This window comes from Nicotiana attenuata, chromosome 1, assembly GCF_001879085.1.
Source record: "Nicotiana attenuata strain UT chromosome 1, NIATTr2, whole genome shotgun sequence".
In the NCBI taxonomy this organism is placed as follows: Eukaryota; Viridiplantae; Streptophyta; class Magnoliopsida; order Solanales; family Solanaceae; genus Nicotiana; species Nicotiana attenuata.
The window spans coordinates 28,182,428-28,246,036 of NC_031989.1; the positions used below are offsets into that span (position 1 = coordinate 28,182,428).

Below are 63,609 nucleotides of genomic sequence, written 5' to 3' on the forward strand. Positions count from 1 at the left end.
TCAACAATGCACTGTTTGGCTTGGTCAAAAGAAATTTCAAAATTCTCAGGCCACACATTTTTAAAAAGAGTAGGGAAACCAGAGCAATGACATTGGAAAAGAGAGTCAAACAAGGCACAATCAAGAACAATGCGCTTACCTAGCACTAGAGATTCTAGCCTATCTGGTTTACTGGAGCGAAGATTTGCATAAAACATTTTGACCAGGGGTTCATATACCTTAGGCGAAGGAATAGAGAGGAATTTTTCCCACCCTTGATAAACAAAGAGCTCTTTAACCTTACAGTTGAGGGTTTCCATATCATCAAGATCCACGATCCTTCCATGGGCGATGGGCTTGTCCTTAAGAGTAATGTAAAGATCCCTATTTGGGGTATCCCAAAAATTTAGGTCAGACTCGAGTGAGGCAGATAAATCAACTTTTGATTTCTTTGGGGTGGATGAAATGGGAGGATCTTCCATGGGTTGTTTGCCTAAGGCTTTTTCTCCTAGAAGTTGGGAGTGTTCAGAGAAATCACCCTGAGATGAGGCGAAGCCTTCAGAGTGATCAGAACCTAGGTCTAATTGCTCAGGAGGCGCAGAAGGGGGTTTTGCCTTAGAGCGGGTACTTTTTCTGGTGGAGGCAGAGGGATTCTTGGAGTGTCTCGCCATTGTAGAAGAGGGGATTTGCTCGAGGTTTTGGAGAGAAGATGAAGATGAGAGTGACTGAAAGGGTTTTCTAACTTAAGAAAAGGATTTTGACGGTTGAGTACAGAAAAGGAAAAGTTGTCAGTTGAGAAGACGTGATGATTGACTTTCCATCTTCGAACTGCAAACTGATGTGAACGAAGTGAAAAGAGAGGGAAAGAATCGGAGGCGTAATTAATGCGTGGGAAAAGGACAATTATAGCACTTAAAAGTAATTAAGCACATAGGTCCTAAGAGTTATTAGAAAAGAAAATAATTCCAAGTAATTTTCTCAACGTACAAAATCTTTCTTCTAACAAAGGCTTAGTAAAAATATCGGCTAATTGAGAAGAGGTGCCCACAAAGGCTATTTCTATATCTCCCTTAAGAACATGATCTCTAATAAAATGATGCTTAATATCTATATACTTTGCTCTAGAATGATGCACAGGATTTTTTGAAAGACAAATAGCACTAGAATTATCACAAAAAATTTATATTGGTTTAAACGAAAGCTCATAGTCACCCAATTGATGAGACATCCACAGTAGTTGTGCACAACACTGTCCGATAGCAATGTATTCAGCTTCAGTAGTGGACAAAGCGACTGATGCTTGCTTTTAACTGTTCCAGGATATTAATGCCTTTCCTGGTAATTGACAAGTGTCGCTTGTGCTCTTTCTATCTTCTTTATCACCTGCAAGATCAGCATCTGAAAAACCTTCTAATTTAAAAGAGTTAGAGCGAGGATACCATAATCCATGAGATACAGTTCCAATGAGATATCGAATGATTCTTTTTACATCAGTCAAATGTGATTCCTTGGGAGCTGACTCAAACCTGGCACATCTACATACGCTGAACATAATATCTGGTCGACTTGCTGTCAGATATAGCAGTGATCCAATCATTCCCCTGTATTTGGTTTCATCAACTGGGGTGCCTTGTTCATCTTTGTCTAGATTTGTAGCGGGGCTCATAGGAGTGCCAATTGATTTTGCATTGTTCATACCAAATTTTTGAATCAGCTCTTTTGTATATTTGGTCTGACAAATAAAAGTTCCTTCTTCGGTTTGTTGGATTTGTAGCCCAAGGAAGAACGTGAGTTCACCCATCATGCTCATTTCAAACTCGCTTTGCATAAGAATTGAAAATTCCTTGCACATAAGAGGGTTAGCACTACCAAATATAATATCATCAACATAAATTTGAATAATGAGATTACCTTCTGATGATCGTTTAATAAACAGAGTAGTGTCTATTTTACCTCTGGTAAAGCCATGATCAATAAGAAAAGTACTCAGCCTATCATACCAGGCACGTGGAGCTTGTTTCAACCCATACAGTGCTTTGGCAAGCTTGTATACATGGTATGGAAATTTTGAATCCTCAAAGCCTGGAGGCTGTTTTACAAAAACTTCTTCCTCGATAAATCCATTCAAAAAGGCGCTTTTAACATCCATTTGAAACAGCCTGAATCCTTTAAAGGATGCGTATCCCAGAAGAATTCGTATAGACTCCAAACGAGCTACCGAGGCGAAAGTCTCATCATAGTTGACTCCTTCCTGCTGTGAATAGCCCTGTGCAACTAGTCTCGCTTTATTTCTTATGACCTTTCCATCCTCGTTCAATTTATTTCTAAATACCCATTTTGTTCCGATCACAGACACATTTTCAAGTTTAGGTATTAGTTTCCACACTTGATTCTTGCTGAACTGATCTAATTCCTCCTGCATAGCTTGCACCAAGCTTGAATCCTTCAGTGCTTCCTCTACCTTTTTTGGCTCAATTTGAGAAATCAATGCAATATTTGCTTTCTTCTTGAGGGCAGCCCTGGTTTTCATTCCTTCGTTTGGATCCCCTATAATAAATTTCTGAGGATATTTGGGTTCGCTTCTCCATTCATTTGGTCGAATTATATTTGTAGTCTACTCGACTTGTGGGTCTGGAGTATTGCTGCTATTTTCTCCAGTTGACTCGATCACCCCAGATGTGCTAGTCGACTCCTGTGATTTTCCTTTGTCCTGAGCTTCTTGAGTTTGATCTTCGTCACCTGCAATAGTTCCTTTCTCGACCAAGGGATTATTTTCATCGAATATAACATGTACAGATTCTTCTACACATAAAGTATGTTTATTGTAGACTCTAAAAGATCTGCTATTTAACGAGTAACCAAGAAAAATACCTTCGTCACTTCTTGGATCAAACTTTCCAAGATTATCTTTACCGTTATTGTGAATAAAGCATTTGCTTCCAAAGGGATGGAAGTAACTGATATTTGGACGTTTACCTTTCCAGAGTTCATAAGGGGTCTTCTTCAGAATTGGCCTTATGAGGCAACGGTTGAGGATGTGACAAGCAGTACTTACGCCTTCTGCCCAGAAATGGTTTGGCAATGAATGTTCTGGTAGCATGGTTCTTGCCATGTCTTGGAGAGTTCTGTTCTTCCTTTCCACAACCCCATTTTGCTGTGGTGAGCGTGGTGCAGAGAAATTGTGAGTGTATCCTTGATCGTTGCAGAAGTCTTCAAAAGCTCTGCTTTCAAATTCTCCTTCATGGTCACTCTGAATTTTTGAGATCAGATATCCCTTTTCTCTTTCAACCTTTTTGCAGAAAACTTCAAAATTTCTTAAGGCTTCATCCTTATGAGACAAGAAGATTACCCAGGTGAAACGTGAAAAGTCATCAACAATAACAAAAGCATACCTCTTACCTCCTATGCTAGCAGTTCTAGTAGGCCCAAATAAATCCATATGAAGTAATTGCAAAGGTTTTGAAGTAGATACTATATCTTTATTTTTGAAAGAATTTCTGGTTTGCTTACCCATTTGACATGCATCACAAATATGAGTTCTAGAGAAATTCAGTTTAGGCAAACCAATAACTAAATCATGTTTGGACAGTTTTTCAATCAAATGCATGCTAGCATGGCCAAGTCTTCTATGCCATAACCATGGATCATCAGACATAGAGGATAAGCAAATGTGGCCATCTATCTTTTCAAATCCATCAAGTATATAAACATTTCCATACCATTTTCCAGGAAGAATTATTCGTCTTCAATAGCACACCCTGTTCTCTTAAACTTTACCTCATATCCTGAGTCGCAGAGTTGACTTATGCTCAAGAGATTGTAGTTTAGGCCATCAACGAGATATACTTCAGTAATGTCACAGTTGTTATTGAAAGGAATTGTTCCAGTGCCAACTATTTTGCCCCTTGAATCGTCTCCGAATTTTACACTTCCTCCATCGATCTTTGTAACTTCCTTGAACAGGTTTTTGTCACCTGTCATACGACTGGAACACGCACTATCTAGATACCATTTTCCTTTGCGGCTTACTCTGTGGTGTTCTTGCAAGACAAGACGATCACTTTCTTTTAGGTACCCAAGCTTGCCTGGGTCCTCGTGGGTTAGTGTTACTAGGTTCAGAATTTTTTGGTTTCCAAACCCATCCTGACACATTTGATTTACGAAAGTGACAACCGGAATATTTATGCCCACTTTTATTACAGTAATGACATTTAGCTCCAAACCTGTTTATAGGTCTTTCATAAGTGTTAGAACTAGCCGACTTAGATTTAGCTGGTTCTTTCCTAGTTGACTTGTAAGTCATCTGGTCCGACCGACTGGTCGACTTGGTTCTGATTGGTTCCTTTCCAGTTGACTTGTAAGTCGTCTGGTTTGACCTAACAGAACTATGACTGGTGGATTTGCGCAAGCTGTTAAGCTGCATTTGCAACTCCTCAAACTCTTCTTGAAGTACCTCTTTTTCGATTTCACATACTTCATGTTTGAGTTTCCAGTCTTTAACCTCCCTAGTGAGTCTCTTAAGTTCATTCATCATTTTTTGAGACTCTTCTAAAGTTGAATCAAGAATATCCTGCAATTCATTACATCTTTCGCAGTCATAAGACCTTACCTCACTAGTTTCACCCCGTGCCATGAAACATTTCTCGTCATCTGAATCCTCTTCATCTGTCCAGCATCCTGAGGTTTTGTTTATTTCATTTTGCAGAATTGTCATGAAACAAAGATTTGCCATTTCTTCGTGGTCTGAGTCATCCTCATCGCTCCAGCTTCCGAAGGATTTGTTCTTGTTGAAGCCTCTAGAGATCTTCCTTTTCAGTTCTGGGCATTCAGCTTGAATGTGCCCAAATGCGTCCTTTCGAAAGCAATAAGCTCTCCTCGCAGTTCATCATAGGACAATTTGTTTAGGCCTTGAGATTCCAGAGTGACTACTTTGGTCTGCCAAGTGGTTAGCAGACTTCTGAGAATTTTTCTGACTTGATCACCACTGGTGTAGGGCTTTCCAAATGCCTTTAAGTCACTAATTATCTTACTAAACCTGGCAAACATTTCTTCAATGGATTCTCCTTCTTTCATTGAGAAGAGTTCGTAGTCATGAACTAGCATGTTGATGTGAGTTTCCTTTACTTTGCTGGTTCCCTCATAGGTGACCTCAAGTTTATCCCACATCTCTTTGGCTGTATCACAACTCAATATTTTCTCATATTCCTCACCACATATAGCATTGTGAAGCAGATTTCTTGCCTTGTTATTCACTTGTACCGCTTCCAGTTGCTCCTTTGAGTATGAATCTATATCATTAGGATCAGCAAGTGGTGGAGTGCTAGCAGGTAGGGGATAGTTTCCCTTTTTAATAACTCTCCAGAATTTGACATCGTATGCTTTAGCAAAGATTTCCATTCGTACTTTCCAGTGAGAGAAATGTTGTCCATTGAAGTATGGTGGTCTAACTTGTGAAGTTCCTTCTTGAAGAGGGCTCCTATGATAACTTGATTTGCCATGATCTTTTCTCACAAGTTGTTAAACAAAAGGTAAAATGTGAGCCAAGCTCTGATACCAATTGAAAGTACAAGAGGGGGGGTGAATTGTAAATACTTCAAATTAATTACTTATAGGTTGACTTAAAACTTGAGTAGTCGGCTGAATATGATAATTTAGCAGATATGGTAACAAAAAGTAAAATGCAGAGAATAATTGCAGGAATTAAAAACACCGGAATTTTTATAATGGTTCGAATTCAATGTGAATCCTAATCCAGTCCCCTTGGGTTGCAAGGGAGTTCTCTTCAGTAAATGAGTTTCTTCCGAGTACAAATGTGGTGTATATCGCTCAGTTTCTCCAGCACTCATTTTTGATACAATGCCTCACCAGTTGTGTGCTCTCTTTCTATCCCTGACTTGTTACACAACAGATCTTAGTGAACTACAATGCTTGTTTGCAGTAGAATAAAGAGAGTGATTTGGTTTGATCAAAGTATGTCTTAGCTAGGGTTTACAAGGGTGTATAAATACTTTGATGGATGGTAGAGGCTTGACAACCCAAGAGATTTGATCCTTGGAAAGAATTGATTCTTTCCAAGAATAAGGAATGAGCCGTTGCTTCTCTTGATTGCTTTCCTTTAGCAGAGGATTGCTTCACTTGATTTCTCCTTGATTGTTGGATCTTCCAAATGTGGTCGCTTCCCAGATCTCCTCGTATCCTTTAGTCTTCCGTGATTCTGCCCATGATTCGTGCCTTTGTCCAAGGCTTATTTGATTTTTTTCCAGCTCAGCTAATTATTGTTATTGCTGATTGATTCGTTGATTAGATTGCGCCCAGATTTACGAGACCAATCCAGATTTGCTGATCACATGCTGATTGATTTCTTCCCTTATACATCATGAACCATTCGAGCAGTCTTCTTTACTTCTTGAACTTGATTTCCTGCACATGTATATTATTTGCATCATTAAAACATGATCTAACAGAATATGTGTTTGGTAGTGTTTGTCTCATATTAAAGTAAAAAAACCGATAAATAACCGAAAAAATCAAAAAACCGACATAAACTGAATCGATAAAAAACCGACTTAATTGGTTTGGTTTGGTTCTAATATTCGAAAAACCGATTTACTTGGTTTGGTTTCTTTTTAGGGAAAACCCGATCCAAACCGAATCATAAACACCCCTACTTTGAACCATTTTGCCGCCACTACGTAGGAGGGTGGGAAGAAGAAATAGTAAGTAGAAATATCTGTTACTTCAGTAAATTGAAATAGAAAAGAGAAAAAAAGACTGGAAAAAGAATGTGAAAGCATATTAATGCGGGTGAATTAGTTAAATGTCCTTGTAAAGTTCATACCTAGTTGGATTAAAAAATTTAGTTAGTAAACCTATGGATTCCACTAACTATTAAAGAGGAGATATATCAATTTTAAATGGGTACTTAATTAAAATTAACAAAAATAAAAAGCTAATTTTGTGAGTACCACAAGTAAAAAATTTCTTTTGCCTCCCGCACCAAGGGTGGGCGTTCGTTATTTCGATACGGTATTTAATAACTACCGTTCGGTATTTCGGTATTCGGTATACAATTATGCATACCAAATACCGTACCAAAGTAGTTCAGTACAATTCGATATTTCATTATTTAGTTCGGTATGATTTCGGTAAGCTTTCGGTATCATACCAACTTTGTCACGATCCAATTTAGGATCATGATTGGCACTTAGGAGCAAGTGCCCCCAAGTAAGCCTCATCGGTATTTTACAGAAAATCAGACAGAGTTTCCCCTATTTTTGGACTATCCAAAAAGTTTCCTGTCTCAAAAACAAGTAACAACCAACCAATATTTACCTAAATCAGTCACAATCTTCATCAACTAACCACAAATGGGTTTCCACCATTATTACCAACCTCCTCAACATAATAAAACCAAAAGCAACTCTAAAAATATGGGAAGAAAGTATAATACTAGTAACTAGTCCATATCAACAAATGAATACTCACGACACTAAAAGGATGACTATGGAGTGACTCTAAGAGTCCAAAGAAAAGACCATAATAATAAATAAATCTCGCCCACGCGAACAAGTGCGAGGCTCACCAAGAACTATCAACTTGTACGCTCTAATTAACGAAATCCACACTTGCGTCAACTGCTGTCTCTGTAAAAAATAATTAGCGGGGAGTGAGTCGCTAGCTCAGTGAGTAATAACACTTAACCACAACCGTTTTTATTAGGGACAAGTCAAAAACATGCTAGTATATTAAACAGAAAATATCATAAGAATGCCCTTTCAGAAATAATAAATAATTTTCAGTCTCATCATGTTTTTCTTGTAGTATAATACAATTAACAATTCAGTAATAAGCTCGGTAACCACTGTATATTCAATATTCACATTTGGGAGGTTTCAATGAACGGATCATGTAATCGGTATAACTGTGGATTTCTTCGCAAGAAGTCAAATATAACGGTAGTCCTTGCTCGAGGGAAACTAGTAACGGTATGTTAGTTCTACCTTGCCACTAGCGAGGGCTGTAACGGTAATCGGTAATTACAAGGTGCACCAGGTCTAACGAACCCGCCGTTAGCTACGGGATCTTTCAATGTCTACTCCCATTTATACTTGTCTCTGTAATCCGTATATACTCCTAGAAAATATTTTAAAATAGGGTATTTCGGTTCTTATCAAATCATATAATTTCATTTCGATAACAGTAAATTCAAATAACGATAAAACAGATCTAGTGACAGCGGAAATATCTAAAACAACGGTAATCATCTCAAATAACTATTTTGGTATCATATCGAGTAAAAGACTTGTCCCACATGCAACTCAAAATAATCGGTAAAATATTCATATTAAAAATCATGTGTAAATCATGCAAGTTATAAAAATATAAATTGCGGTAAGATTACTACTCACAGTACTCGTGCCGAAATACCAAATGCTTCACCTCGAGCATTTCGTACAAATTCCTTCAATCAATCTATAATTACATAATATTGATCTCATGTTAATTTTCTTGTTTAGGCTAATTCATAACTAATTTAGAATACCCTATCATCGGGGTTCATGTTTGAGTCTTAATTTGTGAATTTATATTTACTCATAGAACTAGTCCAAAATCTATAAATTCAAACTATTTAGTATACTTTATTCCTCCAAAATTAGACCTATCAGTACTTAAACCAAACCTTTATGTCCTTACTGGTCATAGTAATTATTTATTTATTAACCAAAAAAAACTGATATTGAATTTTTTTGTACTACATGAAATGGCATAGATGTAGTGAAATAATTCAACTGATAAGAAGAAGGTTAACCTTTTGAGCTGAAGGAGAACATTATACTTTCAATTTCAGCCCAATTCTTCTTAAATCCTTTGTCCAAAGCTTTCTCCTTCCTCCTCTCTTTTCTTCTTTTCTCTTTCTTTCCTTCTCTGCTTTTTTTTTTTGTTGTTTTTTTGTTTTCGTTTCTGAAGCTTATTCTTCGTCCCCTAACCCTAACCCTTTTAAAAGTTGGGCAGATGTTGTTTGTTATGGGCTTCGGCCCTTTTGTTTTAAATTCCTTGTCCCTTTTTTTTTTTTGATTTGTTTTGTTGCTTTTTTTATTATTTAGTTTCTTATTGTCGTCATCATTATTATTATTATTATTATTATTATTATTATTATTATTATTATTATTATGCTAATGAACAATACACCCTTATAAAAAAATAGGGTATTACATCCTCCCCGCCTTATGTAATTCGGTCCCCGAATTTACAACAAGTGCATACCTGTAGACTGAAATAAATTGGGATACTTCACTTGCATATCTTTTTCTACTTCCCAAGTAGCTTCTTCAACTATATGATTTCGCCATTTATCGTAGCTTTCTTACTTGCCTATCAATAATAGCCATCGGTTCCTGCTCGTAAGACAACTTCTCATCAAGCGGTATAGTAGGTGATTCAAGCACTTGAGATGAGTCTGATATGCATTTCCTTAGCAGTGAGACATGAAACACTGGATGAATAAAGGACAACTCAGGAGGAAGTGCCAAACGATAAGCCACAGCTCCCACTCGGTCTAGTATCTCATACAGTCCTATAAACCTGGGGCTCAACTTACCTCTTTTCCCAAACCGCATCACACCTTTCATAGGGGAGACTCGTAGGAACACTTTTTCCCCAATTGTGAACACTAAATCTCTTCTTCTTTTATCAGCATAAGACTTTTGTCTACTTTGAGCTGTAAGCAATCTCTGTTTGATCAACTGGACCTTGTCCATAGCTTCTTGTACTAGGTCGGGTCCCGATAAGTTAGTCTTACCAGCTTCAAACCGTCCGATAGAAGAATGACATCTTCTACCATACAATGCTTCGTACGGTGCCATTTGAATACTGGACTAGAAGCTATTATTGTAAGCAAATTCAGCTAAAGGTAGATAAGCATCCCAACTACCTCCAAACTCAAGAATGCAAGCCCTCAACATATCCTCCAAGATCTGTATAGTACGTTCAGACTGGTCGTCTGTCTGTGGATGAAATACAGTGCTAAGATCTACTCGTGTACCCAATGCTTCTTGAAAAGATTTCCAAAAATGTGAGGTAAATTGTGATCCTCTATTAGAGATGATGGATATTGGAACTCCGTGAAGTTGGACAATTTCGTTCATAAATATCTGTGCATACCTCACTCCACCATAGGTAGTCTTCATTGGCAAAAAGTGTGCTAATTTCGTCAGTCGATCTACAATCACCCATACAGAGTCATAACCTCTAAGGGTTTCGTGGTAGCCCGGTGACAAAATCCATTGTAATTCATTCCCATTTCCACTCTTGAATCTCAATTTGTTGTAACAGTCCTGTGGGTCGCTGATGATCAGCCTTGACCTGCTGACAAGTCAAACAACTAGAAGCAAAGTTAGCAACATCTTTCTTCATACCTTCCCACCAATAAAATTGCTTTAGGTCATGATACATTTTTGTGGATCCAGGATGTATAGTGTATCTAGAGTTGTGGGCTTCTTCAAGAATAGCATGTCTCAACCCATCTACGTCTGCTACACATAGCCTGTCGCCCATTCGAAAAACACCATAACTTTCAACAATCATATCCTTGCTTTTACCAGCTAAGGCCTCATCTCTGTATTTGCAATCTCTCATCCTCATATTGGGTGGCGTTAATGCGCTCAACTAGTGAAGACTTAGCCTGAGCACAAGCCAACAATGCCTCTGAATTTCCGACACTAAATCTGATACATGTATCTTCTAGTCTCTGAATATCTTTGGCCAAAAGTCTCTTTGCAGGAGCTATATGTGCCAAACTCCCCATAGATTTTCTGCTCAATGCATCAGCCACCACATTAGCTTTTCCAGGATGATACAGAATAGAACAGTTATAGTCCTTGAGTAGTTCCATCCACCTGCTGCCGAAGATTCAGATCTCTCTGCTGGAAGATATACTTCACACTTTTATGGTCAGTATAAATCTCACAAGTTTCGCCATATAGGTAATGCCTCCAAATTTTTAGAGCAAATACCACTGCAGCCATCTCCAAATCATATGTAGGATAGTTTTGCTCGTGCTTTTTCAATTGTCTCGAAGCATACGCTATAACGCGACCATTTTACATGAGGACACATCCTAATCCCACCCTCGAGGCATCACAGAACACCGTAAATCCTCCAGAACATGATGGTAAGGCTAATATTGGTGCAGTTGTCAAACGTGTTTTGAGTTTTTGAAAGCTCTGCTCACATTCCTCCGTCCACTGAAACTTTGCATTTATAACGACCCGGCCGGTCGTTTATGGAATTTACGCCCCGATCCCCTATTAACTGCTTCCCCCAAGTTTATTTTTGCTATTTCAATTTGCCGGGATGTTCAGTTTTGAGTTTTGGAGAGTTCTGGGACACTTAGTCCCCAAATAAGAGCTTAAGTGTTGGAAAGTTTACCGTAGTCGGAATAGTGTGAAGACGGCCTCGGAATGGAAATCCGATGGTTCTGTTAGCTCCGTTAGGTGATTTCAGGTTTAGGGGCATGGTCGGATTGTGTTTTGGAGGTCCGTAGCTAATTTAGGCTTGAAATGCCGAAAGGTCGAATTTTGAAGTTTCCAGTTCAACAGTGAGATCTTGATCCGAGGGTCGGAATGGAATTCTGAGAGTTTCAGTAGTTCCGTTATGTCATTTGGCATGTGTGTGCAAAACTTCAGGTCATTCGGACGTGGTTTGGTTGGGTTTTTTATCAAAAGCGGAATTCGGAAGATTTTAGAAACTTAGGCTTGAATCCGATGTGTTTTGGTTATTTTGATGTTGTTTGAAGTGTTTTGAAGATTGGTACAAGTTTGAATGAGGTATTAGGTGATGTTTATGCTTTTGGTTGAGGTCCCAGGGGCCTCGGGGTGATTTCGGGTGGTTAACAAGAAATTTAGGAAAATGTTCCAGATGCTGTATTTTTGCTGCTTCTGGTATTTTTGCATCTGCGGTTTGGGAACCGCAGATGCGGCACCGCAGAAGCGGCTAAGAAGACCGTAGAAGCGGATTTGTGGTCTTCCTTCAGGTTCCGCAGATGCGGAAGGAATACCGCAGAAGCGGTGGCGCATCTGCGGAAGGGCAACCGCAGATGCGATTTCTGGTCATTTAAATGAAAGTCGCAGATGCTACGTAATTTTCCGTAGAAGCGGGACCGCAGATGCGGTCCCAGGGCCGCAAATGCAGGAATCACTGGGCAGAACCTATATTTAGTTGCCTTTGCGAAATTGAGCCATTCTTTCACCATTTTCATCCGGGTTTGAAACTTTTGAGAGAGATTTTTGAGGAAAACAAAGGGTAATCGCTTGGAGGTAACGTCCTTGACTTCATAACTCGTTCTATGTGATTAAAGACCTAATTAGTGATGAGAAATTTGGGAAAAATGGGTAATCAGGGCTCGAGTTTAAGAGGCCTTTAAATGAGGATTTGAGGGTCATTTGGACTCCGATTTCAGTGTTCTTGGTATGTATGAACTCATGAGAGTATGAGGATTCCGAAAATGTAAATTTTACCTGATTCCGAGACGTGGGCCTGAGGGGCATTTTGGTCATTTTACCTAATTTCGCGTATTAGCTTAGAATTTAATTATACAATCAGTTATTTGAAGTGTTATTTACATTATGAAACTTAATTGAATAGATTTGGCCATTTGGAGTCGGATACTCGTGGCAAAGGCGTGGTTTTGGGTTGACTTGCACTTGTTCGAGGTTAGTGGCTTGTCTAACCTTGTGTGGGGGACCTTTCCCCTTAGGACTGTTATTGTGATAATTGAAATGCCTTGTACGTGAGGTGACGAACGCGTACTTGTGCTAAATGTTGGAAATCCGGTTTTTCATTAAAAATAGCCTTGAATTGTGTTATTCCTTTTTCTTGTTTACACTACTCGGAAATTTAGCTTGCTGTTAGTTTAGAGAAGCATGTCTAATTGACTAAATTGCTCTACTTGCCTTAAATGCCTTATTTAAATTACGTGAAGCATGCTAGGTTAGAATTATCTATTTTGTCTTGGTATGAAGTTGAGCTTAATTGAGTATTTCTTTTTGCTATTGTTGTGCGTTTTATTTTGGGGCTACGGGAAGGCATCCCGGGAGACCCCCTGTACTTATTTATGATCGAGGTGAGGTGCGGGATACCGAGAGATCCCTGGCACATACCTATTGAGAATACTAAGAGATCATCGGGATACTGAGAGATCCCTGGCATATATTGAGGATACTAAGAGATCCTCGGGATACCGAGAGATCCCTGGCATATATTGAGGATACCAAGAGATCCTCGGGATTCCAAGAGATCCCCTGTTATCATCCTTGTGATTGTTTTTGCCTCTATATTAGTCGTAGTTACCTTTATATCCTGTGATACTTATGTTGCACTTAATTATACTGTTCTTATCTACACTGTTGAATTTTTATATTCTATTTAATCTCAGTAGGGCCATGACCTTCCTCGTCACTATCCAACCGAGGTTAGGTTTGGCACTTACTAAGTACCGCTGTGGAGTACTCATGCCCTTCCTGCGCATGTTTTCCATGTGCAGATCCATGTACCTCTACTCAGGCTTACCATTCTTGAGGCGAGGCGATTCTACGGGCCTTCGAGGTATATCTGCCGCGTCCGTAGACCGAGGAGTCTCTTTCTATTCCTGCATCTAGTATTTAGCCCTTCTGTACTTTATGTTCTTGATTAGACATTCCGAAGATTAGAGCTATGTAATGTTTTCTCAGCTTGTGGATCCGTGAGTTTCCGGGTTTTGGGATAGTGTATCAGATTTTGAAAAGTTGTGTGTATATGCCAAGCAACATTTAAATACTGTTTCTTTCACTTATTCGGCTTTTGATTATTTATTTCCGCATGATTAGTTATTTTCCGCATTCGTTAGGCTTACCTAGTTGTAGAGACTAGGTGCAGTCACGATAGATCACGGAGGGCGAACTGGGGTCGTGACAAATTGGTATCAGAGCTCTAGGTTCATAGGAGTCGTGGATCACAAGCCGGTTTATTAGAGTCTCACTGATAGGTACGGAGACGTCTGTACTTATCTACGAGAGGCTATGTAACTGTTAGGAAAATTCCACTTTATTTGAGTTCCTTGTCGTGCGAGATTTTTGATATCACAATTCTAAACTTCTGTCTTTCTATTCTCTCACAGATGGTGAGGACACGTGCTACTCGAGATGACCAGGCACCCGTGCCCCCTACTGGAGCCGTTAGAGGCCGGGGCCGGGGTAGAGGCCGAGGACGCGCTCGTGGTGCAGCTAGAGCACCCGCACGAGCTGCCGCCGAGGTACCACCAGCAGTACCAACCGGGGTCCAGACGCCTGATACGTCTGCCACTACTACTCCAGCACTCCAGGAGACTTTGGCACGGTTTATGAGCATGTACACCACTTTGGCTCAGGCAGGGTTGCTTCCCCTTGCCGCAGCCACATCCCAGGCTGGGGGAGGAGCGTAGACTCCTGCCGCCCGCACTCCTGAGCAGCGAGTGCATGTTGATCAGGTCCCAGAGGTTATTCCTGCACCGCCTGCAGTGCCAGTTCAGCCCGAGGACAGGGCAGCGGCTTCAGAGAATGAGCAGCGGAGACTTGAGAGGTTCAAGAAATATGATCCTCCTGTATTCAGTGGATTTGCATCAGAGGATGCCTTGGGATTTCTGGAGGAGTGCTACCGTATTCTCCATACTATGGGCATATCAGGATCGAGCAGGGTTTCCTTCACTGCTTTCCAGCTTCGAGGAGCCGCCTATCAGTGGTGGCGTGCTTATGAGTTAGACAGTCCGGATGAGGCAGCTTCCCTGACTTGGGCTCAGTTTGCAAATATGTTCACGAGGGAGTATGTCCCCCAGAGTCATAGGGACGCCTGGCGCATGGAGTTTGAGCATTTGCGCCAGGGTACTATGATTGTCTCGGAGTATGCTGTCTATTACATTGACTTGGCTAGACATGCACCGGCTTTGGTTTCTACGGTTCGCGAGAAGGTTCGCCGGTTTCATTGAGGGGCTTATTCTCAGCATCAGATCTAGCATGGCTCGTGAATTAGAGATGGATATATCTTACCAGCAGGTGGTGAGCATTGCTAGGAGGATTGAGGGTATGCTGTCACACCTCCTTTTTACCACACCCCGAAAGGGTATAATAAAAGGGAGTTTTTCCAATTAAAGGACAATCGAAACGGGATCCATTTTATTAAAATCAGAGTCGCCACTTGGGAGATTTATGGTGTCCCAAGTCACCGGTTTAGATCCCGAATCGAGGAAAAGGTTTGACTCTGTATACAGTCTGCGAACCAGAAATCCGGGTAAGAAATTCTATTAACTCGGGAAAAGGTGTTAGGCACTCCCGAGTTCCGTGGTTCTAGCACGGTTGCTTTGATAATACTTGGCTTACTAAAATTGTTTAATCACCGATTTTAGAACCTATGTGCTTTTACTTCCTTCACCGCTTTTAAATAAGAGAAATTATCTTGAAACGGGTTACGCGTACGTACACCCGCTTGTTTGACGCGTCAAAAATCATGTCACGCGAACGTGTCCACAATTAATAACGCTTTATTATTATTAAGAAAGTTTGGCCAAAGTTGCGCGAACGCATACTCCGATTTTATTTTTTTAAAATCGTAATTATGTTACGCAGACGTATACACAATCACAATTGTATTTTAAATGGCCCTAAAGGCTTTTCGACGATGTTTGAAAAGTTGCAATCTGTTACGTGATTCTCCTAATATATTCTAATAATAATCCTGACTTAGGATATAAAGCTAGTATAAAAAATGCCCAAACATTCTTCCAACTGGGATGAAGGGAGCAAACACGAGAGCTTTTGCTTGAAAAGTGAAACATAGGCATCGAAAAGATATAGGCATACGAACACGAAAGTTCAATTTTAAATCAACTGACCTACTTAAATTAAAACTAGAAGAGAGATATAGTTGGAAAGTTTTCATTTTTTAAAGTCAAATGATAAAATTCGATAGCTAAAAGAAGGCTAGCCTGCCAATACACACATTCATTTACTAGCAGCTCTGGACCAAACGGACTACATGGAGGCATCTCAACAATTGATCATCTATATACACAGGAGAATTGTCCACAAAACTCAACCCAGTTCCCAACAATATGTTTAAACAGGTAGTACTGATATTATAGAAAACGAAAATGCAGAGTTTGATAACACCGTCGAGTGCAGAAATTTTATATTGCTTCCATTAAACATACAACTAAACCAACATTTTTTGCACCTTAATCAACAATTAACACCAGAACATCGATTCAGAATACAAACCCCAGGCTCAACACTGCTAATCTTGACTCACCAGAAGCTAACTAGCATATACTTATCAATTTAAAGCCTATTTTGTAGATCTGCAACACAACAAAGGTGCTGCTCACTTAGGAGGGAGGGACCGAATATGTGACCCCAAAATAAACTAAAATAACGCTCAAAGAAGACAGTCAAGCATCAACTCGTATCTTCCAAACAATCTCATAGGAACAGATTTTACAGAAGAAACAAAACGATAGATAACTCATGTTCCTCGAGACCACACTTGAATAGCAGTCATTAGATCTCAAATAAACATCACGCGTCTAAGGAAGAAAATTATAGGGTGATCTGAACTAAACAAGAATGAGAACAGTATACACCAATGCACGTCGAACACCATTTCTAACTCCAGATAGTTCACTTGAAGCCACACAATTGATTTTTCTCATACTCGTTTTGGCACTGCTAACCCAACAACATGTTTACACTAACTGAACCAAACACTTAGATAAGTTCTTAAACATGCCAACTTGTGTTTAAAGAAACAGAAAAATGGATCAGATCCAATCGATCATTACAGATATTCATTTAGACAAAAATAGGCATTCATTTGAACTCAGAAATGGCAAGCCACCACAAAAGAGATTCATTAACCAGTGAACAGACCATAAATGCAAGTTCTCAAAATTGTAACATTCTTAACACACTCAATACAAAAGATCGAGATTCATACCTTGAGAGCAACAAAGCAAAGGGAAAAAGAAAATAAATCTCTGATTTCTGAGGAATGAAACCACCACAGAACCAAGAGAGAACAGCTATAGCTCAGTAAACAGCAACAGATTCACACTTCTCGACGAATTCCATTGTTCATCCAAAAACCAGAATTGAAGTAGAAAAACTCTATTATTTCGAAATGCTAATTAAAGCTGATATCCAGTGAAATCATGAAACTTCCATCATATGTTTTTTCTGTTCTAATATCTGAAAAAGGAAAAGAACGAAAGGAAAAGAAGAAGAAAAACTTGAACCCTGATTTTCCTCCTTTAAATTTTCTTTAATAGAAATCTCTCCAAAACCGAAAATCCCTCTGAAAATCTTCTTCCCCTCCCCCCTCACAAGAAATGACCTCACCTTATATATATACCTCAAAAGATCTCGAAGCTTCTATGCTTCCTTCCCAAGAAATCTCCCAAAAATCCTCCAAATCCGAATCTGATTTTTACCCCTTTTTGATGGATAAAACGGACAAATGGAGGGAGTAGATCCAATTTCACTCAATCCTACGCCTCCCATTTTTCCTAATTTCCATCTAAAAGAGTAAAAATCCGAGAAAACAAAGAGAGGGCATGTGAGGGAGAGGGAATCTGTCAGAAACCGTTAGAAATGGCAAGAGGAGAGAGGGAGGGAACGCGTGGTTGGAGATTGGGTTCACTCGCCATGGATTTGGGTGATTTAGGGTGTGATTTTTGTGAGGTAGGCGAGTGAACAGTCGTTGCCTTCTCTGAGTTTTGGGACTTAAGGTTCATCCGTTCATTAGTTATTTGGAACGGGTCGGGTTTGACACGATGGGGCTGGGCGGGTTTAGGTGATTTGGGCTGAGGGTTGAAATGGGTAAGGGGAGAATTGGGCTCAACCCTGATTTGGGCTTAATTGAAATCCCCAACCCAATTAAACTACCCCTTCTCAATTTCGTTTTCCTTTTCTTTTTTCCTTTTTTTAAAATTCTTTTTTAATTCCTTTTTTTCCATTTTAAAGACAGAACAAAAATAAAGTAAAACCTAATTTAAATCCTAACCCAAATTATCCTACCAAATTAAATTAATTAACTCTAACTGATAATTAACCCAATTGACTAAAAACCAAATTAAAGGAAAAACTATCAAAATTCAAAACTAAATTAAAAGTGTAAAAATAGGTTATTTTTTGTGATTTTCCTTTTTTAATTACTAATTAATTCCTAAAAATGCAAAGTGAAATCCTAAATGCACATGCAACATATTTTTTTGTTTTTTTCATTAATTAAATAAAATAAACGTGCACGGACAAATGCAAATAATTGACAGAAAATGCCACAAAAATCCACAAAATTGCAAATAATAAAAAAAATTATTTTGTTTTGAATTTGTGGGAGTAATTCATATAGGGCAAAAATCACGTGCTCACATATGCATGCTAGGGACAGAGAGGAAAAGGAGGCCAAGAGGTCTCGAGAGTCGGGCCATTATTCTGGTGCCTGTGCCCCAGCTGCAGGTCGTCATGGTAGGGGTCATATGGGCCGCCCCGTTCATTCAGCTCTTCCAGCAGCCAGTGGTATTCCAGCTCCACCTAGGCCCTAGGAGCCTTATTATGCACCTCCAGTCTCTAGTGCGCCTCCTGCACGGGGTGCTTCCAATGGTCAGTCCAGCAGACCTGGCCCGAGCCAGTCACAGCCGCCGCGTCCTCCTAGAGCTTGTTTTGAGTATGGTGACACACGCCATGTGGTGAGGGATTGCCCTAGACTTGGAAGGGCTGCATCCCCACAGATCCCTCAGCCGCAGCGCACCTCGCAAAGTTCTCAGGTCATGATCACTGCACCAATTGCTACTCCACCTGCCCAGCCAGCTAGAGGTGGAGGTCGGGGAGGTAGAGGTCGCCCTCGAGGGGGAGGCCAGGCCAGATACTATGCTCTTCCATCCCGTACTGAGGCTGTCGCCTCCGATTCTGTCATCACAGGTACTATCTTGGTCTGTCACAGAGATGCATCGGTTCTATTCGATCCAGGCTCCACTTATTCTTATGTGTCTTCTTATTTTGCTCTACATTTGGGTGTACCTCGGGATTCCTTGAGTTCCCCAGTTTATGTTTCTACTCCTGTGGGAGATTCCCTTGTTGTAGACCGCGTTTACCGGCCATGTTTGGTTATTCTTGGTGGTTTTGAGACCAGAGCCGATTTATTATTGCTCTGCATGGTTGATTTTGATATTATCTTGGGCATGGACTGGTTGGCCCCATTATGCTATTCTTGATTGTCACGCCAAAACTGTGACACTGGCCATGCCAGGTGTACCGCGTATTGAATGGAAGGGTGCTTTAGGTCACACTCCCAGTAGAGTTATTTCTTTCCTTAAGGCTCGGCGTATGGTTGAGAAGGGTTGTGATGCATACTTAGCTTATGTGAGAGATGCCAGTATGGATACTCCTTTTGTTGATTCAGTCCCAATAGTACGGGATTTCCCTGATGTGTTTCTAGCTGATCTTCCAGGCATGCCACCCGATAGAGACATTGATTTTGGCATTAATCTATTGCGGGGCACTCAGCCCATTTCTATCCCTCCATACCGTATGGCTCCTCCTGAGTTGAAGGAGTTGAAGGAGCAATTGTAGGAATTACTTGATAAGGGTTTCACTCGGCCCAGTGTATCGCCTTGGGGTGCTCTTATGTTATTTGTGAAGAAGATGGATGGTTCTATGCGCATGTGTATTGATTACCGCCAGTTGAATAAGGTGACAGTGAAGAACCGTTATCCTTTGCCTCGTATTGATGACCTGTTCGACTAGTTGCAGGGTGCTGTGTGTTTTCTAAGATTGACTTGCGCTCAGGCTATCATCAGTTGAAGATTCGGGAGCCAAATATCCCGAAAACTGCCTTCAGGACTCGGTATGGTCATTACGAGTTCCTTGTTATGTCTTTTGGGCTGACCAATGCCCCAGCAGCCTTCATGCATCTGATGCACAGTGTTTTCCGGCCATATCTTGATTCATTCGTGATCGTTTTTGTTGATGACATTCTGGTATATTCCCGAAGTCGGGAAGATCATGAGCAACACCTGAGGACAGTACTCCAGACCTTGAGAGAGAAGAAGCTGTATGCTAAGTTCTCAAAATGTGAGTTTTGGTTGGGTTCCGTGGCATTCTTGGGTCATGTGGTCTCAACGGAGGGTATTCAGGTGGATCCGAAGAAAGTGGAGGCCGTGCAGAGTTGGCCCAGACCATCCTCAGCTACAGAGATCCGTTTTCTTGGCTTGGCGAGTTATTACCGTCGATTTGTTCAGATGTTTTCATCTATTGCAGCACCTATGACCAGACTGACCCAGAAGGGTGCTCCGTTCCAGTGGACGGAAGAGTGCGAGGAGAGCTTTCAGAAGCTCAAGACATCCCTGACTATAACCCCAGTTTTGATATTGCCTACCGGTTCGGGGTCTTATACTATCTATTGTGATGCCTCGAGAGTTGGCCTTGGGGCGGTATTGATGTAGGATGGTAGGGTGATTGCCTACGCGTCTAGACAGCTGAAGATACATGAGAAGAATTATCCTGTCCATGATCTTGAGTTAGCTGTCATTGTTCATGCCTTGAAGATCTAGCGTCATTACTTGTATGGTGTGCCTTGTGAGATATATACTGATCACCGGAGTTTGCAGCATCTGTTTAAGCAGAAGGACCTTAATTTGCATCAGAGGAGATGGCTAGAGCTGCTGAAGAATTATGACATCACTATCTTGTATCACCTGGGAAGGGCCAATGTGGTGGCCGATGCTTTGAGCCGCCGGGCATAGAGTTTGGGGAGTTTGGCTTATTTACCAGCAGCAGAGAGGCCTATGGTGATGGATGTTCAGGCCCTAGCCAGCCAGTTTGTGAGATTGGATCTTTCGAAGCCCAGTCGGGTTCTAACTTGTGTGGTTTCTCGGTCTTTCTTGTTTGATCGTATCCGGGAGCGTCAGTTTGATGACCCTCATTTGCTTGTCCTCAAGGACAAAGTGCTGCATGGCGATGCTCGAGATGTGACTATTGGTGCTGACGGAGTACTGAGGATGCATGGTCGAGTTTGTGTACCCAATGTTGATGGGCTTCGAGAGTTGATCTTAAAGGAGGCCCATAGTTCGCGGTATTCCATTCATCCGGGTGTCGCGAAGATGTACCAGGATTTGAGGCAGCACTACTGGTGGAGGCGGATGAAGAAGGATATAGTTGGGTTTGTAGCTCGGTGCCTTAATTGTCAGCAGGTGAAGTATGAGCACCAGAGACCGGGTGGATTGCTTCACAAGATAGAGATTTCGGAGTGGAAGTGGGAGCGGATCACCATGGACTTCGTATCTGGGCTCCCACGGACTTTGAGGAAGTTCGATGCCATTTGGGTTATTGTGGATCGGCTGACCAAGTCCGCGCATTTCATCCCTGTGTGTACTACCTATTCCTCGGAGCGGTTGGTGGAGATTTATATCCGAGAGATTGTTCGTCTGCATGGTATTCCAGTTTCCATCATTCTAGACAGAGGTACTCAGTTCACATCGCGATTCTGGAGAGCCGTACAGCAGGAGTTGGGTACTCGGGTGGAGTTGAGCACAACATTTCACCCTCATACGGACGGACAGTCCGAGCACACTATTCAGATTTTTGAGGATATGCTCCGTGCGTGTGTGATTGAGTTTGGAGGTTCTTGGGATCAGTTCTTGCCATTGGCGGAGTTTGCCTACAACAACACAGCTATCAGTCCAGCATTCAGATGGCATCGTACGAGGCCTTATATGGTAGGCGATGTAGATCCCCGGTGGGTTGGTTCGAGCCAGGTGAGGCCAGATTATTGGTCACAGACTTGGTTCAGGATGCTTTGGAGAGAGTCAAGGTGATTCAGGATAGACTCCGTATAGCCCAGTCCAGACAGAAGAGTTACGCGGACCGGAAGGTTCGTGATGTTTCCTATATGGTTGGAGAGCGGGTTCTGCTTCGGGTTTCGCCTATGAAGGGCGTTATGAGATTTTGGAAGAAGGGGAAGTTGAGTCCGAGGTTAATTGGCCCTTTCCAGATATTGAGGCGTGTTGGGGAGGTTGCTTACGAGCTTGCCTTACCTCCCAGCTTGGCAGGAGTCCATCCGGTATTTCATGTTTCGATGCTCTGGAGGTATCACGGTGATCCGTCGCACGTGTTGGATTTCACCTCAGTTCAGTTGGAGAAGGATCTATCTTATGTTGAGGAGCCAGTGGCAATATTGGACTAAGAGTGTACTGTGGGCCGGGCCCAGCCCGGGACCGCGGGCCTAACGGGCCGGTCTTAGTGGGCCGGTCCCAAATGGTGCATTAAGCTTGTAGTGGGCCGGTCCTACACAAATAGCCTACGAGCCCGGGACCGGTAGGCGGGCCTGGGCCGGTTCAACGGGCCTAACGGGCCAAACGGTCCTCAGCGGCTATATTTTAAAAAAAAAAATTTTAAAAATGACCAATGGTCAGATTTTAAAATCTAGCCGTTGGCCATCAAAAAATAGCTGTTTGGGAGTTTAAAAAATAGCCATTTGGCCCCCCAATTTTAATTTAACCCCAAACTTTATATAATTACACTTTTTCCCAATTCTCAACTATAAATACCACCTCATTCTTTCATTTTTACTCACAAATTCATCAATCTCTCTCATTCTATATCTAATTCTCTTCTATAATTGCTTACTTTATTATGCAATTTCGTGAAAAATTGTGAAGTTGGTGAATTGAAGTATTCAAGTCTTCAAGTCTTCAACGATTTTCAATTTTCAAGAAGTTGTTCGTCAATTCGGTAAACTCGTTCCAACTCTTAAGTTTTAAGAATATAGTTTTGGTTGTTTTAGTTTGTATAATTACAATTAATATGGCCTTTCTTTGAAAAAAATATTTGGTGGTAAGGGAAAATCTAAAATTGGTGAATCTAGTCGCCAAGCTACTACCCTTCCCCCGGCTCCCCGACCCAGACCTGTTACCCGTCCTCCTCCACCTATTATTCTTGATAGTGATAACCCTTGTTTTCAACTTTCCGATAGTGAATTTTGCCATGATGTTGCATCAGGTCAACAATTAAATGAAGAAGTTATGAATGCTCTTTATCCTAATGAAACTATCTTTAAAAATGATGAGGAAAATGATGATGTAGATGAAACCCAACCGGATTTAGATGATACACCTACTAGTCCTGTTAATAACCCAACTGATGCCCCGCCCGACCCACCTGTAGAAACCCCTACTTTTAATAGACAACCTTCTAAACGCCCCGAAACATCACTTGTTTGGAACTTTTTTACTCAATTAAGAGAACAAAATAAGGCTAAGTGTAAAACTTGTGGGGGTTTGCTGGCGCATAAATTTACTGGAGACCGTAGCGGTACGGGTAGTTTGACTAGACACATAAAAACACACCCTAAAGATAAAGCTGATTTTTACAAATGAAAGCGCAGCTAGAGGGGACAAGTGTAGATACTACGGTTAACACTAGTACAAGTTCAAATCTAGTTCAACCAGGAATTAACACTGTGACCGGTGGTATTTTATATTACGATCCAAATAAAGATCGTGAAGAATTAGCAAAGATGGTTACTGTTATGTGCTTACCCTATAGTTTTCCTTCTAACCCTCACTTTGTGCATTATATTAGAAGAGTTTTTAATCCTACTTATAAAGGTTGGCCTCGCGCAACCGTAAAGAGCGATATTTATAAATATAAACATGAATATGAACAATATTTGCGGTATTTATTTACTCATATAGATTCTCGGATTGCTATTACCACTGATATTGGTAGAAGTGGTAGTGACTGTGATTATCTTACTGTAACCACTCATTGGATTGATGAAGAATGGAAAATGCAAAAACGCATTATTGCTTATAGAATAATTAATTCACGTCACACAGGTAAGTTTATTGCTAACACTGTTGCAGATATTTGTAGATATTTTTGCATTAGAGATAAATTAATGTCAATTTCTATGGATAATGCTTCTAGTAACACTAATGCTATAGGCTTACTTACAACTACACTAAATCCTGCATTTAGTAATTGTTTCCATGTTAGATGTGTTTGTCATATTTACCATTTAATCATCGGTGATGGTATGAGAATTTTAAATTTAGAAATTGAAAAGGTTAAAATGGCTCTTAATTGGCTTTTTTATTCAAACCGTAGAAGTAGACTTAGAGAGTATTTTAAAAAATGTGATGAATTTAGCCTTAGAGAAAGAAAGGTTCCTAAAGCTTGTCCGACTAGATGGAATTATATGTACGAAAGTTTAGTAGTTGCATATGAATATAGAAACCCAATTAATGCAACGTTTAATGCTCGTGTTGGTGGTGAGGATGATGATGAAATCCTTACAAATCAAGATTGGAATAATGTAAAAATTCTTATAGATTTTTTACAACAATTTCATCAAGCTACAAATGAATTGTCTGGGCAATATTATCCTACTATTTCAAACTGTTTAGTTTATATTGCAGCACTATGTGATTTGTTTGTTGATTTTTCAGAGGGTGGGGAAATTTGTCAACTTGCTATAAATGTAATGAAAGAAAAGTTTAAAAAATATTTTTTCCCTATCCCCCCTATTTATGGTGTTGCTGCCATGTTAAATCCTACCATGAAATTAGGAGGTCCTCACTTTTGGTATTCAAATATTTATAAGGCTTTAGATCTTTCAGATGAGGAATTTGCTACACTTGCAGATGCAAAAGCCTCAATTAAAATAAATGCTCAAACAATTTATAATGCTTATCAACTTGCCTTAGATCATGCTAGGCCAAATGTTCCAACTCCTACTTCGTCTAGTTCACAATCGTCTAAAAGAACTGCGGGCCTAAAAACACTTAGTTCTTGGACGGAGTTCAGGGGCTCTCAAGGTGATAATATTGATGATACTTCACATCTAAATGAGCTTCAAGTTTATTTATCGCAGGGCCTTGAAAAGGAGAATCCAGACGGCACCTTTGGTCTTTTGGAATGGTGGAAGGCCAGAGAAAAATATTTTCCGGTTCTTGCAAAGATGGCTCGGGATATTTTATGTATTCAAGCTTCAACAGTGGCATCAGAGAGCGCTTTCAGTCAAGCAAGACTTCAAATAGGTGATCAAAGAGCGTCTATGAGGGAGAGCTTAGAAAAATCAGTACTCTTCAGAGATTGGATCCGCTCGGAAAGAAGAAATTTTGGACTTGCAGAATCACAACCGGAGATAGACGAAGCTTATGAAGAAATGATAGCGGAACTTGCGGAGGATGCTGCTTCGCCCGGAAGCGGTGATGAACAAGCTTCTTTTCCGCCACCACCAACGGAACTTCCTCCGAACCTTGAAGGATTTATGAAATTTATTAGATATACTATGTAGATTATGGTGNTATATATATATATATATATATATATATATATATATATATATTATATTATGTTATGTATATATATTTCCTTGTATAATTTCTTGTAAATATATATATGTTTATATATATATTCTAACACATATTCTATATACATCTAACACACACATATATATATACTACATATATACATACTACACACACACACACACACACACACACACATATATATGTATATGTATGTATATATATATATATATATATATATATATATATATATATATATATATATATATATATATATATATATATATATATATATAATACATATAAGCTATATATAAGGCACTATATATTTAATTTTTCGAAATGGTGGGATGGTGGGCCCCACTGACCGTTGCCAATGATAATATTGCACAAATAGCCTTTTTTTTAATTTTTAACACTTTTTCAATTTACAAAACTAACCTTCTCTAAAACTATAAATACCCCCCTCCCCCTCTTCATTTCTTCACTCAATACTCATTTCTCAATCCAAATTTCTCTCATTCTCTCATTCTCCAATTTTCAAGACTTCAAGTCTCAATCTCAAATTCTCAAATCTCAAGTTAAATCATGCCTCGTTCGGAAAGAGTGCGCTCATTTGTTTGGCAACACTTTGAGGTACTAGAAGAAAATGAAGAAGGTTAGAAATTAAAGTGCAAGAACTGTGGTCAAGTCTTAAATTTTCGTTCAGAGTCTGGCACATGCAGTTTAAGGAGGCATATAAAGTATTGTCTTGAGCGTCATCCGGAAATTCGTATTTAAGATTTTTCGACAATTTGTGTTATTTTAAAATTATTAGACGTATTTATGCTTAATGTTTTAGTTTGTTAGATTAATTTGAAGTATTATTAATTTATTATGCATGAAAATCTAGTTTTACTATTTTTTTGTTAATTTACTTTTTAAATGCAAACTTTAATATATAATTATATATACATACCATACATATTATATATACTATATATATTTATATAGCTATGTATAAGCAATTTATATTAGTATATACATATATAGTTTACAAGAAATTGCCTTAGATAAAAAAAATTAAAAAAATAGCCCGGAACGAAAAAGCCCGTTAGGCCCGTTAGGCCCATGGGCCCGGCCCATTTAGCCCGGGACCATGTGGGCTTAGGACCGTCGTGGGCCGGTTCCACCCATTGGGACCGTGAAGCCCTGGACCGCCAAAGACCGGCTCGCCTAAGCCCGGGACCGTTTGGCTCGTTTAGGCTCGGGCCCGACCCAGAATACAGCCTTATATTGGACAGGCATATTAGGAAGCTGAGGTCAAAGAACATTGCATCAGTGAAGGTTCAGTGGCGGGGTCAGCCGGTCGAGGAGGCGACCTGGGAGACCGAGCAGGATATGCACAGCCAGTACCCTCATCTTTTCACTACTTCAGGTATGTCTTTGTGCCCGTTCGAGGACGAACGAATGTTTAAGTGCGGGAGGATGTAACGACCCGACCGGTCATTTTTGGAATTTACGTCCCGATCCCCTATTAACTGCTTCCCCCAAGTTTATTTCTGCTATTTCGATTTGTCGGGATGTTCGGTTTTGAGTTTCGGAGAGTTTTGGGACACTTAGTCCCTAAATGAGAGCTTAAGTGTTAGAAAGTATACCGTAGTCGGAACATTGTGAAGACGGTCTCGGAATGAAAATTTGATGGTTCCTTTAGCTCAGTTAGGTGATTTCGGGTTTAGGGGCGTGGTCGGATTGTGTATTGGAGATCCGTAGCTAATTTAGGCTTGAAATGCCGAAAGGTCGAATTTTGAAGTTTCCGGTTCGATAGTGAGATCTTGATCCGAGGGTCGGAATGGAATTTCGAGAGTTTCATTAGTTCCTTTATGTCATTTGGGATATGTGTGCAAAATTTTAGGTCATTCGGACGTGGTTTGGTTGGGTTTTTTATCAAAAGCGGTATTCGAAAGATTTTAAAAACTTAGGCTTGAATCCGATGTGTTTTGGTTATTTTGATGCTGTTTGAAGTGTTTTGAAGATTGGTACAAGTTTGAATGAGGTATTAGGTGTTGTTTGTGCTTTTGGTTGAGGTCCCGGGGGCCTCGGGGTGATTTCGGGTGGTTAACGAGAAATTTAGGAAAATGTTGCAACTGCTGTATTTTTGATGCATCTGGTATTTTCGCATCTGCGGTTTGGGAACCGCAGATGCGGCGTCGCAGAAGCGGATTTTTGGTCTTCCTTCAGGTTCCGCAGATGCGGAAGGAATACCGCAGAAGCGGTGGCGCATCTGCGGAAGGGCAACCGCAGATGCGGTTTCTGGTCATTTAAATGACAGTCGCAGATGCAACGTAATTTTCCGCAGATGCGGTCCCAGGGCCGCAAATGCGGGAATCGCTGGGCAGAACCTATATTTAGTTGCCTTTGCAAAATTGAGCCATTCATTCACCATTTTCATCCAGGTTTGAAGCTTTTGAGAGAGATTTTTGAGGAAAACAAAGGGGAATCACTTGGAGGTAACGTCCTTGACTTCATAACTCGTTCTATGTGATTAAAGACCTAATTAGTGATGAGAAATTTGGAAAAATGGGTAATTAGGGCTTGAGTTTAAGAGGCCTTTAAATGAGGATTTGAGGGGTCATTTGGACTCCGATTTCAGTGTTCTTGGTATGTATGAACTCGTGAGAGCATGAGGATTCCGAAAATGTAAATTTTACCCGATTACAAGACGTGGGCCTGAGGGACATTTTGGTTATTTTACCTAATTTCGCATATTAGCTTAGAATTTAATTATACAATCAATTATTTGAAGTATTATTTACATTATGAAACTTAATTGAATAGATTTGGGCCATTTGGAGTCGGATACTCGTGGAAAAGGCGTGGTTTTGGGTTGACTTGCACTTGTTCGAGGTAAGTGGCTTGTCTAACCTTGTGTGGGACCTTTCCCCTTAGGACTGTTATTGTGATAATTGAAATGCCTTGTACGTGAGGTGACGAGCGCGTACTTCTGCTAATTGTTGGAAATCCGGTTTTTCACTAAAAATAGCCTCGAATTGTGTTCTTCCTTTTTCTTGTTTACACTACTTGGAAATTTAGCTTGCTGTTAGTTTAGAGAAGCATGTCTAATTGACTAAATTGCTATACTTGCCTTAAATGCCTTATTTGAATTACGTGAAGTATGCTAGGTTAGAATTATCTATTTTGTCTTGGTACGAAGTTGAGCTTAATTGAGTATTTCTTTTTGCTATTGTTGTGCGTTTTATTTTGGGGCTACGGGAAGGCATCCCGGGAGACCCCCTGTACTTATTTATGATCGAGCTGAGGTGCGGGATACCGAGAGATCTGTGGGACATACCTATTGAGGATACTAAGAGATCCTCGGGATACCAAGAGATCCCTGGCATATATTGAGCATACTAATACCGAGAGATCCCTGGCATATATTGAGGATACCAAGAGATCCTCGGGATTCCAAGAGATCCCCGGTTATCATCCTTGTGATTGTTTTTGCCTCTATATTAGTCGTAGTTACCTTTATATACTGTGATACTTTCACTGCTGCACTTAATTATACTGTTCTTATCTACACTGTTGAATTTTTATATTTTATTTAATCTCAGTAGGGCCCTGACCTTCCTCGTCACTACCCAACCGAGGTTAGGCTTGGCACTTACTGAGTACCGCTGTGGTGTACTCATGCCCTTCTTGTGCATGTTTTCCATGTGCAGATCTAGGTACCTCTACTCAGGCTTACCATTCTTGAGGCGAGGCGATTCTACGGGACTTCGAGGTATATCTGTCGCGTCCGCAGACCGAGGAGTCTCTTTCTATTCCTGCATCTAGTATTTAGCCCTTCTGTACTTTATGTTCTTGACTAGACATTCCGGAGATTAGAGCTATGTAGTGTTTTCTCAGCTTGTGGATCCGTGAGTTTCCGGGTTTTGGGATAGTGTATCAGATTTTGGAAAGTAGTGTGTATATGCCAAGCAGCATTTAAATACTGTTTCTTTCAGTTATTCGGCTTTTGATTATTTATTTTCGCAAGATTAGTTATTTTCCGCATTCGTTAGGCTTACCTAGTCGTAGAGACTAGGTGCCGTCACGATAGTCCACGGAGGGCAAACTGGGGTCGTGACAGCATTTTTCTGTGTTAGCTTAGTCAGTGGCGTGACTATTCTAGAGAAATCCTGCACAAAACGCCTGTAATAGCCTGCTAAGCCTAAAAAGCTGCGAATCTCTGTAGGAGAAGTAGGCCTGGGCCATTTCTGCACAGCTTCTGTCTTCTTAGGATCCACCATAATTCCATCTTTGGATACAACATGCCCCAGAAATGCTATTGAGTCTAGCCAGAATTCACACTTCGAGAACTTAACATAAATCCGATGTTCTCGCAATGTCTGCAACACAGTCCTGAGACGATCCTCGTGTTCTCCTTGGCTACGAGAATATATCAGGATATCATCAATAAATACTATTACTAATCTATCCAGAAACGGCTTGAACACCCTATTCATTAAATCCATGAATGCAGCTGGAGCATTAGTCAGTCCGAAAGGCATCACAAGAAACTCATAGTGCCCGTATCGAGTTTTGAAAGTAGCTTTACAATATCTTCAGTCTTTGATTCTAAGCTGATGATAACCAGGACGAAGGTCAATCTTTGGAAAGGGGGCAGCTCCTTGTAACTGATCAAACATGTCGTCTATACGAGGCAAAAGATATTTATTACGTATCGTTATCTTGTTCAACTGCCTGTTGTCAATACACATTCTAAAGGATCCGTCTTTCTTCTTTACGAACAGTACTGGTGCACCCCATTGGTGATACACTAGGTGTATAAAACCCTTATCGAACAAATCCTACACCTGTTGCTTTAGCTCCCTCAACTCTGCTGGTGCCATTCGATATGGGGGTATCGATATGGGTTGTGTGTCAGGTAGCAAATCAATACCAAAGTCTATTTCTCGTACTGGAGGCAATCATGGTAAATCCTCAGGAAATACATCAGAAAATTCTCTCACTACTGGTACATTTACTATACTAACCGTTTCCTTTCTTGTGTCATTTACAACAGCTAAGAGACCCAAGCAACCTTTCTTCAGAAGTTGTTGAGCTTTCATAAAAGATACAACTTTGCAAATCTCTAGAACCTGACCCTCTTTCAGAACAAAACTGGGTCCGTTTGGTATCTCAAACTTGACTATCTTTGCATGATAATCGATGAGAGCATAGCAAGAAGATAACCAATCCATTCCCATCAGCATGTCAAAGTTAATCATATCAAGCACAATAAGGTCAGCTAGAGTATCTCTACCCTCAACCCGAATGTGACAAGCACGATATACGTATACAGCTAATAGAGACTCATCAATAGGAGTAACAACTAGAAAAGGGTCATTCAATAGCTCGGGTTGTCTACTAAACCTCAAAGCAAAGTACGAGGACACATAGAAGTGAGTAGATCCTGGATCGATCAACGCAAGTGCATCAAATGAACAGACAAAAAGAATACCTGTAACCACATCATTTGAGGACTGAGCATCCTGTCTAGTAAATGCAAAAACTCTCGCCTGACCTCTACCAGCATTCCCTTGTCCTTGATTCACAGCAGCACGGTCTTTAGCACCTCGACCTCTATTTCCTGTACCTGTGGCACCTGAAGTATTACGAGTAGTTTGAGTAGGTGCAGCTGACTGAATAGAAGCCTGGTTGAAATTTCTCGGAGGCTGAGGGCAATCCCTCAAGTGATGTCCCAACTGGCAACACCGAAAGCACTCTCTAGTTAGAACACGATATTGGCCCAAATGTGATCTACCACAGGTCTGGCGGACTGGAGTGGTGGCATATATCTACCCAGAATAATGATGTCCAGAAGATGATAGTCCCTTATTACCCTGTCTGTAATGTGGTCTGTATGTGGACTGTGAAGACAGGTGTGTCCCTGTCTGAGGACCCTGTTGTTGTTGTCCCTGATTTCGTGCTCTTCGATTTTCACTAAAACCGCCACTGAAAGCCCCTCTTGTCTTGGCCTTCTTACGTAAGCCACTAGCTGCACACTCATCACGTCCCTTGATTTCAATCTTTCTAGCAAGGTCAACTGCATCAAAATAGGATAAAGTCTTCATCTGTGGGGCTACTGCAGTGTATAGACGACCAACCAATCCATCAACAAACCTCTGAACTCGAGCTTCTTCGGCAGGCACTAAGTAAGGAGCATATCTAGCCAGCTTACAAAATTTGGTGTTATATGTTGACACATCCATATCTGTAGTCTGAACCAATCTCTCAAAGTCTCTAGCATATTTTTGCACCAGGTTGTCTGGAAGAAAATGATTCATCAACAACTTAGTGAATTCGTCCCATGTTAGTGGTGTTGCTCCTGCTGGCCTTCCTAGCAACATAGTTTCATACCATGTATTGGCCATATCCTCTAGTTTATATGCTTCGAGCTCCACGGCTCTCTCACTAGAACATCCTAGAGCACGTAATGCCTTGAGTGTCCCATCCAAGAAACTTTGAGGATCTGCTGAATTATCGGAACCTATGAATTTTAGTGATTTCAATTTCAGGAACTCTTGTAGGGATACCTCCTTATTCCCGAAAGTGAGAGTCTGTGCATGTGCTTATGTCTGTAAAGTAGCCCGAAGAGCTGAACTTCCACCCTGAGTAGGCACCAATGCCTCTAACACATTCAATAACCTTGCCACTGCGTCTGCAGGTAAGGCAACAGTAGGTACAACAATTGGCACTGGTGGTGGAGCATCCTGAACTCCATGCCCTTGCACTTGATATGGCATAGCAGCTTGGGGTTGATCCATGTTCCCAACTTCAGGTTGAGGAGCAGCCTGTCTTCTAGTTTGATGAACCCCAACATGACCGCCACCCCGGGTAGTACCACGTCCAGCAGATGAGGGTGTGCGTGTCCTAGCCATCTACAAAAGAAATATTCCAAAGTCAATCTCAAGTTATCTCAACGCACGATCAAATAATGAAAGAAGGGAAAACATTCCTAGATGTTCAGTAGCCTCAAGATCATAAGTATGGGCGCCTACATGTCCATGAACAAGACTCTACTAAACATTGTTCCATGACTCGGGACTTAAAGCCTAAGCTCTGATACCAACTTTGTCACGACTCTATTTAGGATCTGACCGGCACTTAGGAGCAAGTGCCCCCAAGCCTCATCGGTATTTTATAAAAAATCGGACAGAGTTTCCCCTGTTTTTGGACTATCCAAAAAGTTTTCTGTCTCAAAAACAAGTAACAACCAACCAATATTCACCTAAATCAGTCACAATCTTCATCAACTAACCACAAACGGGTTTCCACCATTATTACCAACCTCCTCAACATAATAAAACCAAACGCAACTCTAAAAATATGAAAAGAAAGTATAATACTAGTAACTAGTCCATATCAACAAATGAATACTCACGACACTAAAAGGATGACTATGGAGCGACCTTAAGAGTTCAAAGAAAAGACCATAACAATAAATAAATCTCCGCCCACGCGAACAAATGCGAGGCTCACCAAGAACTATCAACCTGTGCGCTCTAATTAACGAAATCCTCGCTTGCGTCAACTGTTGTCTCTGTAAAAAAAATTAGCGGGGAGTGAGTCGCTAGCTCAATGAGTAATAACACTTAACCACAACCATTTTTATTAGGGACAAGTCAGAAATATTATTACTAGAAAATATCATAAGAATGCCCTTTCAAAAACAATAAATCATTTTGAGTCTCATAATTTTTTTCTTGTAGTATAATACAATTAACAATTCAATAATAAGCTCGGTAACCACTGTATAATATCAATATTCACATTTGGGAGGTTTCAATGAACGGATCATGTAATCGATATAACTGTGGACTTCTTCGCAATAAGCCAAATATAACGGTAGTCCCTGCTAGAGGAAAATCAGTAACGATATGTTAGTTCTACCTTCCTGCTAGCGAGGGCTGTAATGGTAATCGATAATTACAAGGCGTACCAGGTCTAACGAACCTGCCGTTAGCTACGGGATCCTTCAATGTCTACTCCCATTTATACTTGTCTTTGTAATCCGCATATACTCGTAGAAAATATTTTAAAACAATATAGGACATTTCGGTTCTTATCAAATCATATAATTTCATTTCGATACAGTAAATTCAAGTAACGGTAAAACAGATCTAGTGACAACGAAAATATTTAAAACAATGGTAATCATCTCCAATAACTATTTCGGTATCATATCGAGTAAAAGACTTGTCCCACATGCAACTCAAAATAATCGGTAAAATATTCATTTTAAAAATCATGTGTAAATCATGCATGTTATAAAAACACAAATTGTGGTAAGATTACTACTCACAATACTCGTGCCGAAATACCAAATGCTTCACCTCGAGCAATTCGTACAAATTCCTCCAATCAATCTATAATTACATAATATCGATTTCCTGTTAATTTCCTTGTTTAGGCTAATTCATAACTAATTTAGAATACCCAATAATCGGGGTTCATGTTTGAGTCTTAATTTGTGGATTTATATTTACTCATAGAACTAGTCCAAAATCTATAAATTTCAAACTATTTAGTATACTTTATTCCTCCAAAATTAGACCTATCAGTACTTAAACCAAACCTTTGTGGCCTTACTGTCCATAGTAATTATTTATTTATTTATTTATTAACAAAAAAAACTGATATTGAATTTTTTTGTACTACATAAAATCGCGTAGATGTAGTGAAATAATTCAACTGATAAGAAGAAGGTTAACCTCTTGAGTCGAAGNCTTTTGGTTGCCTCGGTAAAAACCTTGCAAGGAAAACCCAGTGGGACAAAACCTTGTAAGGGAAAAAGAGTACAACGCGCATTAACTCCCCTCATGAGAGCATCAATCCACATCCTTAAGCATTTGCATTCCAATCTTGTGCACCATCTTCAAAAGATCTTTGGTAGATATTTGATAAACAAATCAGCCATATTAACTTGAATGAATATATTGCACCTTGAAATCATCATTCTTGATAGAGATGGATTGTCTTCATATGATCTTGTTGGAATCGTCAGTTCAATATCTTCACATAGAGGTGAAAACTCTTGCTATCATATTATCATGCATATAGTTATAGCAAGATACAGTTGTGCACAAATTGCATTGAGGATGTAGTACTTCATGACCATGAATTCTATATGCTTTAAGCAATTTAAATCCTTCAGGGATTGTTAAGTCATATAAGCCATATAATAGACTTTAGATACATATCAAGTTTTCATGTCATGCTAGACATATAAGATATCAAAAACTGATTGCACATACCATTGACTTATACTTTCAAGTGTTTGAACTACATGTTCAAAACTACATGGCTTTCAAATGAAACCAATTCTATTCGAATTGTTTCACCAGACTTAAGATCCTCATATATATTTAGCGCTATCATAGATGTCGTCGACAAACATTTTATATCAGTTTCAACATTTTTAATAAAGACATAACATAGAGATCTCTTCATTCATTTCAGGTACCTAAACCTCTATTGAGATTATGAAGCATTATGTCATGTGATCTTCTAGATCACTTGTCTCCTTTATTATGATCATTTTGATCATTTGCTCATCTTCTTTATCAAGAAGTTTATTTGAAACCGATTTGTCTATATGCTTTAAGCGTACTATAGACTTTGTCCTTCTAGGACTTATTCTAATAAGAGCATTTGCAATGAGAATATAGTTACTTTCTTTGGGTCAGCAAATGCGTCTGGCATGCTTTGCAATAAATTGCACATGAATTATCCTTTTATGAACTTCAAGTTCATATTATCTTATTCGAGGATCGAGATGTATAAATAATAATTCATTCCATGTAACTTTTTCTCAACTGTTTATCATATCTCCCCCTCATGTTAGAAAAACTAACTTGTTTCCTCAACTTTGAGAACCCATCTTTGTGCGTTATGGTGTTAATCAAAATATACACCGCACATCAATAATAATAAGATAGAATTATTTGGTTCCTGACCCTGAACCACTTGTGAGGGGAGAAAATAATATACTTTCGTATATAACGTATATCAAACTGATATATATAACTTTGTTCTCATAAGCAATAGTTTAGCTATTAAGTGGAGGCACTCAATAAATCATTTTGCTAAACCAACTGTGATGTAAACCAACTTATCAAGATAAACTTCTTGAATAGAAAATCTGGAATATGCTCGAAATTAAATTATTGAGCAAGTTACCCCGCAAACACCATGTTGCGGGTTAATAATAATCACACATGTAACCATCTCATAGATGCATCTTATGTGGTATGCAGGTGAATGGGCCCATATTCACCTTTGATATTTCCAGCATTCATGGGATTCAATCCCAATTTTAGTTGGTCTATTAATTAATGAGAACAAGCAATGTAAGAGAATTCGTAAAGAACTTTCTAGTTCTTTAATATTTACCCATGTGAATTCTCTTTTATTTTTGCACATCATACTTGAATTAACATGGCTAAACCAATTATGCCAACTGGATAAATTATCAATATTGATAAACTTCAGGTTTACACCATGATGTGTGCAATTATGAATAAACTCCAAGTTTATTATGATATGGATTTTTATATCAATAAATATCCACTTCATTGTGGTATTCTTTTATTTGTGTAGTACAAACTGGAGAATAAAGCGGGTAGCTTTTCACATACATATTACCCAGCTACAAGTTGTAGTAATAGAAGATATTAAATCTTTCCTTTATTTATAGTCTCAATATAATCAACCGTTTTCGCGTATACTTTGGAAACTGAATAAGTTTCTTTGAGACTTACTACAACACAATACCTTATTGGTAATTAATTGTGTTTCTCCAAAATAGTATAATTGGCTCTTGCAGAGTTCTCAATTAATTTTGTAGTACCACATATTCATCAACACCCATATGGTGAATATCTCTTTTAAAGAGAAAGTTATACCATTATGGTTATGGTCAAAATTATATGCAAGATCTGTTTCTTGCATTACCGCTGTCTTTTAACAATCACAATGCCAAAATATTTTGGCGTACAATAGGTACGTGACCAATGACCATTCATGCCATAATAATGACATTATTTTCTTACATCATCTCAAACCTCCTTTTAGAGGTGAGTGCGGTATATTCACTACCACTAGCACGTTCATATTCTTTGAAGAATGAATATGTATTCATAAATCAGATGTTGTCACATTCACATCATGAATGGACCATAATCATCTATATATGCTTTACAAAATCTCATGTCAAATCGATGACAAATATTTTTCACAGAGTGAAAGATTATTTTGAGAATCCTTATTGTTCTCATTACCACAAATGACGACGATTATAATTTCGTCTATTGCCACGTCCATATCCATTGATACATTCATAGTAATAATTTTTGTCTTCTTTCAGACTTATCACATACTGCTATCACATTCTCTTAAGGGAATGAGAATGGAGCAAATTCAATGGGACGGGTTTTCAATTCTTTGCCCACAATCATACATGAATTTGATCATGGCGAGGCATAGAAATTTTACCACTTCAGGTGGTTATAATTTCTTGCAAACTCCATTAGAGTTATAATCAAACTTTGTTGTCTTTGCTTGTATTTAAAATCAAAGTATAGAATAAAAGAGAAAAATACGGTAAAATACTTACCTTAAATCCCGAATTTAATCATGAAGGAAGTTCATGGAATAATTGACAATCATTATGCCCAATCCCAAAGCTTCTACTCAATTGGTTAGAGTCTCGTGCTGATAACGTGTTATGCAACAATAAAAGAAGAAGAAGAGTATTGCAGAGAAAAGTAGGGAGAGAGAATTCTTATTGATTTTGGGATGAATTACAATGGAATAGAACCCTCTATTTATAGGGAGAGGGTGACTTAACCACCAAGCAATGAACCCTAGAATCTCTCTAAATATAGACATTCACCATAAATACAATTCTATTTATAACAAATATCTACTTGTTAAGGGATTATTTCATCCCTATACACTATTGAAAACTTTATTACCCTAAATGTTCTGTTTAGTAAATTATAGTAAAACTTGAGTAGGGAGGGTAATATAGTTTCATATAGTGTATAGGAATGTAAAAATTCCTTTAAAATACGTAAAAGCACATATTGCAGGTTAATTGCTTCTTCTTATAAAAAAATTGTGATCTTTACTCTCTTGTGTTTGACTATTAAGTTCAACAATTTAAGTATAGTGATTTTAGTTTCCCAGCACCTTCAAGTGTGCAGAAGCAAGTCGATGAATCAATTCTCCATTGGAGAATTGATTTGCCTCTCAGCGTCTACTTATCATTCCAGGTACGCAATGTTTACATAACACCATGAGCAAAGTTGGAAATACATTTCAACTAACGGAAGGACATTCTAGTTCTAGTAAACATATGTTTAGTTACAAGCTGTTCAAATTTTGCAATTGGAACAGAGCGATACAGAAACAGAGTGTCAGCAGTTAGCCACAACAGTTGCTCTTCTGCTCAATTGGTTGTCCTTTGATTTGAACAGTGCTACCTGACTTCTTGGCTCCAGCTGGTTGATTACCCATTCTGCAAAATAAAAAATTTGGTTAGGTTCCTAAACGGAACTACGAAAAGACCAACTACAAACTACTAAGAGATGTGGTTCAGGGTGGAAGACAACTTTTTACTTGTTACCAACATTGTTCACATCATGTCAAATTCATTAATATAAAAACTAGTTCATAGAAAAAGTAGCAACAGTAGCAGTCTGACTATGTACAATAGCTATATATATTCACAATTTTATACCCACTAATGCAATCTTCTTGGTAAGCTTTAAATATGTTGAATGTATCGGAAATAGAATCAAACAAATTATGGGGAGAAAAAATGGTGGAACTAGACTTTTTGCAGAAATAAAACCAGGAAAGAAATATTAGCCCACTAACTTTTTCTTGATCTCTCCCGCCATTGTTAAGAAAGCCTGTTCCACGTTAATGGAGTCTTTTGCACTCGTCTCAAGGAAAGGGATACCTAGCTCATCTGCCAAAGCCTGAATAAATTTAAAGTGATGTTACAAATGCATAATTGCTTGAACTGGGAATAAGAACATAACTGACAATTAAGCTGTCTAGATCATACGTTCATACATTGGTCAAGACGAGGTAGTTTCATACTTTGATAGAATGATTTGGAGAATATTAGAATCACATATTTTGTTATGTCACTACCTAAACCAAGAAATACAGAATAATCAAAAGAAAGGCATTTCAAAAAATTTACATCATCAAGTTCAATATCGCAAAGCACTATTTTGACATGTTTACAAACATCTAAAGTAGTTCATATCTACTAGAGGGTTACTTTTACATATTAATCAATTTTCATGTGTTATCTATCAGCATCAGAGGTATTCCATTGAAACCAGAGCACAAGGAAATGAAAAACTTTCAGAATAATATATCTTTAACAGCAAAAAGTCCAACATTAATCAAACACCACCAATTATTATATACTCACATGTAACAACCTGATTATAGACAACACATTACCTCCAGAAGGCCTGTGCTCGCAAAGTTCACAAAGAATAACTTATGACAAACCTTCTAGGTTGTTTATTTGCACACATGAACTAAGTTATAGCGCTCCCTCCCACTCTTCTGCTCAACCCCGAAAATAATAGTATATAATTTACACCTAACTGGAATCACTGCCCAAGTACCTTGAGCAATCATGGACACCAGGATTGTGCACCTACCCAGAGACTTCATATACTCAGGTGCATTGAGGGGACACAGATCAAACAAAAGTGTGACTACAGTGACTGAATTCAGGGAGTACTGAGATGAAGAGCTAACTCCAGTGACACTTGGGTTTCATGAGGCAAACGAGTATGCCACAAGGAGGGAGGATAGAATAACTGCTGGTGGATCACTGGTGTCATAGGTATAAAATGTTTCTGACTGATGATGGTGTCTGCAGACATGTCCAAATGATGGTTCGATACAAAGTCACAATGACTGCTAATAATGAGCTAGCCAACTGTAGCATCTAAAGTATGTTCGTCTTCAATTTTCAACTGAGGACACAGAAACTAAAGATAATGGTTGCAGAAAGTACTCCACGCGTAACCCTACTATAAAGAAAATGTAGCATAAGCAAATTTACAAGTTTTTACTTTTCCAACTTGATCAATTTTTCTCAAAGATATGTCCAGCATCTTTATCGAGAAGACAACCCCCAAAACAGGAAGATACCTTTTCCACTCCAAAAGACATTATAGTCTAAATGTATATCCTGAAAACAAAAATCCTACTCGAGTATAGTAAAGAACTAACACGTTTGTGGCACATAGCTTGAGTTTAAGAAAGGAATCAAATGAAAAGAACATGAGAGCATTGTTAGAATAATTATAACAAAATGAGATGATTTTCAGCATTTGCCAGCAAGCCACGTTCAATAAGCTGATAGTATAGCTAAACCGAGACCAGTCAGTACAAAGAAACAAAGGTTTATTTGATAAAGAGGCAACATAAAATACCTTTCCCGTCTGTGTGTCCACAACCTTGTTTTCTACCAAATCGCATTTGTTTCCCACCAGAAGCTTGCAAACACTCTCATTTGCATATCTGTCAATTTCATTCAGCCATTGCTTGACATTGTTGAAGCTCTCCATCTCAGTTACATCGTAAACAATCTACCATAATATAACCACAAATAAGAAGAGCATTTTTCTTTAACCAGTATGTTCAAAAGACCATGACACTAAGCTAGAGGATACAAGAAAAGAGAGCAAAAAAGCTTTACAACTAGGGGTGCCATGAATCTAATTAATCTATAACATACAACCGCTGTAAAGAAATCGATGGCACACTTATTTGAGGATGGCGTGTATCACAGATAGGCAATTATACTACAAAACCAGACCATCTACCCCCCAATCCCCCAAAAAGGAGAAAATATATGCAGTTAATACTAATATTTTTATACGTCAGTTATTAAATCCTGCACTTTTCAAAAACAATGATGGGACGAAATAGAATCTATCACTCCTCCATCTCATTTTATATGACACACTTTCTTTTTTGGTACATCACACGAAGACTGAAATCTTTATATTTGAGAAACTAGGCTTTTCTTCTTTTCCAATGCTTACCTCTTCAAAAATTCCATCATCATATATTTAAAAGTAATTTAAGGACTTGTAAGACTTATAACAAGAAGAGGTGAGAGAATGGACAATTAAAAAGTTGCCAGGATAAAGGAGAACCAAAAAGTCCAAAAAGGTATGGAATCGGTTCAGAGACAAAATGTTGCAAGTAATAGTTGTTTTACTAATGTGTTAGTCTTCTCACAGTTGGTCATGTCTGGGAAGGTCAAACTCCGTGACATAATATGGATGGAGGGAGTAATATCAAAGTCGATATTAACTAGGAAAGAAGAGTAAATGTCAATTAATTACACCTCGGAGCCAACACTAGCCTACCAGTTACCTTCACTGAAACTCGAAATTTACCAGCTGTAGGGTTCAGTATTGACCCAACAAGATCATAGAGTGGGTGATTGACAGTATGTCTTAACCTTATAAAGATATAGTTAGAGAAAGATAAGCATATATTGTTTGTATTTTCAAAAGATTCAACAAGCTTAGGCATTAGGAAGGAAGAAGAAGTATCATAAGCAATACAGGATTAGCAAAAAGCTGCAGACAGAATGAGATGCAAGGGAGGTAATGAAATTTAAATCTAAACTACTTTTCTAATTTTTTATGGCCAGAGAAAGTTCAAATCAATGTATGTAATATCTCACAATGATCCCATGTGCTCCCCGATAATAACTGCTTGTTATAGTGCGGAACCGCTCCTGGCCTGCAGTATCCCACTGCAAAAAGAAAAAGCTGGTATTATAACATGTAAATCAGCATAGAGCAAGCATCAACGGTGTAGTTGATCAATCTAGTCATTATGCTTTTGCGGAAATGCCAGCTTCCCCAACACTGATACAACTAATAAGAGGGTAATGGGGATATGCCCACTGTTAGTAAAAATTTATTACTCGATAAAAAGGATAGGTTAAAGTGGATATATTCAATGTTTTAGCACACACTACCAATTAATTAAATAATGGTAACTGCTGATTTTATTGTGCTAGTCTGAAACGCGCCAACATGCTAACTACTAAGAATTAAAAAACACTGCATCAAAGATGCATCTGGTGGCTTAAAGCGATCACATGCTCACATTACTTTGTAAGCTGGCAAGGCTTGAAGCCCAGAAATGGACTTTGAGATCTATGGAATTCAAATGATAAAGATGCATAGTTCAAATGGCTTGTAAGATGACCGAGGAGCTTCGACATAAGCTCAGTACTATAACTTAGACTTGAAAGCATTCACGCGAATGAACATGCAACACTCGACTATACTTACAATTTGCAGCTTGATTGTCTTTCCATCCAGCTCCACCGTTCTAATTTTCTACAAAAATAATAGTCCAAAATTCAATTCAAATGCTCCTAAACAATACGAGAAATAAACAATCAGAGAGATGGAGACTCTTACGAAATCAACCCCGATGGTGCTAATGTAACTGTCCACGTACGAATCATCCTAAAACATAATCAACCAAAACAAACATCATTTTTCTTTTCTTTTTTACAAATGACAAAAACAATAAAATTACCAGATACTCATATCCACCAATTAAAAGTCATTATCCTTAAAAAAACACGCATTTCATACCCTAACGAAGAAAATCAAACAATACCACACGCATTTTAAACAAATGGACTATTAAACAGAGAAAATCACAGTAAAATATGTGAACATACGGCGAATCTGAGAAGAAGACACGATTTGCCGACAGAAGAATCGCCGATTAATAACAGCTTGAACAAGTAATCACTACAACCAAAAAACACCGAAATTAGTACAAAAATTAAAAGAAATTGAGAATAATCAAATGAATGAATCTAAGAAACAGTAGATTGCAGAATCTCGTACTATTCGTTGCTCATGTTTTCTTATTCCTTTTTTGGCTAATGGAGAAAAAAGGTTTTTTCTTATGCGAGGATTTCTGTCTTTATTTGACTCTTGGAGTTTTGTTTGCATTAAAAAAAGAAAAGAAAATTTGAAACAAAAATGTTAAAGGATGAAGGAAATTCTCAATTCATTCCCTTACACCACTTTTCCATTCTTTAATAATAAAATCTAAACTAAACCTTTATCTTACTAGTTTAATTAATATAATCACATTGTGGATAAGATATTCGGAATCTTTTCGCCTTTAAATCGTAAATACAAAATAATGTAATAGAATTAGTAAATGTCAAATCCGACAAGAGTGAATTACACTCTTCTCTTCCAAGTAATAGGTTGTGTGTTCGAGTCACCTGTCACACCTCCTTTTTTACACACCTACTCCGAAAGGATAAATGTATAAGGGAGTTTTTCCACTAAAAGTGACATTATTCGAAATGGGATTATTTATTTATTTTTTAGAGTCGCCACTTGGGATAGGATTAGCTTTTGGTGTCCCAAGTCACCGGTTTAATTTGAATCCCAAATCGAGGAAAATTTCGACTTCCCAATTGGAGTCTGCGAACCAGAAATTCTGAATAAGGAATTCTGTTGACCCGAGGGAAGGTGTTAGGCACCCCCGGATCCCGTGGTTCTAGCACGGTCGCTTAAATTACTATAAATGGCTAAAATCTGATTTTTATACAAGTTCAAACCTATAGTGCAATTTACCGCTTGTAGTTTATTTTACGGAAGTGAACGCCGTTTAAGAGCGTGCTTTTGGATTACGTCACATGAAATGCACCCGGATCCTCAACACCTCTTATTCAACGTTTCGGGATTTGGATTTGGGTCGCATGGGATGCACACCCGAGTTCAGGAAGGTAAAATTATTAAAAGCGCGCCTAAAGTGGCTAGCGTCTTATTAGCTTTGCGGGAAGCCATGAAAATTCGCTAAATGGCATGTCCCGAATTCTAAGATATTTCAATTAAGTATTTAATGAGGGCCCCCGCAATTTATATGTTTTTGTGCAGCGAGGCTCATCTCACTTATTTATTTAAAAATCATCCTAAAGAGACTATCGTTTTCTAGTATGAAATGTCTCCAAAAGGGCCTAGTCAATTAATTATGGCAAACTAGCAGTCGAGTAATTCGGGCTTCAAACTTAAGTCCATACTTAAACAAGAGGAAAACCTCTTAATTTAAATATGTTACTTAGCTTTAGAGGCCCAAACTATAATTCAAATTCAAAATCCTTAAATCTAATAGCTTCAATAAGCAAGATGGGGCTTTTCAGTGTGCGGGGCCTCAACAACCAGCCCATGATACTGCCCGATTTTTGTGTTTAGAGCTATTTATATCATTGTCTCAAACATGGGCCTTAAGGCTGGCCCAACTCGACATCCAGCAAGACCTGGAATTCGAAATCAAACCCCCATGGTCTTAATTGAGTAATATTAATTTCAAAGCTGAAGGTACTGGGCCTAACATTATACAGCTGGGTCATATTAGGCCCAGTTCATGGCCTGGACAGTCTCATTAATATGGTTAGCCAACTTAAAGCTGGAATCTGAAATTTAGCAATAAAACTAAACAATCGACAATAAATTTATAAGTCCTATTATATTGACATGCTATTTTGTTATTTGAGAACCCAAACGATGGAATTAACACTAGAGGGTAAAGTCATTAACACATTTATTAGATTTCAAATTTCTGCTGGGAACTTCACACTTAAATCTGGCATTCATATTAATGGCCCGATCTATTTCGTAAGAACATAGCACACATGCTCGATTTTTCAGTTATTCCCAATCAACGCTCGGACCTAGCTTAGGTCTCAAAATAATATAGGAACCTAAACATGAAATCGACTAAGCTATAGCTGATAAATAAAATAACAGTCCATAGAGTCCAATTACAAATCAATATAAGGTCCTATTAATACAATTAAACTGCTGTCCAAATGACATTACTGCGCTAAACACCAGAACTTAAATAAAATCCAGCAAAACATTCATATACAAGCCGGTAGTTATTCATCATTGAGTCTCAAAAGTTTTCATACAGTTTGGTCACATCTTCGCATGCCATTTGAGGCTGAAAACATACCTGGAATTGAGCAAAGTAAAGAAAGGGATCAGCCAAAGCAAGAGGAAGTAGCAGTGTTAAGCAACAGCAGCAGCAGTCTCAAACCGAAGTCACAACCACCAACACCCAGTATCAAAACCCAAAAGTCGAATTGAAAAGCCCAGTTATCTTCAAAATGATACTCTAAAATTTTCTGCAGTTCTAACTACTGAAAACACAAGGGAAGCTAGTCCATATTCAGATTTATGTGAACTGGAATTTGTGATTCAAGAATTGGAGATCTCTAATTCACCCTAACAATTCAAAGGAATAGTAAATTTCTTTTCTGTTGTTTTCTGGAACTTAGGAGAGAATCAGAAGGTTGTGAGAAGGGTTCAGATGGCTATCCCCCTTTTTCCTCAAGGCAAATGGAATGCCTACTTATAGGTGACCTTAAGGTCCAATTTCAGATTCCTTTTACCCTTAGTTCCTATTCTCATTTCAGTGCTTACCCTTTTTTTTCTGACTTGTTACACAAGTAACTACCTTAAGTTTATTAGAACCTACACTATAGTCCCTCCTAGAAAGTTCTATGCCCATTACAATCCCTATTCTATCCTTACCCCTTTTCAAAAATTACCAAATCTGCTGAAAGTACCCTTTTCCTATGCCTGAACTACCCTCAAAACTCTCTTGGAATTACTGACCAACCCAAACCCCTTTACTTTAATTAATACTGACTATAGTTAACCTTATTTAATCTAAATCAGCTATAACCAATCAATTAACCCTAACTACTTGAATTAAACTAAGATTTAATCAAACCATTGATTTAATCAAACCAAACAGTATCCGAACAGGATTGAAACAACAATTAACTAAGATTAAAATGAAACAAAATTGAATTGCAAAGAACTATCGAAACAGGCTAAAACACGTTCAAGAATCGAACTATTGAATTAAAGGCTAAAATCATGCGTTGAAAATCAAATACATACACTAATTATTAAAATTGCTAGAACACATACTGAATCAAAAAAAAAAAATAAACAAAACAGAAAACAAAAGAAACAAGAACAAAATCAGAATTAAAAGAAGGAAAAAAAAAAAACAGAATACCTAATAGAATTAGGAACTCGGCTAGGCACTGTTGCTTGAATCCTCCAGGATTCTTGACACGTAACATCCCTAATCGTGTGTTTTCACAAGAACCCACATGATTAGGAAATTACGGTCAAAAATCCCTAAAATTTTTTGAGCTAGGGTTCTGCCGGTTCTAAGATTTGAAATTCGAGAAGTTATGGCCAGATTCGAAAGGTTTTGGTTAGGGATTAATGATGGGGCGGTCATGGAGACTGTGGGGTGTGAATTTGGGTCGGTTTGGACAAGGTTGTGTTTTGGCCGGAAATTTTGATCTAATATTCGAGGCATATGGCTACGATTCGAGGGGAATGGTTATGGGGGTTGGAAAGAGGAGAGGAAGACGAGTTTGGTGGTGTATTTTTGGGGTTGATCGGAGCATCGCCGCCGGCAGCGACGATTTCCGGCCGGCGGCGGACGGCGGAGGGACGGTGGTATGCGGTGGCTCAGGGCGGAGGGCGGTGGGCGGCGTTTATTTGGGTCTCTGAGGAGGGGGTGAGAGAGGAGTGGTGAAAAATAGGGGGGGGGTGTTTGGACATATATATATTTAATCGAGCCTAGCTTCCTGGCCGTTGGATCATGAAACCTTCGACAGCCAGGATTGACTAGGGTCAAACGACGTCGTTTGGGGGCGCCTCTTGGACGGACTGGGGTATTGGGCCTGGGTTTGGTATGTGGGTTGGGAGTTTTCTTTTGGGCCAAAATAATCAACCCAATTCGGGCACAAGACCATATTCTCTCTTTTTTTTTTTTTTTTTTTAAAAATTCTCTTTTCATTTTGTATTTTCTCTTATTTTTGCTTTTTGCATTTTTTTGATTTTTGTATTTGTTATTTTTCTGATTTTTATAAAAATGCTTAAAACAAAGTAAAGACCTAATTACCCTATTTAACTCCTAAAATTACTTATAACTCTATTTGAAACAAATGTAAAGAACTATTTTCTTGCAATTTCCTTTACATTTTATTCTAAAACTAATTACTACTACAATTGTGAAATTAAATCCCTAAATGCCGATGCATATTTTTTGGTATTTTCATATGGATTAAATGCACAAATAAAAATGCAACAATTGCCACAAAATTCACAAAAGTTATAAAATACTAGAAAAATTATTTTGTTTGAAATTTGGGAATTATTGCTTAGGGCAAAAATCACGTGCTCACATCACCAAATAGCAAAGTAGAGGGAGGGAATAAAAAAAATCCAATCCTATTATCTTATAGGATTAATAAATTTCTGATATTAGATAGTTAAAAAGTTTAAGATTAAAAAAAACTTTTGAGATCCTCCAATACTATTTTTATCTTTGTCTAATACAACCACTAATTTTTTTAGCTTTACGAAAGAAAATAATATTTCTTTCAAAAAAAAATCTCTCTTTCTTTTTGTGTCAATTCTATTCTATCTATCCTCAAGTTTAATTATTATTTATAAGTTAAAAATTATATAGTGTCTAAACATTATATAAAAGTCATAGTTTGAGAAGAAAAAAGGGAAAATATTGCTTCTAGAATCGGGAAAGTAGTCCAAATGACAACATAAAAATTAGTCGCACTAAGTATATATCAAATAAATAAATACAAGATAGTGTATTTTATATGCATACGATATCACCATTTCAAATTTAAATTGCTAAAACCAAGTTGTTTGGTATAAATACCAGGCACAAGTGGGGTATTTATCGTATAGCGATTAAATGTTCCTATTATGAGAAGAAGAAAAAGTTACTTTAGGTTAATACATTATGAAAATAAGTGTAAATGTTCAACTTGCATAAACTAATATATTACTCTGCTTAATTCCTATTGCTAATCAAAACTTGTACTTAACAAAAAATTTGCAAGTATAAAGCTTGAACTATTTATGCTATCAACTTTGGATTGAAAGTTTTATAAATACGTTTCTTTTTCAAAACGCACTATTCCTCGAATATTTAAATGAAAACACTTTAATAAAAATATTTAATCAAAATAATTTCTCAAAAGGTATTCCAAACAACAAAGTTTGCCAAACGTTTTTCCAAACTTAGTTTTCCTAAAATAAAAAAAAATAAAAAAAAATAATAAAAAAAAGAGACCAAAAACCAAATCCGAATGCCATATCTTTGTTTGGTGTTCCATGTGATGAGAAAATGATTTTTCTACTCAATTGGCGGTGGATAGGCCATGACTACTGCACGTCCAATTTTTTGCTACAATAATTAAATAATATTTTTCAAGAAATGATTTGATAGTTTAAATATATACTTTTTTTTTAAAAGTTGGTGCCTTGTCAATATTAAAGTAGTTACTTAATTAAAGAGAAAATTGTCTTGCACTCTAAGGCTAAGCTACTCATTTGGGAAAATCATTCATCGCACAACTCTATCCAACAATTAATACTCCTCCTCCAATTATTAATTGGAATGACCAAAAGCCTAGTAAACTAATTTAAATACATAGAGTTATGCACATATATCCATGTGCTTAGTGGATTTTAATTGGCAATGTATCTGTAATACTCCAACTGTAATATTTAATATAAATGACATTTTTTCTTTCTTTTTTTGAGTTATGATAAGTTGAATTTGAAAAGTAGGATATACAGAAAAGGAAAGTGAAAGAAAGGGAAACGAATGAGAGACAAAAATGAAGTATTTATTCCTTTGATACGAAGAAAGAAATATTTGTGCACATACCTTTCTTCACATTTAGTGGTTTCTGTATAGCCCCAAAAAAAAAAAAAAAATTATCATTTCTTTTTCATTACTTACACTATTCTCGATTTCTCTCCTAAAACTAAGATTTTTTATTTTCGTTTTGAACCCAAGCAAAAGGGGTTTCAATTCAATTGTCGATAGAAGCATTTAAGATAAAATAAATACAGCTAAAGAATGATAATTGGTTGGTGATTTTGCAAGGTGAGTCCCTCCCTCTAAGCATTTAAGCTAAGTTATTTTGCATGTATAGCTACATGAAACTCATACTCAAAAAAGTAATAATAATAAATCGAAATATAATAGGTGAAAAAGTAGCCCTAATCTCAAATGCCTCTATTACACCTCATAGCATAACATTCCCAATTTTTAGGTAATATTGGTTTACAATACCCTCATTGGTCAAATCATGAGGATCTTCCCAATTACCCACCCTCAAACCACCTCCTCACCCCTCAAAAAAGAAAACAAATAAAGAAAGATAAATTAAAAAAGAAAAGAAAAAAACATTTTCAAGAAAATCTAGGGGCAAAAGGGCATATTCAAGTTGTTCTTATGACTAGGGATAGTGAAATGCCTTAACTTCCCAACTTGTTCCTTCATATATCCATCACACAAAAACTGTCTAGAAAATTTGTCCTCTATATTCCTATGCACATCATGCACAAACACATGAGTTTCTCCATTTTCTTTATTCCTTGCCATCATTCCTGCTGTATAAATGGCTGTCATTCTCCCTGGTGCATTCTTATGAAAACCTGTTGGAGCATCTACCATTATTAAATCCCATTTTATATCATAAATTTCATTTGGCAAACCTTTTAATGCAAGTTGACACTTTGAATATCTAGGATCAACTATAGTTGTGCAGTCTGGTTTTTTTCCTGCTTCCATTAAAACATTTGCTTCTTTCACTTTACTATCATATGTAACATGATAAGACTCTAACATGGGAAATTTTTTCTTGATTTTTTCAATCCAAATTATATCTTCGTCGAGGAAGATAGTTCGTCCTCCAAAGTTGAGTGTGTGCCACATTAGACTGTCATGGCCAAGACCAAAGACAAGGAAATTACAAGGAGATTTCTTGTCTAAAATGTTGGATGTTATTGATATCTCGTCGAGTTTTTGTTGAGGGGTGGTGTTTGAGGTTGCATAGTGAATGAGAGATTTGGCTACTGAAGATGGGATTTTGTTGTTACATTTTGGTGATGAGCAACTTATTGTTTCTTTGTCACCAGAAGAAGCTGAGGATCTTGGTAAAAAAGCATTGGATATTGAAGAAGCAGATAATAAAAATGATGTATTTTCACCTGAAGATGTCAATCTTGATCTCAGCACAAATAAAAGTAAGAAAGCGATGAAAACGCTTATGACAAGAAGCTTTAGGCTAAATGAACTCTGTGTTTTAGTTTTCATGCTTGACGTGGGAGGTATACAAGTTTTGTTTAAAGATCAGAGGTAAAGAGATATATATTGAAGATTTTGATAAAGACAAGAACTTATAAGAAAATGTTGGATGAAGCAATGTAGTTGCTGGTAGATCTTGATTTTAAGAGAATGGCAATTTGTTAAGCCTCAGATACATGTTCTCAACAATTCCTTTGAACATGGACAGAACTCATAAGGAATGAAAATTAATGTATTTATTTCCCATTCATTGACTAAGCTAATGTTTGTTATTTCTTGTTAAACGTGCTCTTTACTGTTTCTATGCTATTCATGCAGTATATATATTTTTTTCTTTCCTTTTTTTCCTTTTCCATCTCTATTTCATACAGTGGATTTACAACATACAACAACAACAAACCCAGTATAATCCCATAAATGAGGTTTGGGGAGGGTGGTGTGTAGGCAGGTCTTACCCCTACCTTATAAAGAATTAAAGATACAGTGGATTTACAGCATGTGGTAGATTTTTTGAGGTGTGCAAGCCTCGGCAGGGGGAGAAATTTTGTCTCTCCTGCTTCTGGTTCAGTAAACTATTTGAATGCTATGTCATTGGCTGTGCCAGTAGCCAAGAGACGAGAAAGAACTCACGAGAGCTAGGAGCACGAGTTCAAATCAAAGGGGGACTAGAACTCGTAAGACACTAGAATCGAATTGTGACATTTTTACCACTACACTCTCTTCTTTGCTGCTCTTGAACACCTTCTGTACCTGGCCAATGTAACTGCTGAATTGAGGTAAGAGCCACATAGTTACTTCAGTATCCACTATAATCGAATCTTCAACAACTTAAGTGGATTTCTTTAAGTGTAAGTTTACACCTAGATGACAAATACATGACAGTATTTGAATAAAGAAACAATATCCTCATGAGTATCAGCGCGATCACCCAAAAAGGAACGAATAAAGAAAGAGAAAGAAAGTATTTTCAAGAAAATCTAAGGGCAAAAGGGCATATCTAAGTTGCTCTTATGACTAGGGATAGTAAAATGCCTTAATCTCCCCACTTGTTTCTTCATATATCCATCACACAAGAATTCCCTAGAAAACTTGTCCTCTATATTCCTATTCACATCATGCACAAACACATGAGTTTCTCCATTTTCTTTGTTCCTTGCCATCATTCCTGCCGTATATATTGCAGTCATTCTCCCTGGTGCATCCTCATAGTACCCTGTTGGAGCATCCACCATTATTAAATCCCATTTTATGTCATAAATTTCATTGGGCAACCCTTTTAAGGCGAGTTGGCACATCGAATATCTAGGATCAGCTATAGCTGTACACTCTGGTCCTTTCCCTGCTTCTATTAAAACATTTGCTTCATTCACTTTACTGTCATATGTAACATGATAAGACTCTAACATGGGAAATCTCTTCTTGATTTGCTCTATCCAAGTTTCATCTTCTTCGAGGAAGATGGTTCGCCCTCCAAAGTTGAGTGTGTGCCACATTAGGCTGTCATGGCCAAGACCAAAGACGAGGAAATTGCAAGGAGATTTCTTGTCTAAAATCTTGGATGTTACTGATATCTCTTTGAGTGTTTGTTGAGGGGTGATAGTTGAGGTCGTGTAGTGAATGAGGGATTTGGCTATTGAAGATGGGATTTTATTACATTGTGGTGATGAGCAAGTTCTTGTTTTCTTGTCTCTAGAAGAAGATGAGGATGTCAATGATGTTGTAGTTTCACTGGAAGATGTTAATCTTGATCTCAGCACAAATAGGAGTAAAAAAGCTATGAAAACACACATGAGAAGAAGCTTTAGGCTAAGTGAACTCTGTGTTTTAGGTCTCATGCTTGAGTTGGGAGTATACAAGTTTTGTTTGTAGCTAGAGATATATATACTGAAGATTTTGATGAAGACAAGACAACTACTAAGAAAATTTTGGATGAAGCAATGTAGTTTCTGCTGGTAGATCTAAAGAGGTTTGGTAGAGAGTTTCTAAAAGTGAGGGTGGAGAGTAGTGCTGTTACCTCTACTTGATTGTGATGGAATTGTTGATATTAAGAGAAAGCATGTCACTTTGTTAAGATGGCAAGAAAGAAGCATACTAGCTTTATGGAAGAACAATAATGGTAGCATCCTTTCACCAACTCATAATTACAATTTGCTATGTTTCATCAGTGGAAAGCGACTCTATGTCTGTATGGAACTTTTGTAGTACATCGGTTACTCTGGGTACATCGGTTACTCTGGGAGAAATGTTCATAGCTCTCTCTCTCTCTCTCTCTCTCTCTCTCTCTCTCTCTCTCTCTCTCTCTCTCTCTCTCTCTTGTTTGTTGGTTTACCATTTCTATTACATCAAAGTTCAAATTGTGACATATTCTGATTACTGAACTGTCTTCTTAACCATGTCCTTTGGTACTTGATGAATGCAACTGTTAAATTGAGGTAAGAGCCACATTGTTACCCCCTCATTAATAATAATCGAATCTTGGACCAATGGAGTGGATTTTGTTGAGTGTAGGATTACACTTAAATGACAAATATATGATTAGCATTTAAATGAAATGAACCAGAATAGAGTGGAATGCATGTAGAAGATCTCAACTAGTTTGGTGCTGATGCACATTTGATTGATTGTAGAATTACACTTCCCATGATATATATATATATATATATATATATATATATATATATATATATATATATATATATATATATATATATAGAGAGAGAGAGAGAGAGAGAGAGAGAGAGAGAGAGATATTACAGTCAGTTAATGTCTGTGATGCAAGAAGAGAAGATGACCAAGTTCCGATTCATGCCAAACTAACTGCGTAAACAGCAGTAACATGATTCAAGAAGAGAAGAATCTATAGAACAGATAATTGAATGACTTAATACTAAATGTTAGATCCTACCATAAAATTAATGTATCTTACAGGCTTGAGCATTTAATGTAGATCTGTATTCCAAGGCCAGATACTACAAATTTGGGAAAAAAGGTTATCCTTTACATGAACTGACCAATGTATAACTGTACAAGAATGCTTCCCAAGACATACACCACCAAAAGAATTACCCACATAATACAACATCAAAAAACTGCTCTCTTTTTTCATTCTAAGGGCCGTTACAGGAGAAAGTTAGGATATGATTCTGGAACTGTATAATGTGCATTCTGCTATTACTTTTAGTGTATAGGCAAAAAAGACTTGGGAGTTCCATGTGAGTAAAGCGTTTGTTTCTCTTGCTGCTGAGATTTTCTTAGTGAAGGTTTGGTTTTTGCTTCCTTGATTCATGAAACTCGAGCATTGGCTGGAGTTCTTAACTTCATCAAAAGGTTATATCCTTTTTCCTCCTGTACAAATCACCGACCATTGCTTGTATAGTGTAAGAGCGATTCTGTTTGCCCATTGTCATTGTGTTCCTTTTTAATCTTATTTTTGTCAAGACGAGCTTTCCGGACAGCTTGCTGTATCTGTTTCTCATGCTCTTTGAGCATTTCGTCAATGTTTCCACCGGGTGGCACCAATGGTCCAGAGTAGTGGATTCGATTCTTCCTTGGAATATAACCCTACAGCAAAAAAATAAAAATGATAAGGCATTCTATCTGGATAGAACTTTACAACCACCCTTCCGCATTACAATATGCTCTGTCTCTCTCCTTTTTTTTCTTCAGCCAAAGGGGAAAATGGAAGCTTCCTTTCTATGAGTATTTCTCCTTGGTAGTATTTTCTTTTTCTTTTTCTTTTTCCTTTTCTTAAGTTTCAGGTGAGGTGCAGGATTTCAACCTTAATCCACTACTAGCCACGTGTTGAAATAACCAAGACAGTAAAGCAAATATAGAGTTCCTTACCGCTGTAGACTCCTTTCCTGTTGAATGCTTGTCCTTCTTATTGGAAGAGACTTTCCCCAAAAGAGAGTAGGAAGAGTCAGAATCATTAAGCTGATTATACTTTCCAGTCATATGCTCTTCAGGCCACTGTGAATCCCTGCTCATATCAAATCTTGAACTACCATGAGCTGCAACTGAATTGGAGAACCTGGACAATTGAGCTGCTGCACCGTGAGGTCTGAAGGACCCACATGCACTTAATTCTCCAAATCTTGAAGAATCAAATCCTCGTTGAGAACTCATAAGAGGGCCAAGTCCATTAGTATTTGTGTTAATGGAATTTCCAGAATCACTGACTTGTGATAAATGGCCATTATATAGAGATCCTCTGCTGGGATCAATAGGGAAACCAGAACCACCATCCTCTTCACGACTGTACTTCTCACTAATGCTTGTGGGATTTGACTGCTGTTTCCACTTCTACATGCCACAGAAATCCAGGTTATATGCAAACACTCAGCTTAAAGGTGAGCGAGCATACAGGGGTAAAATATGCTACTGGTATTTAAGGAAAAACCTGTATGGATGCTGGCAACTCGGCATTAGCATCAGGCGCTGGTACTGCTTTTGACTGTTTTGCGCCTTTTCTACTAGATTCAACACCAGATCCTTTGGTACCTCCACCTCTTTGCCTGAAAGCAGAATATTAGTTAATTAGGAGAAATGTAGCAAATGGTCAGTCCAATGAGAACAAAAAATGCTCTACAGTTCAAGCAAGTGTATTGAATAAAACTATTCGACAAGCCAGAACACGATATTGGCTATCAGCAACAAGTGGTAAAAGTCCTTTTGAGTCCACTGCAGCAATATAAACTCTTTGATTTGGTTCTTTATCCCTAGGAAAAAAAACAGCTCGATGATTTCGTAAATGATGGTTGAAAACCAGGCAGGAAACCTGAACGCCTGCAGAGCAGCAAAATGCAATCTGGACACCTTTGCTTGGGCAAAGAAACAGTTACTAGACCTCGTTTTATATTAAGAACTTAGAGATGTCAAATCGCCAATACACTGAAAAATGAAAATACAACAAGGCATCCTACTTTTTTTTCTCGATGAAGAAATAAATTTTATTGGTTGAATTGGAAAATTGCCACATGCAAATTTATACAAAAAGTAGAGAATCACCATCCAAAATTGTAACAAAACATCCTTAAGGACAAGATCAAATTAAATAAAGCATATGTAGTTAAAAGAAATTGTATGTCAATCAATCTACTAGTTTTACAAAAAGGAAAAAATAGATAAAGAATACCTTCTTGCTTCCTCTTCTCTCATCTTGGCATCAAATTCCTTGCTTGGAGGATACTTGGGTAAAGATGACGGATCACAAGGAAGAGGCTTCGTTGTGAAGAACTGGAACAGAGAACCCAAACAGTATAATTATATAAACAGTGTTAACGAAATAAAGAACAGGCAAAAAACCATAAGCAGAAAATCAAAGCAATAAGAGAACATTCTTCACTGTGCTTAGCAGTCAGATAACTGTATATACATGATTCGTACCCAAACCTACATCATACAACATTTTACTAGCGATATGCATAGAAACGATCAGATATAAGACCATGAGTTCCCTGAAAGGGGAAAAGATTGCTAATATGGCAAGAAAAGTCTGAATGAATTGACTTCCTGATTTGAAAGAGTAAAAAGCTTTCGTAACTGATAAAAAAAGTTAATGATCATCTAGAAACTAAGCTTACCTCGCTTTGAAGTGCCAAAGTAGCAGAACCCCGATACTCAGGTTCAAAAGCCAGGAGAGAATCCAAAAGTGCTAAAGCTGCTACAGGGAAGTCCTTAAACGTGTTGGCAAGGCAGCGCTTATATGGCTGTTGAGGTTTAAAGATCGTTGCATGTGGCAATTTTGATTTCTTCCAGTATTCTTCGGATGGTGAACCACAAAGTTTAAAGATCTTATGCAGCTGTTCCACCTGCATAACAACTTATCCAATGAGTCATTCATTTCCTGACCCACAAGGGATGCTGACCAAGAGACAATCACAAATCCACCCACAACCCCTTTTCTAAAACACATTTACAGATGCACTACGGATAGGCACACAATGATAGATGCATCAAGAGAAATGATAAGTTATAATACAGAGAAATATAGAATGGAGTACAATGCAGTTAGCAAAATGCAGAAGCGACTAATACATTTCTTTCTTTGGTAAAGTATGACTAGTGCATTTTGTATGAGTAACTTGCAGGCGTATTATAATTCATATCGTTTTGATATAAGAGATTTGATAGAAAAGGCGACAACTCTTTTTTGGGGAAGGACTAGGCAGAGTATCCTTGGAGATCCATCACTATTACCATCCTAGGTTCCTAAGGTGCTTAAAGGCGAAAACAATCTTCATCCAAAAAAATTGTTGCTAGAATAACAATTATATGGTGCACTCAAGTGGCTGGACCCAAAGAGCAAAAGTTAAGAAAATTCCTTATTGTTCGTTCATCAGCAATACAATAGCATGTGGCGTTAGAAACTTGACAATCAAGATCACACATGGAAACAGATCCCTAATATGGGTAAAAAAATACTAGGTTGATGTTCTTCAGAAGTATCACTTCAATCAAGAGATACGGTAGATTGAAGGTGCAGTATGAACTTTGCTCGCCCTAACATGTGCTTAGGTTCTTAGTTCTTTTTTTTCTTTTTGATTGGTAGGTTCTTAGTCAGTTATTAACAAGAGAAGATATATCAATCTATTCTAACAAATCACAGTGACTTTAGCCAAACCTCAGTTCTTCCCGGCATTATAGGCTTCCCTGCAAACAATTCAGCAAGGATGCAACCAGAACTCCACAAATCTACAGCCACTCCATAATCTGTAGCACCAAGCAAAAGCTCGGGAGGCCGATACCACAAAGTAACTACACGACTTGTTAGAGGTTGCCTTTGATTGTTTTGGTAAAAAGTTGCCAGCCCAAAATCGCCAATCTTGAGGTTCCCATTATTGTCAATCAGAAGATTCGAACCCTTAATATCTCGGTGCAGAACACCACGACTATGGCAGTGTTCAAGTCCACGAAGCAGCTGCCGCATGTAACATTTAATCTGCAAAATTACAGAAAGCATTTTTTTAAACCAAAGAGGGCAGCAGATTTGCAACCGCCATATGTAAGCAGAAACATGTCGACACTAAATCAGACAAACTAAGACAATTTTGATGAGCAACACATCTCCAAGATTCTTCTCCCAAACCCTTTTACCATTTATACCTCAAATAACGAGAAGGAAGGAGCAAGGTCAAGCCACTTCTCTCAGGACTTTCTGCATTTAGTCTATAGACTCAAAATTATAGCCAGCTAACATGCCTTCCACTACTACTGAGATTCACCATTTTACACAAATTAAATAGCTTCTCACATATGCTTAAAACGAGGAGTCTTTACATAGAGGGTTCAAAATAATAAAACTTGTGAAAAATTAATTATACCACTGTCAGGCACATGCCAAATTACTCGAATCATGCATATTTCCAACTGTCCAAAAAGTGATATGTTTCCTCCTTTTCGTCCCTTAATATTTTTCATCTGAGATATATATAAAAATGAAAAGGTGATGAGAAAGAAAGTGAAAACTTTTCATTATTCCATAAGGTCTAACCTTAGCAACTTTATTACTAGGATAAATGTCGTGCATAACTGATCCTTTAGTTTATTCGAGGACAAGTATCTAGCTGCCTCTCTCCAAGTTTGAATTATCAATCATTACAACACACTGCCAGAAAATTGAACATACTCTCCCTTGAACAAAAAGAGATGATGGGATTCGGATTTATTTTTTTTAACATGGTAGAACTCAAGCACAATAGATTATTTGGCTATTTGTACCAGCGAGATCAGATCTAATATCCTTAAGTTCGCACATCTCTATTTTGGTTCATCGTTGAAATTTCAAGTAATTCTATTTAATTGCATGTGATGTTAATATATACATACACACAGATATACATATATGTGTTAGTGGGTGTGGGTGTGTAACATCCAGCATTGCCTCCTGTTGGTAAGATATCTAAGTGACACAGACTGCAAATGAAAGAACAGACCTGAGATTCAGTAAATTTGACAGTTGGTGATGCCGCAAGACCTGCAAGGTCATGTTCCATGTATTCAAAGACAAGATACAGATTGCCTGAGACGCGAGAGGTCACAAGACCTTCAAGCTTCATAATATTTGGATGATCTAGCCTGCGAAGTATTAAAATTTCCCTAGCCATAAAGCGAACACTTTCTGGATCCATGTTGATAAATCGTACTTTCTTCAATGCAACAATCTTTCCAGTTTCCAGGTCTCGAGCTCGATATACACTGCTGTATGTACCTTGGCCAATCTGCGTTGATATTTTTATAAATAATAATCAATTGGAACGGAAAGAAATTGCAGGAACAAAAGGCAGGTATACTAATGAGTATCAATAATTCTTATTTGGAAGCAAAATGAAATTGATATTGCATGATTTGCTTAAAATTCACCTTATCCAACTTCTCAAATGAATCTGCCTTCCGAGGAACCCAACCTTTAATAGCTTCACCTGCCACGGTTGTCAACCATGATGGCCATCCAGCAACAACTTGTGCACCGTCAACTCCATTCCTAACACTGAATATTCTATTGATGTGAGGTTGTCCTCCAACCTCAGCAGCGTCTAATGCTGCCCGTCTTTGCACCTGTGGCACTTCAGGTTTCTCAAAAACTATAGGCTTTTTCTCTCCCTCATCCGAAGCTCGTGGGGTGGAACCTGCACTTTTCTCAATTGGCTCTGTTGATATAAGCCTCGTCCTCGCATCAATGCCAACATTATCAACCTCCACTAAAACATCCTCCTTGGAAGATGCAATAAGTCTTTCGGATGAAGATTTCTTTTTTTCTTTCTCCTTAGTTCGATTCCTGCCACGCCTTTTAGTAGAAACCCCCTTTGAGCAAACACAGCCCATGGTATCCCAAATTTAAAGCTCCTCCTCCTCCTAAATAGGATTCTATGGACTCCCAACAAGATCCTATTTTTAACACAAAATCCAATCCATTTTCACCCAATGTCTCTGACATTTAGCTGAATTCCAATCAGCATTTCTCTTAAATACCAATCAGTACAACAATTATTATACAAGATTGTTTGAAAAACAATAAATGGATCGGAACCCCAATAACTCAAAGAGAGACTAGTAAGTTTTAGGATCCAAAAGGGGTCAGGAAAATTTGCAAGAACAATGTAAAACAAGAATCCCACCAACCCCAGATCCCAGAATCTAAGGACCTTCACCTAACACCAACCCACATTGTAAGAAAAATCAAGAATGTAAGTGAAATTAATGTAATTTAAAAAGAGAATAATAAACCAAATACTGTACAATTTTATTTTTTTCAACTAGAGAAAATGTACAGAAAAGATAATTCAAAAAGTTAGAATCTTGATGCAAAAGCCAATGATTTCAATTCAAATCACACAGTAAATGCAACAAGAAATAAAACCGAAAAGAAAAAAAAACAAAAATTTCAAAATGGGTTAGTCCGAAGCTACAAATAGAGTGATTTTCGGATCTGAGAAAGCCCTAAGATTGTGAACGACCATCAAAATATCTGGTCCTCGACACAGAGTAATTAAGTTTCAGATATATTAAAAAATTAATCTTGGAATATACCTAACTCTATTATTTTAATTATTAATTCTTAAGATACTAAAAAATAGAGGTTTTTAATTATTTGCGAAATTAGAATGGAGAAAAAGAAAAAAGAATGATATTCCTATTTAAAAAGCAAATTATGGAGAATTTGTTGAGAGAGACAGAGGAAAGAACACGAACGTCTCGTGAGGAAGAAGGAAGGTACATATACTGAAATTTTGCAGCAATTTACTGTGGGGTCCACTACTGGATTTTCTGACACGTGGCGGAAACATTAGGAATACTTTCATGTCAATTGGGCCCCAGTAAAGTATCATCTTACGTCCCAGACAATTGTGACACAACATCTTCCTCTAATATGGACCTTAAGGTGCTGCCAAAAAAATTTCAGAGACCTAAATTTACTTTGCTAAGCAATATACACTAGCATTGATTGTGAAAATTATATTTTTATATTTACACCAAATTATACTAAATTTTGAAATCAAGTAATATAATAAAAATTAAGGTGTGAATACCTTTTTTGAGTGGGGATTGATTTAATTAGTTTATGGAGTAGAAATTCTAATTATTTGCTCTTTGAACATAATTGAGAAGCACAATAGTTCTTAGTTCAAAGTATAGGTGTTTAACGGGCCATTTTGACCCATTTTCGAACTGGACCAGACCAATATTAACCCGGACCTGCCCTGACCGATGATAGGGGGTCGGGTAGGGCTGGGTTTAGGGGGGTTAGGGGGTTGGGATGTTTACATCTTTCTTACCGGTTAACCAGACCGATCAAACCCGGTCAAGGGAAAATACTGTTGAATCGGTTAACCGGAACGGCCCGACCGTCCCAGACCGGTTCAATGGCTATTTTCTGATTTATTTTTTTAAAATCCATTTGACCGTTGGCAACGATCGGTTTCCAATTTGACTGTTGCCCAACGGATATTTTGCAAGAATAACCTTTTTTGGGGTAATTTTTTTTTAAAAAAAATAACACTTTAGGTAATTACTAAATTTAGCCCTTTGAAAAACTATAAATATTCCCCCCCCCCCCCTTCATTTCTTCACTCTCTCTCATTTCTCAAACTCAAATTCTCAATTCAAGTTAAATCATGCCCCGTACTTCTAGAGCGCGTTCATATGTTTGGGAACACTTTGAGGTGGTAGAAGAAAATAAAGAAGTTCACAAAGTAAAGTGCAAGAACTGTGGTCGAGTCTTAAATCTTCGTCTAAAGTGGGTGGGCACAAGCTGTTTAAGGAGGCATATGAAGAGTTGTCTTGAGAGTCCTTCAGAAATTCGTATTTAAGTTGATTTGAGACAATTTGTGTTATTTTAAAATTATTAGACGTATTTATGCTTAATGTTTTTACTTTGTTAGATTAATTTGAAGTATTATTATGCAATGAAAATTTGAAATGAAACTATGAAAGCCTTTGAAGCTTGATCCTTATATATCAAGTTACTATAATACTCTAGTGTCCAGTATAAGATTTATACTATAAGTTATATTTTTTTCATGTTCATTGTATTATCTTAAATTCGTAATGAATTTTCAAATATTAGGATTTTAAAGTCGTTGCATCCTTTATTCAAACACTCTTTTTATAAGATTATTTTTTTGTTTATATTTTTACTTTATATTAATATAAATTACGATAGTTATACAAAATACAAAAAAAAATAAAAAATAAACGGCCCGGCCCCTTAAACTCGTAACCGTTCCGGTTCAATTTTTACCCGGTTGGGCCCGGAGCTGTTAAGTCCGGTTTGGACAAATTGGTAACCGGCACGAATGGTGTCACGACCCGGATTTTTCACCCTCGGGTGTCGTGATGGCGCCTACTAATGAAAGCTAGGCAAGCCAACTAACTGAATCATTTGACCTGTCTTCCATTTTTATTTTATTTAATGACTTAGCATCAACTGTTTATAGCAACATAATTTAAAAAGCGGAAGAAATAAATTGTAAACTTAACAATACTGCTAATACCATCTCATAACAAAACCACCCAAGATTTGGTGTCACAACTTCACAGACTGTCTAATAGTACTACAAATAAGGGTCTAAAAGAAATAACAAAATACTGTCTCTAGAACTACATAAGAGAAGCAGGAAAAATAGATGGAGGGAGACGCCAAGGCCTGCGGACGCCTGCAGGACTACCTCGGGTCGCCTGGTAAGTAGGAAGCGGAAACCTCAGTGCGGTCTGAAATCTGCAGCACTGGGATCTGCACAAAATAGTGCAGAGTGTAGTATCAGCACAACCGACCCCATGTGCTGGTAAGTGCCTAGACTAACCTCGGCGAAGCAGTGACGAGGCTAGGACCAGACTACCAAAAAATTCTATGCAGTTATATAATATACAATGGAATATAAATAAAAATAAATAAGTAAAGAGGGGAGGGGGTACATGCTGCGGGGTATATCAGAATCAACAGTAAATCAAGAACAAAACATAAGGACAACTTAGAATTCACAGCGAAACAATAAGGAACTTGTATCCCATCCATAAACACTTTGTATCAACAATTGTTGCAGCGCGCAACCCGGTCCCAACATATAACAACACTGTTGCGGCGTGCAACCCGATCCATATCATTTATCACTGTTGCGGCGTGCAACCCGACCCAATCACATCATCGTTGCGGCGTGCAACCCGATCCAAATATCTCATTGTTGCGGCGTGCAACCCAACCCAAATATATCATTGTTATGGCGTGCAACCCGATCCAAATATATCATTATTGCGGCGTGCAACCCGATCCAAATATATCATTGTTGCGGCGTGCAACCCGATCCAAATATACAATCAACATCAACCATAACAAGAGTCCCGGCTAGGGATCAATAAGAACTACACCATCCCGGCAAGGGAGTCAACAATAAGAATGAACACATTCCGGCAAGGGAAAATTAGCTATAACCAAACTTGTTCCAACATCTACTACCTCAACTAACAAAAATGCTCAACCATGAGTAATCTCTACGAGAATAATTATAAACCTTGCTCAACACAGAGAGTCAACAACTTAGGCATTCGTAGTAGTTCTCAATAACACAATAAATTTCAATTTAAGACTCACGGTCATGCTCGACACCGACGTATAGATACTCGTCACCACACCTATACGTCGTACTCAACACATAACATGTAGCATACAAGACCAAACTCCTATTCCCTCAAGCTAAGGTTAGACCAAACACTTACCTCGATGCCACGAACTCAGTTCAAGCCTCAACTATAGCTTTACCTCGTGATTCCACCACCAATCCGCTCGTATCTAGTCACAAGTTACTTAATTACATCAATGAATGCTAAATAAACAATTTCTAATGCATGGAAATAAGTTTTCTAAAGCTTTTCCCAAAAAGTCAAAAATTAGCCCCTGGCCCACATGGTCAAAACCCGAGGTTCGAACCAAAACCCGACTACCCATTCGCCTATGATCTCAAATATATAATTTGCTTTGAAATCGGACCTCAAATCGAGGTCCAAATCCTCATTTTTTGAAAAACCTAGGTCCTACCCAAAACACCCAATTTCCCCATGAAAATCAGTAATTTTTAATTGAAATCATGTTAAAAGGTGTTAATGATTGAAAGAAATGAGTTAAAATTGACTTACAATCGATTTGGAAGAAGAGTTGTTCTTGGAAAATCGCCCTAGGGAGTTTTTGTTTTGAAAAGATGTGAAAAGGGGTTGTTTTTCGGCTAAGTATAAAAAGTTGCAGGTCTCAGATGTGGGAATTGCGAACGGGGGTTCGAAATTGTGAACCCTTCAGAAAATGTGGACTTTCGCATTTGCGAAGAGGAATGTCGCATTTGCGACTTCGCATTTGCGACACATAGTTCGCATTTGCGACTCAAGCATTACAGGCAGACATCGCATTTGTGATGGGAGGGCTCTCATTTGCGAGCTAGGAATTTGGGAACCAAGCAATGCATTTGCGATCAAGGCCCAAATTGGGGAGTTTTGCATTTGCGAAAGGAGTCTCGCATTTGCGAGACTGGAGCTGGCCTGGCTTTCTTCGCAATTGCGACAAGCCACTCGCATTTGCGAGCGCGAAGCCTGCAGGCCTACTATGCACAGCTGAAAATCTGCAATTTTTCTAAGTCCAAAATACACCCTATCCAAAACTCACCCGAGCCCTCGGGGCTCCAAACCAAACATACACACAACCTCAAAAACATCTTACGAACTTATTCGTGTAATCAAACCACCAAAATAACGTCATGAACATCGAATTAAACCTCAAGATCAATGAAATTTCTCAAAACTTCTTAAACCTCAAATTTTGCATTTAAGGTCCGAATCACGTCAAATGGATTCCGTTTCTTACCAAACTTTACCGACAACACATATAAATCATATTGAACCTGTACCGGGCTCCGGAACCATAATACGGGCCCAATACCACAGGTTTCACATAACATTTCACTTAAAAACCTTTACATTTT

At 38.2% G+C, this 63,609-nt stretch overlaps 4 protein-coding genes and 1 long non-coding RNA gene across 5 annotated transcripts; all 5 read right to left on the minus strand.

The window, feature by feature from the left end:
- Positions 5,695-17,736, minus strand: LOC109223315. Its single transcript, XR_002067548.1, has 2 exons — positions 16,978-17,736; positions 5,695-6,399 (listed from the first exon to the last, which is right to left on the minus strand). It is a non-coding gene; the product is annotated as an uncharacterized LOC109223315 (long non-coding RNA).
- Positions 37,593-42,484, minus strand: LOC109223322 (ras-related protein RABD1). Its single transcript, XM_019387584.1, has 8 exons — positions 42,316-42,484; positions 42,144-42,216; positions 41,875-41,922; positions 41,743-41,790; positions 41,124-41,195; positions 39,856-40,011; positions 38,264-38,367; positions 37,593-37,901 (listed from the first exon to the last, which is right to left on the minus strand). The coding sequence occupies exons 1-8, from the start codon at positions 42,327-42,329 to the stop codon at positions 37,808-37,810; spliced, it is 609 nt and encodes a 202-aa protein (XP_019243129.1). The 5' UTR covers positions 42,330-42,484; the 3' UTR covers positions 37,593-37,807.
- LOC109223333 (glucuronoxylan 4-O-methyltransferase 1-like) lies at positions 48,694-50,272 on the minus strand. Its single transcript, XM_019387596.1, has one exon. It carries the CDS (start codon positions 49,655-49,657, stop codon positions 48,761-48,763), a length of 897 nt encoding a protein of 298 aa, XP_019243141.1. The 5' UTR covers positions 49,658-50,272; the 3' UTR covers positions 48,694-48,760.
- Positions 50,458-51,531, minus strand: LOC109223340 (glucuronoxylan 4-O-methyltransferase 1). Its single transcript, XM_019387608.1, has one exon. It carries the CDS (start codon positions 51,481-51,483, stop codon positions 50,626-50,628), a length of 858 nt encoding a protein of 285 aa, XP_019243153.1. The 5' UTR covers positions 51,484-51,531; the 3' UTR covers positions 50,458-50,625.
- Positions 52,486-59,332, minus strand: LOC109223344 (probable serine/threonine-protein kinase At1g09600). Its single transcript, XM_019387623.1, has 8 exons — positions 58,010-59,332; positions 57,583-57,867; positions 56,271-56,588; positions 55,231-55,458; positions 54,783-54,883; positions 54,048-54,162; positions 53,492-53,950; positions 52,486-53,209 (listed from the first exon to the last, which is right to left on the minus strand). Exons 1-8 carry the CDS (start codon positions 58,469-58,471, stop codon positions 53,003-53,005), a joined length of 2,175 nt encoding a protein of 724 aa, XP_019243168.1. The 5' UTR covers positions 58,472-59,332; the 3' UTR covers positions 52,486-53,002.

What these genes read in the sequence shown, in the direction of transcription:
- LOC109223333 (XM_019387596.1), bottom strand. Translation starts at nt 49,657, where the DNA reads ATGAAAACTAAAACACAGAGTTCATTTAGCCTAAAGCTTCTTGTCATA.
- LOC109223344 (XM_019387623.1), bottom strand. Translation starts at nt 58,471, where the DNA reads ATGGGCTGTGTTTGCTCAAAGGGGGTTTCTACTAAAAGGCGTGGCAGG. An exon ending in AGAGAAGAGGAAGCAAGAAG is followed by an intron (nt 54,163 to 54,782) that starts GTATTCTTTATC and finishes TTCTGCTTTCAG; the next exon opens with GCAAAGAGGTGGAGGTACCA. An exon ending in AGTTGCCAGCATCCATACAG is followed by an intron (nt 53,951 to 54,047) that starts GTTTTTCCTTAA and finishes TGTGGCATGTAG; the next exon opens with AAGTGGAAACAGCAGTCAAA.
- LOC109223340 (XM_019387608.1), bottom strand. Translation starts at nt 51,483, where the DNA reads ATGAGACCTAAAACACAGAGTTCACTTAGCCTAAAGCTTCTTCTCATG.
- LOC109223322 (XM_019387584.1), bottom strand. An exon ending in GTCTTCTTCTCAGATTCGCC is followed by an intron (nt 41,923 to 42,143) that starts GTATGTTCACAT and finishes ATTATGTTTTAG; the next exon opens with GATGATTCGTACGTGGACAG. An exon ending in GCGGGAGAGATCAAGAAAAA is followed by an intron (nt 37,902 to 38,263) that starts GTTAGTGGGCTA and finishes TTTATTTTGCAG; the next exon opens with AATGGGTAATCAACCAGCTG.